Genomic DNA, 72,089 nt, shown 5'->3' with positions numbered 1-72,089 from the left:
CCAGTCTAGGAAATAAGCCATAATATTCCTCTTTTTATCCCCACCTATGATGCAATAGTATTCCAAGAAGCCAGGATACAATAAACAATGATCATTTTCTTTTTTGCCTGAATGCCAGGATCATTTTTCATCTATGGGCATGGAGATTCTTTTATATTGATAATCAGTGAATGTCCAACACTTCACAGGCCAATGATAGTCACAACCACATGCAAACATCTCTCTAGTTTGATGTCTTGGTTGAAAAGAATATGAACTGAAATAACAGAGAAACTTAGCAAGAATTATATACCTGGTATGTACAGGGTACTCGGCATCCTTCTTGCATTGAGAATGGTTCATTTTCATGGATGTAAAAATGGTCCCATTAATATCCTGAGCAGAATTTAAACTTCATATCCTCTTGGGAGATACTCCATAGCATTGTTATTCTATAATTCTGTACCAGAGCAATTTCTAATTATTAAAGGCCTCCAAAGTACCTGGTACTACATAAAAATAACTCCTATTCCACTCAACATTGCTGAAGAGAAATGTTACTTTAATAGATATGGAAACTGGTAATTTTCTCATTTTAATGGAGGAGGAAAATATTATTTTGGAAATTTTAATAGATGAGGAAATTTACCTGGCAGAATGGAGATTCAAACCAAGCATGTGATTCTTCAACCCCAATAACAAGCTATTCCTAGCACGGCAAGCTACTTCATAAACACACTACTTAAAATAATCAAATAATCAAAAAACTTACGTTTTGGTGGGTTTGACCCAGATTTAGCCCTTTGAGAAAAAATATGTTTCTATTACAATCAAAGTTCAGCGTATTTATGAATGCTGCCCTTAGTTGGTTTAAAGGATTTAAGTAAAAAAGAGTATGTTCACTTCAACTAAGGATGCTGTAATGTATCGATTTATTTTTAAGCAAGGTACACAAAGTGCCATAATACTGAAGCTAAGAACAACTCACAGTATAGTGAATTGGATGCATTTTTCCGATTTTTTTAATTTAAAATAATGATTTTTGTTGCTCTTAAACTATGCAAGAATGACCACAATGTGTTTATACCCTCTCCCTTACCTTCACAAGAACACACTGAGATGAAAAGATTAACCAATTTATTTTACTCTCCTAGATCACCTTGTCTCATATTATCCTCTCTCCACAAACCTCTGACACCTCCTTCCTTTTCTTCACTCCGTCAAAAACCTTGCTTCCTACAAATTGAGAAAATCGGATTGCTACAAATTAGTATTGTATTCAAGCTTTTATTTAACTCTAGGGGATATGAATGGAGGGCTATTTAAGAGATCAGTCTTGAGCTACTGTAAGAAGTCATTGGATGATGATCAAAATTGGCAAATCATTATTAGCTTAGCACTGATCAATATGGAAGTCAATTTCAAAAGAAATAGCCAAATGCCTTTAAATAGTTGCTTCTGAAGAGGTTAACTAGTAGGTGGGGAGCCATGGAAATACCATTTTCTAACTCCATGCCTTTAAATATTTATTTAAAAGTCTATATATATAAATAAAAAATAAAATTGATAAAACTATAAAATTAAAGACCAGAATAAAATGCACACAAATTATACTTGCCTTACTATTATGCTGTTAGTCTGGGCGATAAGTTTACCACGTTCTTTCTCAATATTTTTAAATGTTACCTAATTCTTAAAATTTGCCATAAATTCTTATACAGAATAAATTCTTTTATATCTTACTCTACTTTAGAAAACATTTCAAGTATTCATGAAAGAACTAACTCAGTAGTGAAAGAGGGGAGAGTACATACATTTCTGTGTGTATATATTAACTCATACTACGGTAGCTAGGAGAAGAGATTACCCTCTGCTGGGCCCATTGTTGGACTGAACACAGAAGAGGCAACAGAAATGTTTCCTTCTGACTAAGGAGCCTCTGGCTTTATCAGCAAATGTTATATGCCAAAGAAATTACGTATCAAAGAGGGTTTTCAGCACTGAAAAGTGGGGGCTCTAAGAAAATGGAAAGAACAGTTTCTTATCTGCAAAGCCAGAGATCCAATCTTAGACCAGGAAAATTCACCAAGGTAGTAAGAATCTCCCAGGGTTTCTTGGTAGAGTGTAAGCTGATGTCAGAAGACAGTTCATTCACACCTGGAAGTGATAGAGAAAACATCAGAATCAGCAAGGCACAAGGAGTTGGCTAGATTTCTGAATCTTTGATTTTAGGTCAATATCACGTCCCCTTTAACACATTTGGTTAAAACTGAAGACAAAATTTCTCTTTCAAAGACTTTGCCATCGAATCTATTCTTTTCCTAGCCCGTTCTAAGATAGTCCTTAAATGTACAGTAGTCATCTGGGCTGTAAATGAAATGATCTCAGTTGACTTTGGTTTTCTCACAGATGCAATGCTGTGATAAAGAAATTTTTCCTAGTCGAGAGTCTGATGCCCATTTTTTTTTCATAAAATGATCACAGTTTCTCTATTAAAATGTTTCTCATTAAATCATAAACTTATATGCTGCACAGTACAAAAGTTTTAACACTATAGAGAAGTTAATAAACTTGAATAATGCAGTAACTAGACACACTAACATACTTAGTTTACTGAAAGTATAACTGGCAGAAATACTTTCTGGATAAAAGTGAGCAACTAAGTTACCTCCTGGGGAGGAACAGTATTATATAATAAAGAAGAAGCTTTGAAGTCAGGGAACTTGGATGAGTCCCCGCTCTGCCACACACCACTCTTTGGCTTTGTCCAAGTCACACATCATTTCTAAGTTTTAACCTGCTTATCTGTGCAAACAGAAATTTATAATGTCCTTGTCATGAATTTCTTAAAGGATTAAAAACACTCATCCATGCAAAGTGATTGCTATAGTGACTGTCGTGTCATAGTGCTTAGTAAATATTTGGTTGTTGGTATCTGTTGGTAAAAAATGAAAGAATATTTACACAAAAGTAAATAGTAAAGCTTTACATCATGCACCCTACATGATTATTATTGATTATTGATAGGGAATGCTTGAGACCAAGAGCCCAAGAGAACACAGGCAAATGGAGCTGTGTAGGCTGCCAGGAGGCCATCTGAAGTCTCACGTACGGGCTCATGTCAGTGTCAATGATGGGCCATGAGTGGCCTTCCACCGGGGCCATGCATAGTTGCCAGAGCACTGCACATGTGATTCATTAGAAGTCAAATCAGTGTAAGTGAGGAACCACCTGTTTAAAACAAGCACCTCATGGAATTTGTTAGAGCATGAGAAAACTCCTGGAAAGAGTGAAATCTCTGACACAAAATGCATAGTGCCCCTCACCTCCAACTCTGCTTGCAGTACTTTCTAAGAATTCCCTTGGCCCCACACCTGTTCTGGTCAAAGCATCTCTTCTAAGCTTTCTCTTTGGAAGAGACTGGGATCTGGAAGGGGGGGCTTCCTATGGCCAACCCTATACCTAGGTTCTGCCTTCTTTACCACACTGTGGATTATACTACACACTAAAATAGGAGGCATTTCCCTTCAGCTTCATGTATGAACCATACTAGAAAACCCTATCCTACGTATGTAGCCTGAATGCTGTCCCACGTGAAGGCTTTCAAACTTTAATTCAGTTTCCTAAACCAAACACCATCACCATCCACAAAATCTGTTTATTTTCTCTTTCCCTTCAGCTTAGCCAAAATAATCTACCCCCCCACCGCCCCCATTCCAGTTTGATTGATAACTGACTTACATCACTCTGTAAGTATAAAGTAGACAGTGTGACAGTCTGATTTACAAATATTGTGAAATGATAATAGGTTTAGTTACCACCCTTCATCTCGTAAAGATACAATAAAAAGAAAAGAAAAACATTTCTCCTTGTGAGGAGGATTATTCTCCTAACACCATCCCTGTATATCGGGCAACAGTGTTAGCTGTAGTCATCATGTCATGCATTACGGCCCTAAAGCTTGTTTATCTTACGGATCTTTTGACCCCCCTCTTCCAGTTCCCTCCAGTTTAAAAAGTTTCTCTTTTTACCATTAAAGTTAAGTCCTGCTTGGGTATTGCCACACATTCCCTGACAGTTTTCTCTTTCTTCTCTCTTCACTATGAAAGCTGTAGAAACTTGCTATTTTGTCCCCATTTGGGCCTGAATCAACCTTCATTTTCTCTCATATTTTTTTTAATACGTACATTTCTGTTTCACTCAAAAGCCTTTTGCACTCCTTATAAACTGCCCTTTCTTTCAGCAACTGAGTAGAGGATGCTTAGGGTACCGGAACCCTGAGCTTGGACTTCCAGCTTCCAGAACTGCGAGAAATAAGTGTTTGTTGTTTACAAGCCACCTGGTCTGCAGTATTTTTTGGTTGTCCATTCCAGCTGCCCAGATGGAGTAAGCTGCCTGGATGAATTAAAATCTTCAGTACCTTTCTCCAAGTCCCTGTTTTCAACTATACGCAGGGTATCTGGATATATTGTATATATTTTTATTTTCTGTATATTATGATGTCCTGGCATCTTAAAAAAAAAAAAAAAGAACAGTCTTCTGACTAGGGAGGCACTGCTCATCCCTGGACTAGGTTTTGACATGCAAGCTGACAGTCCAGAGCCACACCTCCTCTTTCTGGCTCAGGCGCTACAGTGAACAGTATTTCTCTGCCTTAATCATCCCATGGCCCTGTATCAGGTGACAAGGGCCCTGACCTATAGTCCGAAACCTGATGAAATGATCCCCCCTAGCTCCCCCTAAACTCTTTACCCTGCCCCTGTCTTGCCTTGCTGTGGAAACACCAGGAAAGGTCAAAGTGCCTGCCATCGCCTGTTTCTGCTTTATGATCGAAACCTGCTACTCCCCCGGGCTCCCCAGCAAGCCAAGCTGGACCTGTCATTTCTGCAGGAACCGTGTTGTTGAACTGGTTTTCAACGTCATGGGTCTCTCAGTGTCATCAGTCAGAGCCAGGCACAGAACAATGGTTTTATACTTTAAAAACCTTTTATTTTTAATATTTCTATTTTGTTCTTTTCTACACTTACCTCTTCTTTTTCTATTATACCTTAATGTTACTTTATAATACTCTATTCTCCTACATAGAAATTGTTTCCTTATCTATCTCTTCAAATAACCTCCAAAACGTTAAAGTTTTTAATCGACTGCTTCCATGAAATCCATTACCTCTGAAATTATATTCCAATTTTGACTGCTGCTTTGGTTGGTGGAACATTTTAACATTTGATTTCTGGATATACATCACCCACGTGCTTAGATAAGGAGGTTTTGTAGGCTGGTTCTTCCCTTGACTTCCTCTGTTCAGCCATCCCTGCCTAGCGATCGTTAGTTCTAACACCCTGATTGTTCATACTTCAGTGTTCTTGCGAGAGGAGAGAGTGGGACATCACAGATACATTCACTAATTCACTAGGTTCCTTGATTCCAGTTCTGATGTCTGAGCTTAGTTTTATAACTAACATTAACCGTTGCTGCAAATACCAGGTAGTCGCCATCTTCTTAAACCCAACATCATGATCTAGACATGCTAGATCACAGATTTAAGTTGAGACTTCAGCTAACGAGGCTGACGCCAGGCCTCCATTCAATACAGGGCACTTTGGTGTTGCCCCTGCTACCCAGTAGCCAGAGTCCTAGATGCCCCTCCCTACAGGTCCCAGAGTCCAGAGAGCCCATGACTTTATGACTCTGAATTTCTTTCTGATCCAAAGAAACATCCTTTAGAAAATGCCTATTTCTGCTTTTCTATTTTATCTTATCCATCTTTGTTACATTTTGAACAGAGGGATTAAAAATGTGTAAGTATAAACTTAGTATAAGTATATATACTCATAAGTGTAACTCACATAAGCTTTGTGTGTTTTTTGGATCCTGTCTGAACACTTCATTAAAGTTCCTAACTCAAAAGTTCCTAACAGGCCCTAAATCAATGAAAATACATACAATGTATTTTTCTAAAGAAAAAACATAATTGGTCAAATATTAAGTTCTGGACTATTCACTCCATCTTCAATAGCAGCAGCATATCTATATACTGGCCACACATACTGAACTAAGATTTGTACAGAAATGTAGTGCCTGAGTGGCTCAGTTGGTTAAGCATCCGACTTCAGCCCAGGTCATGATCTCACAGTCTTTGAGTTCGAGCTCACATTAGGCTCTAGGCTGACAGCTCAGAGCCTTGGAGCCTGCTTCAGACTCTGTCTTCCTCTCTCTCTGCCCCTCCCCAACTTGCACTCTGTCTCTTTCTCTCTCTCAAAAATAAATAAACATTAAAAAATAGTTTTTAAAAAGATTTGTACAGAAGACTCAGCATTTGTTGAGTTTGAAGACATGAGAAAGTAATAAATGATCACAACCCTTCTTTTCAGAATGAGCTGAGAAATATGCCATTGGGTGTGATAAGGATCAACATATAATTGGCACAGCTTACCTGTCACATGGTGAACTTGATTCTGTATTCTTCGAACTTCCTGGGTTAGTCTTTTTGACCTACGTTTAAGAAGGGTTACACAGAAGATATTTACCAATCATGCTCCAATTTGGAGCACAAAGAACTCTGATCCCTAAAAAAAAAAAGTCAGACATGTTTAATGATCTTTACCAGATTAATTTTTCGCAACTGGGAAATCTGACCAATACAGATTGGTCAAACCAGGTTTCTTTTTCATTTCCCAGTTAGCTGATCCTCTCTTTTTCCCTGGGGAGAAGTCAGTAAGAGACGTAAACAGAGCAACAATTTCCTTCCATTTATACCCAAGCACAGCACATTACTCAATTTGATGAGTATGAGAAGTATATGGAGAGTTGCTGAAAATGCAGATCCAACAGGTCTATGGCAAGGCCTGAGACACTGCATTTCCAGAAGCTCCCACCGCATGAAGAGTATCAAGTTCCTAGGGTTTTTCAAACCCTCTCAGGAAATTTCCAAAATCAAAATTATTTTTCTAATAATATAAAGCCATTACAGTGGAATTTTCTAGGCGGTATGTGACATGGGATGTTACAGTGATTGAATACACAAGCAGATAGGAGGATCCAACCAACTTCTATAGAAAGATTTGCAACAATATAAAACAATACCACTCACTTTACTAAAGGGTTTTCATTTTGGAAAATATAGCTATTTTTCATAAACAATATATTACCTAAATAAGGGTGAAATAGAATTATTGTTGCTATTAGTAAATAAATCAACAAATATTTATTTTTTAAGGTCTCATTTCTATTATCATAACTATTAGTAGATCTAACCACATATTAAGAACTGCTCATAAACCAGATTTTTTGGAGGTTCTTGTAGGTTTCAAGGGAAGCAGCCTCCAAAATATCTGAGATTGACTACTTCATAGAGGGTGGGGATTGATTTTTCCTGTTTCTGTAGAAATATTAAGAAAGAGGAAGCATCCTAATATATAGGTAGGTCAAGAAAACATTGAGAACGCACACATTTTAAAATACTACCTTAGCACAAAGTACTTAAGGACATTTTAGAAGGAAAAAAAATAAAAGAATTTGGCTATGCCTTATACTCTTTTTAATGGAATGTCAATAAACATTCAAGGAGTTCTTATTCAAGTCCCTTAAGGTTGGGAAATGACAGAACAGGAAAACAAGTGAGTCTTAATCCCAAAATATGCTACATCGCCACAAAAGTAGATGAGTCAGTTTATCCTTGGCCTCCTTAAGTTCTCATGTTTTCTTACCCATCTCGTGGAGGAATATTTGGGAAAGTATTTTCCTTACTGAGCACATTAGTTCTTCTGAAAGCTTCTCTTCAAAACACTCGTGGGGCAGTGAGTCAAGTAACACATTTGTTGACTTCACATGTGGCGAAAACTACAATGCTTCAGGAGATTTCAAACCAACACATTTGCTCCGGGAGAGCTTGATCCAATTGCCTGTGTCTTGCCTTCACCACCTGTAGCTCCGTAGAAAAGCTTGCACCCTTGCCTTTCTCTTCAACCTCACTTTGTTGGCGATTCCCTGCCAGGTTCCGCCATCTTGCAACGTTTTCCGAATGTTGACCTCACTAGTGGGGAAACTCTGCATTGCAGGAACCCGGCTGGAGGTGCCTTCCGGTCCACTTCCTTTTCTTAGACCTCTAGGGAACGTAAGTGAAACTGTTCACCTGGCAGATCTGAGCCATCACCGGATTCTCCTTTCAAGTGTATCCATTTTGTTTTCCGTCTTAAAGTACATATATATGTTCTTGTCACTCCCACCGCCAACAGTAATGGTCAACCTCCTTTGAACCAAAAGTTGTGGTTGTACGTTCGTTTTGTTTGTTTTAGTTTGTTTGAGCCCAGGTGTTGGCTCAAGGCAACAGAAATTTATTCTTTCACATTCTGGAAGCTAGAAGTCCAAAATCAAGGTGTCAGCAAGGCCACACTCCCACTGGAGGCACTAAGGGAGAATCCTTCTTTGCCTCTTCCTACCTTCTAGGAGTTCCCAGCACCCCTTGCGCATTCCTTGGTTTGTAGCTGCTGGGTCCCTCCAGTCTCTGATTCATCTCCACATGGCTGTCTTCCCTGTGTGTGTGTGTGTCTGTATCTGTGTTTTATTAGGGACATCAGTCACTGGATTTAGGGCCTAGCCTCATCCGTCTGACCTCATCTTAACTACTTCTATCTGCAACAACCTCATTTCCAGATAAGGTCACACTGTGAGGTTTCAGATGAGTTCTTTTGAAAAAACAAAGAGTTGTGGTTTTAGTTTTTGCTCAATATCTTTACGTTAGTTGCTTCTTGCGTGATAATGAGTATTCAAAACAAAATAAACAAAACCAAGAACCAGAATGCCAGACAACTGCATAGGCTGACCGCATTTCAAAGGATGAATTGCTGTGTACTATAAACATACATACGTTTTTCAGGGAACCACGTGGTGATTGGAAATGTGAATACCATGTGCACTAATTTTAAGGGTCTGATACATTACAACACATGGTGGGAAAGACAAGAGTCATGGAGTCTTCCCTCAAGTACCAGCAACCAATACCATACTGCTACCACCTGAACTCTCTTCTGGATTTGGTGGTGGAGAATGCAAAGCTTCTATTGAACTGAGTTAGAGTCATGATTATTTTCATAAACTGTAATTCTTTCTCTTTTCCTTCAACTGAGGCCAAGATTGTAAAGAAAAAACAAGAATCAATTTTGTTTTTGCTTTGTCTCTCTTCACTTAAATCCTGTGTGATCGAATGAGATTGATTTCACTGAAATCAATTAAGCACAGGTCTGTTGTTGGCTAGGTGCTGGAGGCGTGTGCAGATGGAGGTAACAGTCCTCACACTCTGTGATGGCAGTATAGTACCTGTCAGTAGGGACAAAGAGACAAGCATGTAAGCAACTTTAATGCTGTCAAGGAAAGCAACTTTAATACTGTCAAGGAATATAAGCACGAGAGGACATGAATAAGAAAATTACATTGGTTGTTTTATTGTATTATTTTTAAGTTTTTATTTATTTATTTTGAGAGAGAGGACGTGCATGTGTGCATGAGCAGGGGAAGGGCTGAGACAGAAAGAGAGAGGGAGGGAGAGAGAGAGAGAGAGAGAGAGAGAGAGAGAGAGAGAATCCCAAGCAGGCTCCATGTTCAGTACAGAGATGCATGTGGGGCTCCATCTCATGAACCAAAATATCACAACCTGAGCCATTATCAAGAGTCAGTCATTTAACCAACTGAGCCACCAGGTGTCCCACATTGATTGTTTCAGATTCATCTTTATAGTTCACACAGACACCAGAATTAACCAGAAAATGCATCTCTCTAAATCGCTTTGGAGTTTCTACTTCTCTGCATCAGGCTTTTCTTCAACTTAAAAATAATTTTTTTTTAATGTTTATTTATTTTTGAGAGAAAGAGAGAGAGAGTCAGAGCATGAGTGAGAGAGAGACAGCGAGAAAGGGAGACACAGAATCCGAAACAGGCTCCAGGCTCTGAGCCATCAGCACAGAGCCCGATGCAGGGCTCAAACCCATGAACCGCGAGATCGTGACCTGAGCCCAAGTTGGACGCTTAACTAACTGAGCCACCCAAGCGCCCTGCTTTTCTTCAACTTTAGCACCTGGAATGAATGTGTTGGATAACTTTATTCTTTATAGCTTTCCCGATTCTCTTCCAACATTTCCCATCAGGATGAAGTCAGAGATACACTCTTTGAGCCAAAATTTACATGAACACAAAAGGGTAAAAACTAAACCCACAACTAATAATAATAACAACAGTCATTGTAATAATAATATTTATTTGCTATATACCAGGCACTTCACACATATTTAAACTCTTAACCTTCATAAAAACTTAGTGAGGTGTGTGTTACAATATTTCTTCTTTCACAATGAGGACATAGGTGTACAAAAGTCTAAATTACTTCCTCAGGATCACATATCATGCCCAGGCTGGGATATGAGCTTGGGTGTTTGGCTCGTTTTTGTTTTTTTCTTAGTTCTTTTTTTTTTTTTTTTTTTTTTTGAGGGTGTGCTCAGTCATACAGAAGGTTAGCACAAAGTACATTTTCAGCAACTCCTCTGCCTCACAGTTTGGCAGAAGAATTTCATCACAATGTGGAGCTCTGACGGTTTGCTCTAACTTTACGAGCCACATGATTGGTGTTTGTCCACATTGCAGGGTCAGGCTCCGAGGAGGGGCAGGTGAGTCAAACATCTCATCAGAGCACACAGCAGAGGGGTGTACGTATCCTTATGTTGCAAGATTTGACAAACCTTTGCAGTACTAACTAGGATGAAACAGACCTAGAATAACAGAAATACAACTGAAGTCAGTTTCAACTAACCCTAAATGTGACACTTCTGCAACTAGTATATCAACTGAGATAAAGGCTGTTGGCAATTTTGATCCAGACCAGGGTGAAACATGCACAGGTGAGTAACACAGAACAGAATAATAGGGAAAACACCCCCCCACCAAAAAAATCCAAAAATTAAAAAATACTAATATAATCAGTGTTGCACATTTTTGAGTTACTTGAGGCTACAGTTCTCAAGGACAATGGGATAAGCCTGATAGCTAACATCAGACCAAAATAATAATACTGACTATTTATTCTTACTATTTTCAATTCAAAAAATGTTTAGACTATCTACTGTATGTAAAGCATTGGGCAGAGGACTGGACAGAATGTGACAAAACAGAGGCACGTGAATCCAGATTCTGCTTCAGGTGACAGGATTCCTAATTAAAATAAACAAAGATAAAGATTTTAATGACTGCTGGATTCAAGGGTTCTGATGGCATTATTTTCTCTCTTCTCTCTTCTCTCTCTCTCTCTCTCTCTCTCTCTCTCATTCTCCTTTGTACTGCTTGGCTTTCTTATTAGCCTTTTACCATTTGATGGCATTTCTGGCTAGATGTTTTTCTCCTCCTTTCTTCTTGGGCTCATATCTGTCTCTATTCCCCAGCTCCTGCCTTCACCTGACATCTGGATGGGACCTCATGGCCACTTCTGCGAATGGCCTGTGGGCAGAAATGAAAGACGCCATTTATAGGTAGATAAGAAGACGATAACAGGGACTGCCCTCTTATTCTCTCTTCCTTCCTTTTCTAAGTCAGCCTTGGAGACAACAGGTGGAAACTGGGTAGGATTGGAGCATGGAATGCACTGGAATTTCTGGATGATTGCTTGGAGGAGAAGAACTCCACCTGCCATCAACCCACGATGAAATATAATATGACTAAAGACTAAAATGTGATTGTGGAAAAACACAGAGAACGTGAAGGTGTTGATTACAGCAGTTAGAATAAACTTCAATTGTGTGAAGCCGTTGAGAATTTATGGGTGTTTATTATAACAGTTAGATTTTTCTTTTTAAAGCATGGTCCTTACATCTTCTGATCGTGGAGAAAAAGTACATTTGGCTAACGAGTAGGGCATTGTACCCACTGGGACTCCAGCGGGCAGAGCCCTTTCTGGAACCAACCACGATGGCCATGTGTGTGGGTGCTCTGAGCCGCCAGGTCAGGGTATCAAGTGTCCAGGCCTGTGGGAAGGGGGAAAGAAGAAGATTGCCATTATTCAAACATGTGCACTGGCTTCTCCAAAAAGACAGGGCTTTATTATTAGAGAAAGGATGGTCAAGATGGGTGTCAGACAAATTTCAACAAACACATGCACGCAGACCTTAAAAAATAATTGACATGCATCTTTTGTATAGCTAACGTGTCTATTCATGCCTCCAGGTGCCTGTTCCTGGCTAGAAACTGGAGTTACAACAGTGACATACATAAGCAAGGTTTGTGTTTTCATGGAGGCCCCATTCCAGTGGAGAAGCCAGACAGAAAGAAAGAGAGGGTGGGGGCACCTGGGTGGCTCAGTGGTTTAAGCGTCTGACTCTTGATTTCAGCTCAGGTCATGATCTCATGGTTTGTGGGTTAGAGCCCCCGCATCAGGCTTTGCACTGACACCAAGGAGCCGGCTTGGGATTCTCTCTCCCTCTCTGCCCCTCCGCCAATCTCTCTCTCTCAAAATAAATAAACATAAAAGAAGAAAGGAAGGAAGGAAGGAAGGAAGGAAGGAAGGAAGGAAGGAAGGAAGGAAGAAGAAGAAGAAGAAGAAGAAGAAGAAGAAGAAGAAGAAGAAAGAAGAAAGAAAGAAAAAGAAAGAAAGAAAGAAAGAAAGAAAGAAAGAAAGAAAGAAAGAAAGAAAGAAAGAAAGAAAGAAAAAGAGAAAGAGAGAAAGAAAGAAAGAAAGAGAGAGCAGGGAAAAGGGAAAGAGTATGGAAGGAAGGGGGGAGGCCAAGAATAATTCTGAGACACTGAGCTATGTTCAGCATGCCAAAATTGACTTGTGTAGGATGGACCCGGCCATGAGACTTCTCAGTGATCAAAGGCAAAACAAGGTTTATGATCGGATGGGGAGAAAGAAAAATAAAACTGCAAGTCATCTCGTAGTCTCATAGTCTCAAGACATTGTTGTGCATTTCTTGGAGGGTAATCTGTGTGGCTGGAAGCTAACAGAAAGGCCACGGGATGGTCTGCTGTTCAATCCTCTGCTAGCAATTTTTTAAAGCCATTTTTAAATTTTCTGCAGGTTCCGTAGAGTTTATCTGTGGAGTACACCTGAGAGGCTTTCTCTCTGCCATACCTCACTTTCCCTCTGTGAGTGCCTCCAGTCTTTTTAGTTTTAATCTGCACCATTCTCCTCATCCAACTTTCCTAAAAGAAAGCCACCTCATACACTACCAGGTGTAATGAAATATGACAACTTGATCAATGGCTGCGGCAGAAATAAGTGAAGATCTGAGATGCAGGGGCACCTGGGTGGCTCAGTCAGTTGAGCGTCCGACTTCAGCTCAGGTCATGGTTCAAGCCCTGCATCGGGCTCTATGCTGACAGCTCAGAGCCTGGAGCCTGCTTTGGATTCTGTGTCTCCCTCTCTCTCTGCCCCTCCCCTGCTCACACTCTGTCTCTCTCTCTCTTTCAAAAAGAAATAAACATTAAAAAAAAAAAAAGATCTGAGATGCAGAAAACCAGGCTAGAGGTTATATAATCACATGCAAATGTGTGTTTAGCAATTCACTTCCAACAACTGGTAAATAGTTCTAAAGTAAGGAGTCAAAAGAACCCTTTCAGGTATCATTCCACAGAGTCCCCTAAATCATTTGGGCTTAAAGGGACACGGGCTGTCAAGGATCTGATAACCTTTGTGGGCAGATCTTGTGAAGACTTCCTTGACAGAAAGATTCTGAACACAGGGTTGAATCTTACTGAGTGACAACTTTATCCTTTCCTACCCAGATCCTCTAAAATGCTCTCAGCCCCCATGCCTGAAGGGCAAGGGAAATCGTGGTTTTATCACATACCTAGACTGGGAAGGGTGTAGATGGCTTGGAAGAGGATGCTGTAAGAAGAAAAAGAAAGAAAAGCAAGAGTCTGGCTTGGGGGGGCGGTGGTGGCGCTTGGGTGGCTCAGTCGGTTAATCATCCGACTTCGGCTCAGCACACAATCTCACGGTTTGTGGGTTCGAGCCCCACGTCAGGCTCTATGCTGACAGCCAGCTCAGAGCCTGGAGCCTGTTTCAGATTCTGTGTCTCCCTCTCTCTCTGACCCTCCCCTGCTCATGCTGTCTCTCTCTCTCTCTCTCAGAAATAAATAAAAAAATATTAAAAAAAAAAAAAAAAGAGTCTGGCTTTGGGGAAGAATGCAGGAAAGTGTGGTCAAGGAATAGTTCCCTGAACTATGTAAATCAGTCTCTACTTCCCTGTCTCTTCCTGCTGACTGAGGCTCATCTGCTCCCATTGTCAGAGGTCAGAGGTAGTAATCTTTTTTTTTTTTTAATGTTTATTTATTTATTTAGAGAGACAGAGAGAACATGAGCAGGGGAGGGGCAGAGTGGGGGGAGAGAATCCCAAGCAGGCTCCACTTGGAGCCTCATGTTGGCTCGAACTCACAACCAAGAGATCATGACCCCAGCAACAGAGTTACCCAGGTGCCCCCAGATGTAGCAAACTTGTTGGGACCCTGGTGTGTTTCAGCAACGGTGCAAGGTAGTTTCCCACAGGCTCAAGTCTGGCTGGCTGGAAAGAGAAAACGCAGAGAGTTGATAGTGATTGACTGGAAGGGTCCTTCCGGGGATGTAGAATAAAATCTTCATTCAGACAGTCTCATTTCATGTTTCCAAAATGATTCTGGGGACAGAAAGGGGGGTATAGGATGGGCATCACCTTCTAAGTAAAAGAAAGTAACTAAAAACTTCAGTACTTTCCTCTGAACCCTTATCCTCATGTAACCCCTTAGAGAGATATGTGTTAGTCCACGGACAGTCATGAAAAAAATGACACTGCGTGTCTTTCTTAAACCATCTAAGCAACTTGCAGTGACCTCAGCATGGTGGGTGGGGGGAAAGCTTATTGACTCCACAGTTACTGTGTCTATTTTCTTCCTGCCAAGGGGGAGTGAACCCATTGTTGCCTATCAACGTTGTTTAGACTAACTTCCTCTTCTTACTTTACTGACCAGAATAAGGTACATACATTTAACATGGAGAGATCAAATCCTTTCAAAGAAGACTGTAATGCTCTGGAGCTTGAGCAAGGTATTGTTACCATGTAATCTGAACTTAAAACAAACAAACGATTGTTGCTGCAAAACAACTCCTACCTATTACAATTACTACTCATTAAGGAGTTTGAAATCTTTGCTTAAATTTGCCGCCATGAAGGAAAAAATTAAAACCTCAAATGTTTCAAATTACTGCAGGCTGGAAATTCCCTGATTTTCCATGTGTTTCCAGTAAGGTTTGATTTCAAGACGATTTCCGGAAAATAAAGGGGAATAAAAGAAAAGAACTGGAGTAACTCATAAAAGCAAGTAATATGCGCATAATTGTGTAAGAAAAGCTAAAACAACATTTCACAGCTGGTCAACATAAAAACTGACTTGTTTTACTTTACAGATAGCACCTGTATGTCTTAAATAATACACGTGTCCATTATTCATTCTAAGACTTTTTATAGTATAAAATTTCTGTGAATAAGAAAAATAAAAATCTATTTTTCCAAAAATTTATTTTTTATAATATTAAGCAAACTGATTCTGAAGTGTATGTTATCCATCACAACAGATAGAATGTTCTGGAATATGCCCTAGGCACATAACAGAGACAACGGTTTTATCAGGAATGCAGTAAACTTCGCTGGAAAAAATCTCTACTATGCCTGTCTGCCTGTCCCAAGAAAGATTTCTTTGCGAGGGGCAAAGAGAAACTGGTGTAATTAACCAGATCAGAACTTTCTCTGCACAGGTCAGTGCAGCATCAAGGAGAAACTGAGTTAGGGGTGAGCGCGTGTGCATGCACGTGCATGCTGATGTGCATTGTATGTCCAATGTATGTGAGATTGTGCATGTGTTGGCCTGTCCAGATGCATGTTGGACCATCCTGAGCTATAAAAGGATTTGGAGGGGGAGGGAAAGGGCTAGAAAAAGAGAGAACTGTTCGGGTATAGCTTCATCCTCTAAACATTTAGGATTTGTATCAAAGCTAGTATAGTAAATATACTCCTTCCCATATTCTTAAAGTGTCATCTTTGGTTCTGTTTTGCTTTGTGGTAAGAACATTAACACGGAATATGCCCTCAGTACATGTTTAAGTGCACCATTCAGTATTGTTAACTGCAGGCACGACGTGGTACAGCAGAACTCCAGGATTTACTCATCTAGCAGAACTGAATCTGTACTCTTTCCATAGCAACTCCCCATTTCCCCCACTCCTTAGCCCCTGGCAACCGTCACTCTACTCTCGGATTCTATGAGTTTGACTATTTTATAGGTGACAATATGGATGAACTTGGAGAACATTATTCTGAGAGAAGCAGGCCCATCACGAAAGGACAAATACTCCATAACTGCCCAACACCAGGTGACTAAAAACAGCCTGTGGTTTTGAAGCACATCTTCTGAGAACTAGAACTTGAAAGGCTGAGAGGCACCCAAGGAAAGGGCTGGCCCAGAGTCTTTAAGGCATTCATAAAGGGCCTTAAGTGGCCCTGGAGAGGTTGTGTTCCCCGCATCCACCATCAGGCCCCAAAGGGAGCTGATCCTAAGGAAGCTGGAAATACAGTACGGCCTGGGGTAGGGGTCCTGATGTGGGAAAGGAAAATTATTGCACAGAGGTGAGAGGCTGTGATTCGCCTACAGGGGAGGTAAGGAGCAGGTGTTTGGCTAGAGGGGATATTTTATTGTCAGTTATTTCCTCACCCAATCCATTAAAATCGCAGATGGGGGATGGGGAGGAAATGACACTTTAGCAAATGGAAATCTGAGAAAATACTACTTACAAGGATACACAAATCCTATGGAGGGAAGCAGTCTTGGAAATACATAGCTCAGAGCACCTGCAGGAGTTACTCTCTTGCCTTTTTCCCTCCATAGCTGCATTTTCGAGCTTGTAGTCCAAGTGTCTCCTGGTACAATTGGCCCCTCTCTGAACTGTGAGCTTCTCCGAACATTAATCACGGCTTATTCACATTTATGTGCCTCCGGAGAACTTCACACAGCGCTTGGCAGTCAGCTCTCAACAGAAATTTGTTAAACTGGATAGATTTTAAGAGGTGTTTTCGACTGAGCACCATCCGAGGGAGTTAAGTTTTGAGGATTCAGGAGCGCTGGCCACTGGTGGGCTTTTAATCCACAAGCGATCACTTTGGTGTCTACTCCCAGTCTCTCATTGGTATCTGGAGGAAGTGACCTTAGATGATCTCCAAGATAACTTCCAACTGTCTGGCAAAGAAATCCCGCTTCGTTTTGGGAAATGTAAAGTTATGTATCAGGTGTGAGCCCATCCTCCATAAATGCAGTGAAAAGTTCTCATGAAACATGTACAAATACACCTGTATCTTTGGAATAATGAAAGAATGAAGTAGCAATGAGTCCACCCAAAAATGATTGCTAATATATTTTAGCTTTCCACTGTAAAAAGAAAATAAAAACTTGGACTACTTTCATCCAGTACAAATTACTTCCTTGGACTGACAAGACATTCATTGCTCTGGAACATAGCACTTCATCCTAATCCACTAGGGTAATATTTGAAATGCATTACCAAATGAACTTCCTAAAGTATCCAAGTTACTTTCACAGAAAAATCCAAATTATACCCAAGTAGAAATTGTCTGAATATGTAAGAACCTACTCACTCTATTTATAAGCGGTATAGTGCCTTTCTTTGTGAATGTGTGGTTCTAATAAATATTTAGTACTTGATACTCACGTTTGGAGCTTTACCTGCTCTGTTCTGTTCTCCGACATATTTCTAAACATTTGCATAATCTGAGAACAAATGTCATTATGTAATTAAATTTAAAGGCATAAAATTCAGAGGCATGATTCGCGCGAGAAATACAGTGATTTTGAAAGAGGAGCAAAACTTTCAGTGAGAAGAAAATTCAGCTGGAATTCCTATAAGTGCTAAATAAGACATCTCCTATCGCTGAAGGCAAATCATTATTATTAATAAGTTTAAGCCACTGTCATCTAAAATGCTTATCTCTCAAAAGGATCCTTTGGGAGTAGCAATGATGAAATGGTAAACACTACTCAAAGTTGTTTTCGAGAAGGTATTTAGTGCAAAGTATTGGACTCCTTTCCCATAAAATTCGTAATAAATAAATAAATAAAGTTTGCACTCTATAGGACAGAAGATCGCAAGGCGTTAAGGAGGGACAGAGACGACAGCTGCCCTGTATCCTGATCCTGAACACCTCTGGTCCCTCAAACTATTCAACTGGTAGAATTGGCTTTGGGCAACTGACCACTGAAAGATCGAGGGGGTGTGGAATAAAAAGGGGATGATGGCCTTTAGCAACAGCCAAGGCATCTCCTGCCAAGTCTGGAAGTATTTCAGAATCCACTAGGGCCTGTTGGGTGGTCCAGGGTCCCCAAATGATCATCTCATTTTTACACATAAGCTAACGCTCGGGGTATGCTTCACTCCGCCTGGCAGATGCGGACTCCACAGGGTCCCCCAGGCACAGGGCACTGGGCAGCACTGCTGAGCAATTCTGAGATCCCCACTGGGGGTTCACCACCACTCTGAGGACTCCCTGAAAAAGTAATCAGATCTCTTGGCAAGGATCTGGGGAAACCACTCTACCTCTGGGTCCACTGAGGAAGTCCTGCCCTCCCCCTCGGTATCTCTGTAAATGAAAGGTAAGAAAGACAGAAATGTGCTAATTAGTCCCAATTCATTGTTACCCACGTATTCATTAATTAGCCCGAAGAATGAAGGGAAGTGGAAGGTGATCTTCTTCCTCTAGCAGATCTTCTCACCCTTACCAGGTACTGCTTAGAAAGTCCTGGGACATTCTTTCCTCTTAGGGTTGATAATTACAGGAAACAAAGACGCTAGGAGAAACCTAGTCACAGCGGCAATGCCACTCCCCGGCTAATAAGCACCGACCTGCACCGCTCTCCCCCTCTTTTCCAATCTTTTTTTTTTCTCTCCTAACATGAATTTCTGAGAAGGATAGTAGGTCAGGGCCTGGAGCGATGAGCGGTTGTTTTAGGACAGATAAATACAAATAGGGTATTTAATTTTCATTTAAGCAGGAGGAAGAATAGAAAGTATGGCACATTTTTACAAAATCTTACGGGGGGGGGGGTGGGGAAGAGCTCAATTCTCTACCACGGTTAACTCTTTCTCGCCCTGCCTTCTCAGAGCACAGCGAAGGAAGTTGCCATCACCAGGGATGAAGTGACAGCCTGCGGGCGCCGCGGAACCGCGCGCGGGGAAAGGGGGGGTGGGGTGGGGTCTCGGCTCGCACACAAAGGCGCGGAGCTCCCCGGCGGCGGGCGACCCCGCTGCGGACACCGCAGGACTCGCGGCGCGGCGACGCGCCAGGAAGCGCCTGCGGCCCCTCCGCCGGCGGCTGGGACAAGTTAGTCACCCGGAGCCCGAGCCCGACGAGCGTCCCGGAGCGCGGAGGCCGGGCAAATGGGCAGGGGGGCCACCCGGTAGCGGGGCGGCCGGGAGGAGGCGAGCAGAGCGCGGGGCGAGGGGGCGCACGGGCAGCCGAACGCCCGTGGCCGGTGCATGGAGTTGCAAGGTCTTCGAGGCGGGAGCGCACGGGCGTGCAAAGAGGAAAAACTCGCGGCAGGAACTTCCAACGGAGGGAGACGGAGAGGAGAGAAGCAGGCAGGGAGAGGCTTGAAATGTCCCAGTAACTTTAAAAACACACCAAAACACCCCTTTCAGGAGATGAGGTAAGCCGGGGTTAGCCAACCCCGATTGGTTGTGAAATATCAGACAAACCCGGAGCCACTGTGGCTTTAAACGAGGCCAAGGAAATCTGTTTTTCTTACCCCAATACTTTTCCCCCCCTTCCCTCTCGCCCTTGCTCCCTCCCTCGTCCCTCCTTCCACCTCGCCGGGTCCTTCTCGGTCTTCTTTTCCTCGATCACCGCCCCCCCCCACCCCCACCCGTCGCCCGCCCTCCCCCATCTGATTAGGCGCGGACCGGGGAGGGTGGAAGGGGTGGGGGAAGCTCTCCCTTTAAGAGGCAGCTTGCAGTGACGAATTGTTGAAATTGCCATTGCAGGATGGCACGCCGCTATAAATTCATTGTTCCACCTCCTCGCATCTTCACAGCGCTCGCGCTGCTCTCCGCGCTCGCAGCGGCCGACTGGGGATGACGGCGAGCAGGAAGACGCCGCCTGCGGAGGGACACGGACGCGCGCGCCGCTGGCTGCCCGCAGGCCGCGACTCGCATTTTTCGTTTTAATTTTCATGGCTTTTTTCCTCTCTTTCTTCCTTTCCTCCTGGTTCTGGTAGAGGAAACGCACAAAATAAGAAAGGAAGCGGGCTCCGGCGCGGAGAACCCCGGCTGCCGGCGGGTCCAGAGCAGCGAGCGCGCGCGAGGCTGCGCGCACCAGTTGCCAGCCTGGTGCGCGGCACCATCCGTACTTTTTGTCGTGCAGCGATTGTGGCTGCATCTGGGATTAGATTGGGGTTATTTCCCCCCGTTTCCCCGTGTTTGCGGAACCTCCACAACCCGACTTTTCTCTTATTTTTGTTTTTCCTCCCTTTTTTTCCGGCGCACGAATCCAAACATTTTCCAAACCAACAAAGAAAAGTTCGCACGCTGGCACGGAGGCCGGGACCCGCTTGGCGCTGCCGCCAGGTCCTCCTCCCTCCGACACTTGACTCAACCTTGCAAGCAAGTGTGTGTGTGTGTGCCCCCCACCTCCCGCCCCGGCAACTTCCATACCGAATAACAAATACCCATAAAGTCCCCGTCGCGCGGCCCCTCCCCGCGGGCAGCGCACTATGCTGCTCGGGTGGGCGTCCCTGCTGCTGTGCGCGCTCCGCCTGCCCCCGGTCGCCGCGGGCCCCGCCGCGGCACCTGCCCAGGATAAAGCCGGGCAGCCTTGGGCTGCTGCAGCGGCCGCCCAGCCCCGCCGGCAGCAGGGGGAGGAGGCGCAGGAGCGGGCCGAGCCTCCGGGCCACCCGCACCCCCTGGCGCCGCAGCGCAGGAGCAGCGGGCTGGTGCAGAACATCGACCAGATCTACTCCGGCGGCGGCAAGGTGGGCTACCTCGTCTACGCGGGCGGACGGAGGTTCCTCCTGGACCTGGAGCGAGATGGCTCGGTGGGCGCCGCTGGCTTTGCGCCTGCAGGGAGCGGCCCGAGCGCGACTCGGCGCCACAGCGACCACTGCTTCTACCGAGGCACGGTGGACGGCAGCCCCCGCTCCCTGGCTGTCTTCGACCTCTGCGGAGGTCTCGACGGCTTCTTCGCGGTGAAGCACGCGCGCTACACCCTGAAGCCGCTGCTGCGCGGGCCCTGGGCCGAGGCAGAGGCCGGGCGAGTGTACGGAGATGGGTCCTCGCGGATCCTGCACGTCTATACCCGCGAGGGCTTCAGCTTTGAGGCCTTGCCACCGCGCGCTAGCTGCGAGACCCCCGCGTCCCCGCCGGGGCCTCGCGAGCGCCCCCCGGCGCGCGGCAGCCCAGACCCACGCTGGGAGCTGGCCCCGCAGCTCCTGGACCAGACGGCTCCCTCCTCCGAGGGGACCCAGGGACCCCAGACGTGGTGGCGGCGGCGGCGCCGCTCCATCTCCCGCGCCCGCCAGGTGGAGCTTCTCCTGGTGGCTGACGCGTCCATGGCGCGGATGTATGGCCGGGGCCTGCAGCATTACCTGCTGACCCTGGCCTCCATCGCCAACAGGCTGTACAGCCACGCCAGCATCGAGAACCACATCCGCCTGGTCGTGGTGAAGGTGGTGGTGCTGGGTGACAAGGATAAGAGCCTGGAGGTGAGCAAGAACGCGGCCACCACGCTCAAGAACTTTTGCAAGTGGCAGCATCAGCACAACCAGCTGGAGGATGACCACGAGGAGCACTACGACGCGGCCATCCTGTTCACGCGGGAGGTAAGTCCAACCTGCGTGGGTGGTCCAGGCGCGCGTGGAAGGAGGTAGGTCAAGAAGTCGGTCCTGCTGACTGCCTGGCTTCTCCCGCACACCACCCGCCGCTGGGGATTTGCCCGAGGACTCGTTGCAGGTACCCAGCCAGCCTTCGACTCTGCTGGGTCTGGGTCAGGGTTTCCCCAGCAGCAGTCCCTGCCTTGAATGCCTAGACCTGCATAGACAATCCGGCAAGAAGACAGGATGCTTCTAGTCTGAGATATGGTGTCCTAGAGGCATAAATAGGAGAAGAAGGGACTGGAATAGTTGTGAAAATGTACAGAGCTAAATGGGAGAAGGAGAAAAGCAAATTTGTCTTTTTTTTTTTTTTTAATGTTTATGTTTGAGAGAAGGAGAGACAGAGTGTGAGCAGGGGAGGGGCAGAGAGAGAGGGAGACACAGAATCTGAAGCAGGCTCCAGGCTCTGAGCTGTCAGCACAGAGCCCGATGCAGGACTTGAACTCATGGACCGTGAGATCATGACCTGAGCTGAACTGGGGCGTTTAGCTGACTGAGCCCCTTCCTTCCTTCCTTCCTTCCTTCCTTGTTTTCGTTTCTTCCTCTCCTCCTTTTCTTTCTCTTCTCCTCCTCCTACCCCCCCTTCTCTTCTGTTTTTGTGGGGGCAGGGGAAGGGGGATCCTCTACTTCTACTTCTCCCTCAGCGCAAGTATACAACTGTGTCCAACCTCATGGAAAGGGCCTGTTGGCTCATCCGTTGTAGCCACTTTCTTCCAGGACCTTTCTTTGTCAATGTCAACACTTTCTTACTTGAGCCACTTCTGTGACATAAAACTGAGGAAGGACTTTCCAAAGCAGAGACTCTTTTTCTAATTTGGCTTTTTGAATGAAGTTCTTACATGTCCACCTTGGTGGAATTTTTGTTTCTGGTAAGGAAGGAATTCAGGAGGGCAAGGAGGATCTAGAAACCCAATGTTGTCAGGATCTTTAGCACCTCCTTTGCCGCGTCCTCTGGTCAGGCCCCGCCTGTCCCTCCGGAAGTGCCAGAGAAGGGTCACATCCAGCTTGCATGTTTGGGTTTTGGATGAGTATGTTTCTGAAGCCTCAGTGTAGAAAGACCTGGGCAAAGAGTCAAGACACAAGAAAGGAATGTTTGCCCAGCATTTCCCTCTTTTAAGGAAAATGGTTACAGGAAAGGAAAGAAACTGATCAGTATAGGCCCAGAGGTTCTGGGAAGAACACAGTATCTATTTGCTCAGTCGTTCACTCACCACGTAAGTGTGACATTCAGACACAGTCTGGGCTGGTTTTGAGCCTGGCTCGCTCAGAGCCCTGAGCCTACCTCATGACTGTGCTCTGATTGGCAGTTTTAAGTCAGGCCTCTCAGATGCCTGGTAAAGCTCATTCTTTAAGTGTTTGGGATCCATCCAGGGTAGCTGAAGGATTCGAAATTTTGAACTGTCATGCAGAAGCATATGGTATGACATGGAGTGACCAGAGCTAGGAGAGAAGATGTGATGATGGCTTGCAAATGGCCGAATCACAGCTCCACTACCTAATTCTCGGTTTTTCTGAGAGGAATAAGTATGAAGGAAAAGTGTCGATAAATTTGGAAGGGAGAAACACTTGTGGCCCGTGGGGTGGGTATAAATGCAAACCACATGTAAACAAAGATGCCAGAGGGCAGCAGTTTAGGAAGAAACTGGCAGAACATCATGCTAGGCACGGTGGAAAAATCTTCCTTCTCATTAAGTGATCGAAAAACCATCCCGTAATTTCTTTGGGCTACATTAATCTTCGAAATGGAAGAACATTCATTTTGTAGCCTTCTGTTATGAAGTGAGCTTCTCCTGTAAAACTAGCCCTCCTTTATTTTGTTTCCAAGACTTTTTTTTTTCTTGTAAGCAATTTTCCATGTCTGGATTTCTTGCTTTGCTGCATCACGAGAAGCCACCAAGAACAAGGGCTTCAAAGAATTTATGGAAGGAAGTTCTCTAGAGACAGTGGAAAAAATACTTTCGTAGGCGCACTGCTCCAAGGAGTAGGTCATTTTAATAGGTTGCTTTCATTTTGGAAGACAAATGCACATTTCCAATATTTTTTAAAACAAAAATTAATAGAAGACCCCATTGTTCCCTACCTCCTGCCCCATATTTTCCTAATTGCTTCCCAGAAATAAAATTTAAAAAAAGGAGAACCAGTCAGTGGTTCTAAATGATCTGCCTATTGCTTTTCTGGATTTGTGTTCTATTTTATTATTTGTGTGTTTATTGAGTTAACCATTCCTATTTTCTGAGCTCTGAAACATATCAGTACATTTTAAGTAGATAAAAGCAAGGGAGAAAGAAATGAATGGTTTCTTAATCTTAATGTTAATAAGTATTAGAATAACATACATTTTCCCAAGTAGTCTGCACATGGAAAATATTTTACACAGGCCCTCCCTGGCCTCCCTGCCAAGCAGAAGCATACTTTTGGTAAAGCAAATCTCATTTAGGCTCTGGTTGGCCCTCTGGTATATACATCTTGAGGAGAACCAAATATTTGAAAAGCATGTGCATTGTTTTGTTTCAAAGAATGCTGTTAATTAGGGGCCTGAGAAAGATCTTATAAGTCCCTTATGCCACCTTCATTAAGAGGGCCTCAAAATGTAAAGTCAAGTTCCACCTAATGCTTCAGAATGTGGAAAAGAAGAGACCGAGAGCAGAGATGATCTGAGCCCTTCCACCATAGAAATCAGGTGCCCTAAGACCTGAGAGAAAAGTTCAGGGCTAATTTTTTTTTTTTTTTCAATGAGAAATACCCAGAGTTGGCACCTGGAATCTACTTTTACAACTCTGTTTTGAATGTAAGAAGTACGTTGCTTAGCAGCCAGACGCCAAGCCATCAAATCCATGTTTTGATGGGCTCTGAGAACCGCTCAAATTTTGGGTCCAGATGTCTTCTCTTAAATTGCTTGTTTTTCAGGCATGAAGCGAATGTGTGAGGATATGTTTTCCACCCCTGTTTACTGGGCCGGGCCACCTTGAACGTTGTGTCTGGGAGTCCACAGAATAGTGCTAGTAATTAACTTATCAAACCAACACACTTTACTGTAGGGACTATACCTGGCACTCTAATTAGAGAAACTTCGCACCAGTCAATTTTCTGGCATAGAAACCATTTTCATCCTGGAGGAGCGCCCCTGCTGGAATTCACACCACTTCTGCCATCAAACAGTAGAAATCTGATCTCCCCAGGATTTAATTTTGCTTTTCCAGAATCCTTTCCTTGTCCCTGGTTTCCTCTTTTACATTAAAATAGGTTCTTTAAAGACAGTCTCTTAAACCTGTCAAGAAAAACATGTGTGATGATTTACCAGTTCCATGGTGAAGGCAGTTTACAAATTGGGATGTTTAGATACCGGTTTATTTATTTACTTATTAAACATTTTATTTATTTCCAAGAGAGAGAAACCTAATGAGCAGGGGAGAGTCAGAGACAGAGGGAGACACAGAATCTGAAACAGGCTCCAGGCTCTGAGCTGGCTGTCAGCACAGAGCCTGATGCGGGACTTGAACTCACGAACCGTGAGATCATGACCTGAGCCAAAGTCGGTGCCCAGCCGACAGAGCCACCCAGGCACCCCTAGATACTGGTTTAAATTTTGGCTTCACAAGTCACAAGTTTGCAACTTTGGACACTTATTGCCCCGAGCTTTAATTTCTCCACCTATAAATTGGAGTGTTTTCATTTAATGCCAACACAGGTATAGCTGGAAAGGCTTAGGGATCACCTGGTCCGAATTCCTTATGTTAATGATGAGGGAACTTTGTCTCAAAGCATATAAACAACTTACATAATGACTTTTACTAATTAGAATTTAAAAGTGATCTACTTTAGGGGTGCCAGGGTGACTCAGTCGGTTAAGCATCTGACTCTTGATTTGGGCTCAGGTCAGTCCCGTGTCGTGGGGGACTGTGCAATGACAGCTCAGAGCCTACTTGGGATTCTCTCTCTCCCTCTCTCTGCTCCTCCCCTGCTTTCGAGCCCTCTCTCTCTCTGTCTCTCTCTGTCTCTCTCAAAATAAATAAATAAAACCTAAAGAAAATAGCGATCTACTTTGCATTGACTGTGTCCAGTCAGCTTCCGTTCCTGTTCCTCAAAAGGACTCTTCCAAGCATTTCCACCCCATAACCCCCAGTTTGCTGCTTCCCTCTTTCCCTTCTTCCTACTTCACCTTTATCAGGCAGTAAGTCCAATCTTGAATCTCAGGCACACACTGTCTTTCCAGCTTCTCCTGATTACCTTTCACCCAACAAATCCTACATTCTCCAGTCACGACAAACTTCCTTTCATTCCTCCAAACAGAGCCCACCCTTTACCATTCCCTGATTTATTGACCAGTTTTTCCTGGTTGGGATACCCTTCCTCGAAGAGTTTCAGACTTCTATACATCCCTCAATATCTAGTCAACTCCTTTGAGACACTTTTATTGATTCAGATTCACCCAAGGGTGAATCTGCACTCTACACTCCCTCAAAAATCTCTTCATTTTAGCATGTCACAAGTTGACTCCGTGGCATATCTGTTTTGCTCACTTGATCACAATGCTTCTTAAGATCAAGATCAGATCTTATTTATTTATCATAGTGTCAGCACGGAGCATAGCATCAGCAGATTGTAGGCACACAGTAATTTTTAGGAATAAATGCACCTGGATCTGTGGTCTCTGTGTATGGCATCACCTAGTTGAATCCAAAAGTGTGGACAGATTGTATAACATGGGTCGTTATAATGGCCAGACTAACAGACCTGATACAGTTTTCTCTTGAGATCTAAATCAAGACCTCTATTATTGGGGATCGCTGTATAGGTAAGCAGAAAGGCAGATGACACCTCCAGAATTGGATGCACAAGTAAATATGAACTATGGTGTGTCTGTGTATATAATACTTATGACTAAAATATGTTCCGCGCAAGATTAATTCTTCTATCACTAATCCCTTTGCATAGGAATTAAGGGGTCACACAGACATCTGAGGCTAGTTAAGCCCTCTTCTGTGCCCTTCTCTTGAGCTCCATGCTTGCTCTTATGAGATGGTAATATTTATAGACACAGAAGTTGCTGTTATTTAACTCAGGATTCCCTTGTACAAGGAATTCTCCCTTAATATGGGCTGCCATTGCTGCAGGTGTGATGATGGCTCTTCCTACCTGTGCTGCTTTTGGCTCCTTCCCTCAGCACATTTATGCTGCATGAGAGACTAGTCTTCCAGAAATCCTACAACTCCTGTTACTCATTCCTCTTTGCATTCTCATGTCTTCTTTGTTCATTTCCCCCACCCAGTACTGACCACTAGGATTTGCTAAGTTGTACTATCTTCTGGGCATCTGCTTCTCAAGGTAGCATACTTTGCTGGCTCCCTACCCCCCACTCCATCCACAAGAATAGGTCTGGGGTGCTACTAGTCCTTCTAAATTCCATATAAGTCACAGATATTGACACATAATCCCCGAATGGCCACATCTGGTGAGTGGTCACCACGTCAGTGACTTCTTGTCAAGTTGACCATCTAAGCTCTATTTTTGAGTTAGATACAATGTCCCAGTCATATCCCCTGGCATACAGCCCAAGCCCACCTGTTAAGTTTTTGCATACTTCTCCAACTTTTACAATTTACTAATCTTCCTTTGCAGTACTATCTATACCATAGTGATAAGATTTTGATCCTACATGAAAAGAACCGTCTTTAACATAACAAAGATATAACTTCAGATCTACAGTGACCAATCAGAAAAACTCTATTAGCAATGTTCATTTAATTGCGTTTTATGTGGATACTATATACGATTCACCATTTTTTCAATATTCTCTTCCTCCAGATCCATAAGATAGATAGATAGAGGGATGAATGGATATGATAGATAGATAGATAGATAGATAGATAGATAGATAGATAGATAGACAGATAGATGCTATCGCCCCCTTGTATCTTTACTCCTGATCTGAAAACTTTTAAAAACTCCTACTAACTTCAAATAAAGTGTACACCTATAAATGTTGTTAAAAATCTCTACCACAAATAGATATATGTGGTTTGCTATATTCTTAATAATTTGATGCACAAGTTGAGTTGTAATACATTGGAATAAACATTGGATCACAAAGAAATACAGACTTTCATTGTAAATCTTGGGGATGAAACCATAACTGGGCTGCCAAGGTTTGAAATGCATGAATGGAATTGAGAGGTTGCCAGTTTACATAATTATAGTTACAAAATTATATAGAGTATGGCCATGCCGTCAAGGGGTTTAATCAGTGTGCTTAAAAAAAAACAGCCACTGCTTCTGTTCATAATTTTGTCACATGCACACATTTCTATGGCAAAGGGCCAAATGCATTTCATGCAATTCATGGATAACAAGGAGAGTTGATAGCCTCTAATGAGCAATTGATACCAGCAAACAGAGATATTAAGAAGCCAGTTTAAACTTTGTTCAAACCAGAAGGGCATCTCCATTTCCTGTGGCTCTTAATCTGAGTTTATTAATGACATACGGATTAAGAAGGGGCAACAATTCTTGCATTTCATTATTTGAAGATAACGACTCCCAAACTGTGAAGATAAACACAAATCTTGGTTTAAAAAACGTGTGCAGAAATGACCTATGGCATCTAGCAATGACAACTGAGCCTTGGGTCTTAATGTTACTGAAATGATTGGAGAAAAACCGGATTAAAAATGTATTGTACTATATTATTATCTCAAAGACTGATTATTATGCAGAAGTGTGTTCCAATTTCAATTTTAAAAACTACTAATTTGTTCTCAACAGCTGTAATTTGAGATCCCACGGGATGACATATGAGGAGACACAGGAAACTTGGGGAGGCTATTGCTGGTTTGGTGACTTGATTCACCAAGGCTACTTGGCTGAGATTTCCACCGTCTGAAGCTATAATAACATGGTGGCATCAATGTAATGCATCACAGCTGGAATCTCATAATATATGGAACACAGTAAGGACCTGAAAATGTACTAGAGAGAAGATCATAGGGTATATCTTTTAAGTATTCTTTACCTTGGTTAGATTTTTATGCAGCAAAATAAGGGAAGAGTTAGAAGCCTGTGTTGACATTGAGTAGGTGACATTGGTTATGTAGTAAGACCGTCTTGCACTGACTTCCTGGAACCTGTAGACAGCCTCCTAGCATACAGTATGTTGAAGGTGTGCAAGGTCTCTGTTGCATCTGACCGTATGTCACAGTTCACCTCAATTAAGCAAATAAGCCAGACATTGTCATAATCGAGGATAGAAAGATAATAACTATAATAGAAACAACTTATTATTTCAACTGGTAAATAGCCATCTTTTATAATGATATTAAAAATAATGTTTTCTTCTTCAATTATACATTTATGGCTTACTACGATACTATCCTGCATTTGGGGATGTAAATGTACACAGTGTTAATTAATTTTCATTGAAAACGGTAGTCAAACCCAAGAAGTTCTAGTATCTCTTAATACTCAAATAGCATTTAAGGAAAAGCTTATTATAAGTCGATCATGTACAAAATTCTCACTTACATTTTCTCTTTACGCTTCCTAACTTAAAATTGTCTTGTGATGTCACTTTCATCTAAATTGACCACATTTCATGATCATTTTAATGGAATGTGATCGTGTTTTTCTTTGAGCTTTTATTTTTTTAGTTTTTTAAATATTTTTTAATGTTTTTTATTTGTTTCTGAGAGACAGAGAGAGAGCCTGAACAGCATGAACAGGGAAGGGTCAGAGAGAGAGGGAGATACAGAATCTGAAGCAGGCTCCAGGCTCTGAGCTAGCTGTCAGCACAGAGCCTGATGCGGGGCTCGAACCCACAAACCGTGAAATCATGACCTGAGCCGAATTCGGATGCTTAACAGACTGAGCCACCCAGGTGCCCATCTTTAAGCTTTTAAAAGCTATACAACTTCCCACCAGAAAAACGTACACGCTCACTTATATAAACACAATATATTACATATATTTTCTACAGATTGACCAGATTGAGAAGCGCTACATTGAATGCTATGAGTAAGCGTGCATACATTTTTGAAGACGTAACCAATGAAATTACAACTCCACTTGGAAATGAAGAGACTATCTTTCAAGAGATCATGCTTTTGGATTACAATTTAGTTTCCTATTTGAGTTACTGATGCACTTGTATTTTGCCACAAATATGTGGTTGCAGTTTGCCCCTGGGATGGAAAAGAAATTATTAGGCCAGGCTTCTGATAAGTTTAGCATGACTTTTGGTCAGAATATTAGGGCTTTGGTAAGCATGACTATATGTGAAAGTGATCCCAGGCATTACGAGTCTGGATATACGCAGTACCGTTTTGTTAAAGCTGAGGTTGTTATCTTAATGGACAAGCCACAATCCCAGGACATCTTTTGAAATGCAATGGAGCCCCATCCCCTAGGGGGCTCAGAGATGTTTAGAAGAGTCTATGCCATTAATTTGTCTTTGGAACATTTCCAGAGCTGAACAGGTGACACCATAAACATATCCCACTCTTGCTGTCGGGAGTGAGCAAGTGGCTCTACAAGGTGGCTCCTTCTGGATGTAAATTGATTTTAATGATTTCTTTCTTTCTCCGGGGCAGGATTTATGTGGGCATCATTCATGTGACACCCTGGGAATGGCAGACGTTGGGACCATATGTTCCCCGGAGCGCAGCTGTGCTGTGATTGAAGATGATGGCCTCCATGCGGCTTTCACCGTGGCTCATGAAATTGGTATGCAGCGCCTTTTCTCTTCCCTCGCCAAATCAAACACTTGTAACAGCTGCAACGGGAACCAAAATACTTGGCCATTAATTCCAGATTTCTCCAGGTTCAGATGTACTGTTGGGGATTAAGTGTGTTTATATTTGCACTTTTAGGGTTAACTAGTTAGGGAGAAGGAAGGCAAAGTCAGGCACACAGTAGATGTTCCCTTTTGACAGTGTCATTTAAAAGTGTAAGAGAAATTTGCTACAGCTACTGTCTTTCTAGGCATTCCTCAATGACTCTGAGACGGAATTTGTCACAGTTGACTATGAAATGCAGAGACGTCCCTCTTGAAAGTTACCCAAGATTCTCCTGACTCCTCCAGGGCTAATCAGTTTGCACAGGAACTTGTCTTGTTTATTCCACTGTGAGTGATAATAGCTCCTGTCAAAGGTAAAGAATAGCTTATAACAAACAGCCCTATCTCATTGTTAATAACAAAGGCAAACCAAGACCAACAGTCAACAGGGTCTGTCTTCAAATGTCACCCAATTTGTGTGTTATAAGAGACACATCTAAATCTTAAAAGTAGAAATACAGGACTGAGTTGATTGTTGAAAAATAGCCCAGCAATCATGAAATGTGTTTCCCGGGCAGTGACCTCGGTTCCTAGGTATACGAGTGCTTTTGTACTTAGAATTAGACATTAGAATCAGACACATCTGGGCTCAATTCTTGCTAAAGTACTTTCTACTGTGTCACATTGGTCTTATTATTTAAATTCTCCAAGCTTGTTTTCATATCTGAAATATAGGAATAATGGTGCCGATTTCATGGAGTTATTTTAGGGCCCAAATTGGGTAGGTTATAGATACCAGCTGTTATTTATAACCACATACGCTTCTGTTTTGCTCTTTAGGTAACAAATTCATTTAATTTTAAATGTATGCATCACCTTTTAGCATCATCTTTTTGGGAGCAAAGTATGATTTGATACTTTTTTGTTCTATTTTTATTAAACGGATTTAGGTTTTTAACCAAAAACTGTAATTTAAACAGAAATTAAAGCCTTTTTCACATTGCTAGTAGGCAGAGAACATTTCACAAGGGCCAGATTTCTAGCTGCTATGCTTTCTGTAGAGACTTAAATAACTCCAAATCAAAGATGTAATTGTGTAAGTCAGTGTAACACAGCAGTGAAATAGAAATCAGGAGTTAAATGTCTATTCTTAAGTATTAATCATGACTTTAATTTTAACCGATGCTCTTCTTACCATCTAAGTTAAATGACAGCACACAAACATAAAAGCCTTCACGTGAATAACCATCTTACAGCACCACGGATAATAATTTCATTTACATTAATTTATCGCTGATAATCATTTAATTACATTATCATCTGGGCATCTGTAGCTTCAAGATGAAGTCTCATCTCTGCCTCCATGGTCTCTGATTTGTGTCCCACAAGAGATTCAGACATTGAGTCTCCATTTCTTGTCTATAACGTGGGCTAAGAATGAGGTGTGGCTCTCTGCTGTGTGACTTTAAAAGACCTGGTGTGCCTGAAAAGGTTTTTAAAACACATATGCTATTTGAGCTTCTGGGCTAGGAATATGTCTTTACCTATCCCTCATTTATTATACCTACTAAGCTGATAAGAATACAGCCTCGTATAGATCCTTAGTCAGTATTTATTACATATCTATGTCTGTGCATGAGTGAGGCAGTGGGAGAGACCCAAGATCTGCCCAAGGCAACATTCTGAACGTGTGGCAGAAGCTAAGAAGAATTAGCCCAAATACTCAAAAAGATTATAATGAAGCAGAGATGATTTTAATAGTACACCAGTATTTAATCACCATTATTCAGAGTGATGGAAGTTCTGAAAGAAAGGTTTTTATCTGTGGGTATCTGTGGGTATCGAGGCTGGTTTGTCTTCCACTCGGTATGTAAGCGATGCTGTTGGCTTGTGGCGTCAGCCATCCGTAAGATTACGAGCCCTACATTCTGATCTTCTAAAGAAGGCATTACAAAGTTCTTGAAGGAAGCTCTATTTCTCCCTTTAATCCTGCAGTGGCCTGTTATCATACATTGCTAGCTTTTGGGAGGTTTCTCTGCAAGAGTATCGCTGTGGCAGCAAATGAACCTTTTGGGGGCTGCGTTAGACTCTCAAGGCAACTGCACTGGAAAGAAGAACCTTCCAGCATCAGCTTTCCCAGCCTTCCTGAATTCCTAAATCAAGGGTAGACATAGGCAGACCCAGCAGCCTGAGAAGTAGGAAGACAGGTGCTTATGAGAACAAATGTTTTATTAAAACTGTATATGTAAGGGGTGCCTGGGTGGCTCAGTCGGTTGAGCGTCGGCTTCAGTTCAGGTCATGATCTCACAGTTTGTGAGTCTGAGCCCCGCATCAGGCTCTATGCTGACAGCTAGCTCAGAGCCTGGAGCCTGTTTCAGATTCTGTGTCTCCCTCTCTCTCTGACCCTCCCCTGCTCGCGCTGTCTCTCTCTCTCTCAGAAATAAGTAAAAAAAAAAAAAAAACAAAAAAAAAACTTAAAAAATAAAAATAAAACTGTATATGTGCAATGAGAACTTTTCTTAATAGTACAGTATTGGGCACAGTTTTGCAAGCAAACAGTGATGGAGAAGTGTAGGCTTCTATGGGAAAACTCAAACCCGAATCTTTGATTATATGACCATGACCTTTGTTCCCTTTAATTTACTGATTGGGTCATCTCTATCTCCTTTAGAATTCTCTACAATCCATTCTTTAGTTAAACACTGCCTACTTAATTTATCTTTCTGCATGACATATAGCTTAGTCTGAGAAATTTAAGATCTAGGGATAAAGGGATGTGGACTTAACTTCCCTTTCACAAAGGGATCTGGCTTGTATTCTCTTTATTTTCTAATTGTTTTATTATTCCTTAATTTCACTTCTTGCCTGGATATTGTGAACATGTGTTATAAAGTATGAGCCTTAAAGAAATTAGAGACAATAACCCCACAAAATATTTCCTAATCATCCGTCTATTATTATAGTCTTGCCTCTGTAGCCAGTTGTGATCTTTGGTGATGCCACTCACTGAGCTGTTTCCAGTGCTTTATTTTTAGATTGTTGCATAAAATCATGGGTCTGAGCTAACCATGCTCTAAATTCTAATTCCACTTCATTCTTCTCATGTAATTTCCTCTCTTCCTTTTATTAGACATTTGCCACTTTCCAGATTGGGAGGTTATATATATAGGCTATGGACAGTGGTAAAATGACCTGTTTTGTCAGAGTGCTTTGAATCTGCTTGAGACCATTTCAAACTGTGCAGTTTGCCTCATGCACACAGATTGTGTAAATATGTTACTCTGCTCAAAGCATAAGCCATGAATAAATTTTTCTAGGCTCGTCCCATAATTTTTCTACTTTATTTCTTCTGTAAGGAGTAAAAGGATATATAGTAAAACCATAGTTTGCGAGCATAATTCGTTCTGGGAACATGTTTGTAATTCACAGCACTCGTATATCAAAGCGAACTTCAAGAACCTTTGGCTCAGTTGTGATCAGTGACGTTTGGCATCACATACTACTCGTACTGCAAGACATTGCCCGTTCATCAAGTTAAAATTTGTTAGACATGTTTCATCTTGTGGAACACTCACAGACCAGGTTACTTGCACTCCAAGGTTTCACTGTATTTGATTAAGGAGAATGTTTTCAGGGGCTCCTGTGGCTTGTTCGGTTAAGAATCTGACTCTTGATTTTGACTTAGGCTATGATTTCTCCTTTTGTGAGTTCGAGCCCCAAGTCAGCCTGACAGTGCAGAGCCTATCTGGCATTCTCTCTCTCCTCTCTCTCTGCCCTGCCCCCACTCACCCTCTGTCTCTCTTGAAACAAATAAACTTAAAAAATGTTTTTTAAAAATTAAAAAAAAGAAAAGAATAACGCTTTCATTAATGGACTTAAAATTTCTCATTCAATGCCCCAACGCTGCTTCTTTCTGTACATAGTGGTTTAAAATACAAAGTCATATTTGAATAAAAACTTCCTTTCGTCTTTCATCCACTCTAAAATATTTCCTGCCTTGAAAATTAACATGAGGGACTTGAACAAGCCTGAAGTACCCATCTTACAGCTTCTCTATCCATCAGGTTAAAATCAGAATGGTTTCAATGAACAGTTCTGAAAAGTGACTCTTTTCCTGGACCAGATGTTCATGGGAACACTTCCCTTTTCCTGCTAATTGTTTCTATATAAAGAGTCGGATTTTGGAGGTATATCGTCCACTCACGCCAGTGCAGCCTTCTGGAAAATAGATTGTGATAAGTATAGACTCTCCACAGGCAATAATAATCTGTCTTCCTCCTTGCTATGCTATGTATATGTAAACATTGACTAAATTGTTAGGACGTTTTAAAAAGTTGCTTTAAACTCTCGAGAACACAGTCTTCATCCGTGTGCCATGAGTGGATGCAAGAATGTGGTTATGGCCATTTTACAACCCAAGTGTGAACTGTAGAAAGTTTGCAAGTGAATGTAAGTTTACATTTTGAGTTTATACTTTTGACTTGTCGAACTTTTATTATTGGCTTATAATAATAAAGATTTCACCTGCAACACACATGGCTCTTCAAAATCATAATGTTATTGATGTTGGGCCGGCTTCTCATAATTCGAGGGAGAACAGTCTGATTTTATTTAGACTAATGAAATCCATCATTTGCAAACTCGCTGAAGCTTTGCTTTATTGTAGTTAATTATAAAATGTGCTAAGTGAGGCTCTCCACCGTGAAAGACTCCAGCATGCTTCCTAAGCTAAAGTCGGGAAACTTAAAAAGTCAAAGCCAAGCAAGTATTCAGCTGGAGGCTTAGGAATTGGCTGAGATGCAACAGCATGGCTGCCAGTGTTTTGCTGTGGTTAGAGGGAGTCCTCTGGCTGTGCTGATCTGTGTGTGACTGTGGTCCCGAAGACGATTAGGTTTAACAAGGCCTTGCTTTGAAAGGCAGCAGAGGCCCTCGAAACACCGTAGACCGAAGCCAACTCACAGAATCAGATGTCAGAACCAACTGTGAGACGTGAAGTGAAAAGAAGCTAGGATTAAACTTGGTACATACCCCCCAAATCAACATGAGCTAAACTTTTTTTTCCTTTTTTCTATCTTGTCCGAAGCAATGCCACACTGTCTTTCTTGGCCCCCGGATGAAAGGTGGGAATGGGTCTTGACGATACGTCCAGCAGCATTGAGAGACTTAGGGGGTTTTGGTGCCGATTCTGTATTTTTTTATATCGTGTCCCAATTCCCATTTCTCTTGTGGAGGCCTTTAGGTTGTCTGCCACATGTGTAGAAACCCAAGCTGAAGGTCGCATAAAAAGTAAATACATCACAAACTTAATGCATGATTTTTGTTTCTCTAATGATTAGCAAATTTCTCCTCCTCTCCCAAACTAAGAATTTCTGTTAATATCAAAATTTATCAACACTACTTAAGATTAGAGTAGTCAAGGGGCACCTGGGTGGCTCAGTCGGTTAAGCGTCTGACTTCGGCTCAGGTCATGATCTCACAGTTTGTGAGTTCAAGGCCTGCATTGGGCTCTGTGCTGACAGCTAGCTCAGAGCCTAGAGCCTGCTTCAGATTCTGTATCTCTCTCTCTCTGACCCTCCCCTGCTCACGCTGCGTCTCTTTCCCTCACACAAATAAATAAAAACGTTTAAAAAATTTTTTTAAAAGATTAGAGTACTCAAAAGTATAACAAAGCAGTGAGATATCAGTGAGAACATTAAAGTTAGCTCGCAATCCCTGGCCCTTTGATAGTTGTCAAGCATATTTTCTAAGCACCTCGCATCTTTTATATTATGTAATTCTCACAAAATTCTGTGGGGTAAGCCCTAGCAATGAGTCACCCAAGAGAGGTGAAAACACAGAGATGTAAGTGTTTTTAAGAAGTTTCTAAACCTGTCTGAGGTCAACAACTATCGTGCCACTAGGGTAAGATTTGAACCCAATTCACTTGGCTCCAAAACCCAAGATTTTGACACGATTCTGTAACGGTTTTTTAGTGTTCATCTCCCAGGAGATAATCCTGAATTTGGTTAAAAAGGATATTGACACAGTTAGCTATAAGGTGCAAAAATTAAGTTTCCTTTCTTCTGAATTATACAACTGATACAACATTTGCCATTTATGTTTAACGTTTTGAAAAGGGAGTTTAAGGATTTTATCACTTCTACCTAAGGCTTTGCATTTGAATAGACATGTAGGATCCAATTACTGGAGCTCCTGGTTCTCTTCTTCAAGGAGTCTGGATTCTGATCCCATGTGAGCTATTGGCTCACTTTTCAACCCCTGGCAAGACCTTCTTACACCTCAATAATCCCAGCTGGAAAATTAGGTAAAATAAAAACATGACCTCATTAAGAAACAGATGCTTCATCTGAGCGGCTCTTTCTTGAGTAAACACATTACAGAGCTTTTTGTGACTTTGTAGGATGTGGTGCTCTGTCCCCTTGTCCATTGGTCAGCTTAGGGTCAAGATACAAGAGTTTGAAATTCTGTTTCATTTTCAGACCAAACTTTAGAAAAACAACCACATTTCCTTCCTGAGGTTAATACTATAAGGTGGCCCTAGCTGTAGAGTAATACCTGAGCTGAATAAGAGGCTGGGTCAGCCTTTCCCTTTGTTGTAATGTGTCTTCCCCCCGGCCCCGGGGGGTACATTATCTCATATTTTCTAACATCTGATTCATTTGTGAATTTAAGGAGGCCAGATGCTCTCTAAGTCTATATCGTGAATATCACGATGAAATTTATTTAATGAAATGCCACTCATTTTGCCTTTAAAAAGACGATTATCGATTATCGTACTAGAGAAATTGCCGGTGGCTAATTGTTTGCTATTTCTGAGATAACAGTGTAATTCAGACTCTTACTCTATAGTCTTTGCTTTGACATAATTCACCATGAAATTTATTTTCTTGTGTAATCCAAATAAGCTCCTTCCAGATCTTACTTTGTGTGATGGGCACTCATTAGCAAGACTGTTGTATTCGCGGCATGATTTAATGTCTATTAAGAATAGATAAGTATTTTCTCCAAAAGCATTTGCAATCTACATTGTGACTTCTAATAATGATTTCAGAAAGCAAGATGCAGTTCTGAAGTCTGCAGCACTTGGGAAAATCCTGGATTACACAGTGATGTTACTCTCTGAGTTTCCTTCTGACTTTTGTAATACTTTTCATGTTCTGATTTCATATATAAATACAAATGTCATTAACAAGTGCCCTCACTACACAAGAGTGTTTGTTCCTTAATTGCCTCAGGATTTGAGGTGAGAGGTTTCCAATTGCATCAATCAAGAATTAAAGATTGACTATGAAACAAGCTGACTTAACATAGTTAAAGCAGATGAACAGCTCTTCAAATCTTTTGCCTGTCTACTAATTACAAATATTAATACTTCCAAACATTAATACTAATAGTAATTCTTGCAAATACAAATACTAATTCCTCCTTAAAGCGAGACTTTGGATCCTCTACTTGAAACCCTGAGAGTGAGTTATTGCCTTCTATCTATGATCTGCACTGTCTCCTCTCTGTAGGGGTTTTACTCTAGGAGCTTGGTTGAACTTCCTCAGATCTCTTCTTTTACCTTCAAAACTGCTTTCACTCCTCACTCTTTTCTTTTCTTTTTTAAATTGTATTTGCTTTGAGAGAGAGAGAAAGGGGAGGGGTAAGAGCAGAGGAGGAAGGAGAGAGAATCCCAAGCAAGCTCCTCACTGTCAAGGTGGAGCACCACATGGGGCTCAATCTGAGGAATCCTGAGGTCATGACCTGAGCCGAAATCAGGAGTCAAATGCTTAACCGACTGAGTCTCCCATGTGCCCTTCACTCTTCTTTCCTACATGGACTTGGGAAAGAAATATCAGCCTTTCCAAGGGTAAGAATTGCCTTTCTCTGTGGGTCTCTTGAATCTATTGCTCTGCCTCCCCCAAGGCCTTCACCCCGCAACTGACTCTGCTCTGTATTGCTCTAAGGACTCATCGTGTAAAATGCATTTTGATGAAAGAACACCTTGGTTTCCGGGGTTGTAAACGTTTCCTCCAACAGTTCTTTATATTCTTCATTTGCTCTCTTATTCTCCGGGACACATTTATGTAAATCCCAGCTGTGCTAATCGTGCTGAAGGCTGCTTATCAGAGAAATGCTTCGTCTCTGATCACATGTACAATTTTAAACCTCCCTGTGGGTGACTGCGGAACAAATTCTCACTGGAAAAGGCAGATGTCTAAGGGTATCACTGACCTCATGATCAAGTCTAATTAAACCTTTCACAGCACCAACTCGAAAGGTATTATTGTCAGGTCCAACATTATGCCTTAAGTTTTCTGGATTCTGGATTTTTCTATGTGAATAAGAATTTAGTATCATAGTGTGTTATCAAAGTGAGTGTCCTTTTAAAATATCTTGAGCTTTTATACGAATCCTGCCATTTCAGGGCTCAAAGCTATTTGCAAACTTCAGGCTGACAGTAGAGGGCTTAGCATAATGATTGGGGGATCACATCTGAAAATACCACATCTTTTGCTGCTCTCAGCCTTTAGTATGGCGGTCACGTGTCTCCTGAAGAGCGTCCAAACATTCCTCACATTGATCTTCCATTGTAATTCCTGTCCAGCTCCTGAAGGGAAGTCACATGGGTCTTGCTCACTGTGCCCTGGATCCAGCTCCTGGATCTGGCTGCTGTTTCCGTGGGTGCTTAAATGTTCTTCGCTTTGACCATGACTCTTACTGTCCTGGAGAGAGCATGCTTCTCTCAACCAGCTGACAGTTTCTTCATGGAGAACAGAATATTCCTCCAAAGATTCTGTCTCTCAGTTGACCCTTAAGCAGTCCATTCCTGACTCACTTTTGCAGATCTTAGAAAACTCACATCTTCATTAGCTCTTACTGAAGCTGAACTAGGGTTTGTTCATGCTCAGAATGACAATCTTTTCTGGTCGCCATATAAAAATTCCTTATACGTATCTTCAGCAGCAACTAAGTTACATTGATAAATTAGGAAATTGAGGGGGCATAAAATTCACACTAGCATGCCAATTTACATGCCAAAAGATTCATAAAACTATACCAAACTATTTTTTAAATAAACTGCTTTGCTTATATAATTGAAATCCTTAAAAATTATATGCCTCGTCGTTCTGTATGAAAGAAAAAATTGAGGTACTCTGCATGGCTTCTCAAATGCACTTTGGTGTTTGCCACATGGTCTGTATTTTATTTTATTTTAAGTTTTTATTTATTTACTTGAGAGAGAAGGAGAGGGAGAGAATCCCATCCAGGCCCAACACTGTCAGCACGGAGCCCAATGCAGGGCTCGAACTCATGAACTGTGAGATCATAACCTGAGTCATAACCTGACCCAAATCTAAAGTTGGGAGCTTACGCCATGAGCCACCTGGGCACCCCAACCTGTATTTTAATTCAGAAGTCTGAAATTTACCCTCCAAAATCACCTGATGCTGTAATACAAATTTATATGTAAACTATTATTTAGATATATTTGGAGCAAAAGACTATTGCTTTGTTAAATAAATATGAGTATCTTACAAAATAGAATGTGAAATCACGTATTTTTCTAAAATATAAAACCTGGATTCAAATCAATGTTATGTGGCAGAAGCCACCCTAGGCCACTTTCCCTCTCTCTCTTATGCTGGGGGTCGGGGGACCCCAAGTGTGAAATTTCCACACAAGTCCCACTGTGTTGGCTGATAAAGATTCTCCGATGGAAATGTTCAAGAAGCACAGAGGGCCTTCTCAAGTGTGAGATGTACTCAGTAACTTAAGCCGTTTTGAACAGCACATGATGAAAGGTTCTGTTTTTTCTGAGCTGTGAGTTGCATGAAAAAAACTCAATCTACCATCCAAAAATGGGACAACCTCCCCCACCCCCGCCCGTCGTCTTTCACGTGTTATTTGGGACCCACTTTACAGACTCTGATGCACATTCGTGCTACTGAGGAAATACAACATGAGAGCAGGAGGGGCTCCCACAGAAAACTTGCTAGGCTGGCAAATGCTATTGAAGTAAATAACTGCATAAATACCATAAAAATGTGGGAAGGTCACTGAGCCCTAGCCACTTAATTTCAGCCACAGCGGCAAGCAGCTGCTCGGAGGACAATTTTGTTATGAGGTGTTGGTGATTTAACAAGTTGGCCAAAAGTAGTTGGAATGTGGAATGAAAGATTTCATCTCTGCTGGGTTTTACTGTTGCACACTAGCTTTTTTTTTTTTTTGGCAGAGTGACCAAATTCCCTGCCTTTGGCATACAGGAACCCAATGCAGTATTCATTTTTCTATAGTATTTTGTACACCCTCTTTTGATGCTTTGTGTATGATTCTATAAACCTTTACCAAAAAAAAAAAAAAAATACTAGGGTCTACTTATCTATATTTTTAGAGTCTCTGCAAACTACTGTCCTGGAATTTTTTTAAAAAAACAACATTTTAGGTTTACTGGAGAATATCATTCTATCGTTAGGCTATGTGAAAACTAATTTATATAATAATAAAAAAAAAAACACAGCCTAGAACATAATATGATTAGGAAACCGAGCTTGATACTGGAAATGGCAGCGTGGATTGCAGAGAGCATGTGACCGAGCTGGGTCACAACTGTCCACCTGGCTGAGTGGTTTTGGACAATCACTTATGTTTCTAGGATTTGTTTTCTCTTTAAGCTCCAACAGGCCACAATGGGCTTATTATGGGCATCTTCGTATTTTAGACATTTCTTTGATGGCTATATTTTCAAAATATGTCATTTATTTGGGGGATTAGCAAACGTGCAGAGCTCTCTAAACAAAGGAAATGAAGGGGTGAAAGCAAGCTTACCTTTGTTTGGAACCGGAAAGTTACTCATTTCACTTCTCTCCCCCCCCCCCCCCCCCGTCATCTACCTATTACTTTGGCCAAAGAAATAGAAGTCACTACATGGAGTTGAATACAGAAGTTTCAATAGTGGATGGAGGAGATGCTCTCTGATCTCATGGGGACTCATGGTTGATCAGAGAAGGCGGAAAATTAGACAAGTAATCAAAATAATATGTGGTAAGGGCTATGACATAATCCTACAGTTGCCTTGCAAAGTCTAGATTCCAGATAAGGCCTGTTTCGACATGTCATTGAGCATGTGTGATCCAGATGGATTATGGGACCATCTATTCCTTCATGTAATTTTTCAGTTTTCCTCTAAATGTTCACCAAAAGTGACTGTTCTGACTACATGCAGCTTTAATTTCCCTGGGGGTCCAGTCTGTGCATGAGAAGGCAATTAAAATGAACTAATGTACATTTGGGGGTGGGGGAGGGGGAAACCAAGCGCTAGCATAATTGTCACGGAAAAGTAGAAATGCAAAATCACTCATTATCTGCACTCCCTCTCTTCTCTCCCTTAGGACATCTACTCGGCCTCTCTCATGATGATTCCAAATTCTGTGAAGAGAACTTTGGTTCCACAGAAGATAAGCGCTTAATGTCTTCCATCCTAACCAGCATCGATGCTTCCAAGCCCTGGTCCAAGTGCACTTCAGCCACCATCACGGAATTCCTGGATGATGGCCACGGTATGTGTCATTCAAGACAGAAACAGCTCAGAAACAGAACTTAGGGAGGATTATTACCAGTGTTACTTTATTACCTCCTCAGGAAGCCCACCATGCCCTCTGAGACAATGGTTTTTAGGTAAGGACAGGAAAGGACAAAAGCGACTGTCTGTTGTTGTATAATGCCAACGTCCTTGGTGGTATTTTTGCTTTGGAACTGAGAAGTTCAAAAGAGAGACAGTGTGGGAGACCACACAGAGTGCCTAGCCAGTGCTCTGAAAGCCTGGCTTCTATTCCGTCTTTCACCACTAGCTTCCTGTGAGAATATTGGCAGACATCTTGTTTCCCTGCTATTAATATGACTCTCAGAATTATTTGCTACATGCCTATTATAGGGGTGTGGTTAAAATGTAGGTGACAATTCTGTCCGATCCTCTTTACGGCATCAGAAAGCCAGGAAAGGAAGCTCTTTAGATTTGCATTCGCTGGAAGAATCTGGTTTCATCCTGACAGCAGATTCTCCTGGCAGTAGAATGAAGACTACAGAAGAGAGCGAGAAAATCAATCTGAATAGTGAAGAAACACTTGAAGAACTTCAAAAGAAAATCTTTGGTTTTATCCATTAGACAGTTCAAGAGCATAGCATACTTTATGAAATTCTGTAAATCTAGAACTAGTCTTATAAATTATATAAAAATACCAAGGAAGTCACAGTTTTTAGAAATAACAAATTCTGACCTTTAAGTAGTTTTTGAAACAAGCTGTTGCTAATTTCCTAGCATCCTTTCTCATTTTCTTTATTTTATTTTTTCATCCTTTATTATTTTTTTTAATGTTTATTTGTTTTTGAGAGAGAGAGACAGAGTAGGAGTGGGAGTGGGGCCGAGAGAGAGAGGGAGACGCAGAATCCAAAGCAGGCTCCAGGCTCTGAGCTGTCAGCACAGAGCTCAATGCGGGGCTTGAACTCACAGTCCTCGAGATCATGACCTGAGCCAAAGTCAGACACTTAACCGACTGAGCCACCCAGGCACCTCCATCCTTTATTATTTTAAAGTACTAGAAGCAGGAGAGGATAGATTCATTAGAGTTGAAGGAGTTGACCTACAGAGACCACATGGTTCATGTGTCTCAGGTTATAGAAATGGACATAGTCTCATTCTTGTCTTTCCTCTTAAAATGTGTCTCTTTCCAAAACTGGTGGTTGAACTGAATATGACAGAAAGTTTTGATCAGAACAATTGTCCAGAAAATTATCTCACAATGTATGGTGTAGAGTTAGAGTACCTGTGATAGTTGTTTTTCTGGATTCCACTAAGCTTATGGCCTAATATTTCATAATATCCTCGTGAGTTGGCCATCATGAATGTTGGCGAAGTAACGTCAAAACAACTGATGAATTCTTAGGACACAAAGAAATTCTGCTACAAAGTTCTTTGGTATCTTGGAGGCAAAATCTGTTCATTAACTCCGTTTTGCTATGTTAGTGGTGACCCGGTAATGTTTCAGCTACTTTAAACTTTTTAAAATATCCTGTTCCTGAAAACAATCCAAGCTTCGCCTGGTTTAAAATTTCCCTCAATCAAGCACCCGGCTAGCTCAGTCAGTAGAGCATGGGACTCTTAAAATTTCCCTAAATAGAAACCACTCTTTGCTCATTGGATGGACATCCCAAGATCTCAAAGATTTAGGGGAAAATACTAAGAATCCATGTGTTAGGCTTTTCCTTGAGGCTAATAATAAGGGGTGGTTTTCTGTGTAACTCAGTTTACGCTGCTGCTAAGTCCTGCCATTGAATGCTTACCTAATCATCTGCCTGTCCACATTGAGCATCTCAGTGCCTACTAAAGCTCTTCTTGAGTGGAACGTTAGTCTCTACTTTTAATATTGCTTGCTGCTTTTTTCCCTGGGTTTTCTGAAAATGAGATAGCAATAATATTTTATTTCAGAATCTACACATTCCAAAAGTTTGAGCTCAACTCTGAATCCCTAAATGAATGGATTTAGTTGCTAAGGCAGCAAATACTTATGGCTAAAATGGGCCCATTTTTATTTTCCTGTGCAAGTATTAGGTCAGCTAATTACAATGCTGTGCAGAATTGTGTTCCTATTGCCATAATTTTGGAATGAGTCGTTGATTTCATGTTTGTGGAATTCATGATCTTATTTTCTGTGCAGTAAATATGCTTTCAGTGTTGTCTTCATTTTTAAGCATCACTTCTGTATTTAAAAGAGTCCATGCTCAGATTTTTTTTAAACTTTTGCAACAGATTTACATAATTTACACATGTCTCTATGTCCATTCCAGAGATCTTGATGATAGATAGCAACGAAGAGCATACTCTTAGTGGATGTGGATCTTATCACTTGCATTGATAAAATCTTATCTGAATTTCCCACTCACACATTAAATACACTGAGTAAATTACCAAAATTCTTGGAACAGCAAATTCTCATAGTCTGCATCTTCATTCATTCATTTCATGAAGCTTACAATCTCTCACTTTTGCATATATGGGTTGGGCAGTCTTCTGTTATGACCAACACACACACACACACAAACACACATACACATGCTTATTTTATCAGGAGCCAGTAATGAATAAAGTCATTTGAGAATATGGACAGCCAAAGAAAGTAGGGTACAATTGCAAAGCTCGATCATGCTCATTTCAAAACAACACACACAGATCCTGAAACAGCGGTACCCTCTATGTACTGCATTCATTTAAAGGGAAATTCATATAATTTAATAATTTACACTGTCACCAAAAAACCAAGTTAAGTCAGTTTTAGTGAAAGTGCGGTGATAGGATCTAGTAAGTCTGGTTCTGAGACGGTCGAGGCTCTGACATTTCAACTTCAGAGCTTAGGAGAAAACCAGGGAGAGCGTCAGAGTCCTAGAGGAAAGAAAAACAAACAAACAAACACATCTTTCTTAGAAGGCTAGACTGATACCAAGAAACCATATCATAAAATCCTTTCACTTTGCTTATAGGAAATGACTCAGCCTCCATGCAAAGCCCGTTCATTCATAGTTAATAGAAATGGTTCTATTACTTTTCTGTACTACTTTTCTGGCCAGTAAGAGTTTTAAGCAATGAAATAGTCATGGCAGTGGCCGGCGGGGGTGGGGTGGGGACTTCAGATAGGTAAACTGAGAGCAAGAAAGGATATCAGTTGACAATAAGGGAGAAACCAGAAATGCTGTAAAATGTAGCCCTAAAACATTAAAAGCTCAGAGGTCTGGCACCTTTTACCAGGTCAAAAATGGTATCACACCACCATAATCCCAAATAGTACCTCTGTATTTCCGCATGATACCATAATCCATGCTCAGAAAAGAGTGATTTGCTATGTAGGAAGATAAAATTGATTAATTTGTGACACTACTATAAAGGCAGCAAATCCAAAGAGATACACTCACGAAATTTATACAATTTTTAGATGGTACCTAAAGTGTTCCTTATCTGGAAAATCTATTCATGGATAATAGCTTATCTGTCTCCCTCCCCCCAGTGCTAGAGAAATGAGGTCTTAAAGCACAATTAAATGCACATCATTTGACTTGTTTTGAAAATTATTAGCCTTAAGTAGCTGGACATTTGTAGCACTCTCCCACTGCCAAATTTAAATTCATTAATACTGAGTGTTTCCTGATTGACTTCCAACAAGGAGTATGTAGCAATTAGGTTAGGGTTGAAAAGTCAACACGCACACGCTAAAATAACCGTGCCTGCAGATTTGTGATTCAGAAATGGAGAAGCCACATCTCAGGGGAACTCCCCCATCAGCCTCGCCAAGATACTTGTAGACATTCTGCAGTGTTTATACAATTTAGCTCTATGCAAGCTGGCGAGGACTGTGGTCCTCAAAAATAAAGGTAAGCATTGGCAGGAGAATTGTGCAGCGAAAGCAGGTTATTGAATTTCCTTTCTCAGATGCTAATAACCTTGAAGCCAAGAAAGATAGCTGTGTCCACTATATCCCAAAGTCCACGGTGCCAGGTGATGAGAAAGGCCACCTCCAAAAAGATATAGCTGAAGAGCACCCTTGACACAGGCTGCTAAGGAGAATCTAGAGACAACTTTGAAATATCGACATGCAACATACTTAAAGAGCTAAGTTTACAGTCATCTACTAAACACAGAACTTTGGAGACAAAATGGTATTCGAAAACCAGTTCTCTGAATCCAATGTAGACTGCAAAGCCAGTAATAAGATCTTAATATTCAGTTTTAAAGGCAGTGCTCATAAAACTCCAGGCCCATCATGACAGCATCTTGATTTTCACAATAAATGTGTTCTTTAAAAAGAGACTGCAATTAGAAACATATTTAAAGGACATGGTGACTGATATTTTTTATAAAGCTATGCTTCATCCTATAACATGGAGACTTTTTTCATCTAATTTCTTTGGTGTTACATTTGCTAAACAGTGCACTTCAAGATTATGACAGTTTCACAAAGAGATCTCTCAAATTGTTTTTGGTCAGCAACAACGGTCTGTGCATTGTCAATGTCCTCGAGGTGACTCTGTTGCCTGGCTTGTAATGTATCAGTTTCTCTTCTGCTGATAGCCATTCAAATAAAGTCTTAAAAGAACTTTGTGTTGCCAGGGAGATACACTTGCAAGTAAAAGGGGACAGTTTTCAGTAGACAGGTTTCATTGGGAATATTAATTGATTTCTGATATGTCATGGATGTTCAGGCTGATGTTTAATTTCACGCCTGTGTTACTGGCGTTTCTCTTATACACAGAAAATGTGAAAACGAAGGGGAAAAAAGGAAGCAGGGAGGAAGGGAAAAAACAACTTGGCGATTTGTGGAAGAGAACAAGCAGGCAGAATGTTGGCAGCAGAGAGCCCAGATAGGATTTCAGATGAGGATAAATTGAAAAATACGGGAAATAGATGGGAAGCAGTGGTTGAGAATAAAAGTCAGACAGGTTAAGAAAAGTCAACAGTAGATTGGCTGCTTCTAGAGGTCAATGCAAATGATACTAAAAGATAGACAGATTTCCTCTTTTGGTCTTTCCCCCAAACTATATACATTTTTAGAAAAATGGACAATGTATATCCAATCCACTACCACTTAGGTTTTAAATATTTTATACCATGCGATTCAGAATCTGGCTCTAGAGTGACTTCTTTTTTATTGTTGCTCTCTAGAACAACAATGGAAAGCATTCCATTTGGTAGAGGTGTCTGTACCTATTTTATATTGCAAAAGGACGTAATTAAGCTTAGAGATGAAATTGATAGACTGTAAGTTTCAGGGTAAATAGAAACTAGTGCAGCAACAAATCCTGTTGAGAACATTGGAATAATTAATGGCAATTCTGAAATAAATCATTTTACTTTAAGAAAGAAGTCATCCTCAGGTGACCTTTAGGGGAAAACCATAGAAATGAGATACCATAGTTTTTAAATTTATTTTTATTGTTTATTTATTTTTGAAACAGAGAGACAGAGCGTGGGTGGGGGAGGGGAGAGACAGAGGGAGACACAGAACTTCGAAACAGGCTCCAGGCTCTAAGTTGTCAGCACAGAGCCCTACACAAGGCTCGAACTCAGTAAACATGAGAACATGACCTGAGCCAAAGTTGAATCCCAGGCGCCCCTGAGATACCATATTTTCAATAACAAAGCAAATGTGTTATTCATTTTTAAAACTTATGCTTCGGATGTGAAACTAATGTAACATCATGTGTCAACAATACTCAAAACAAAACAAAACAAAACTTAACAATTTGGTATTAAGCTTTCAAAGAGATGCCACATCCCAAAGTCTCCTTGTTGTACGTTGATTTCAAATTGAATTATGTTTATTTTTGCTCATCATCTCCTAGCGAGGTGGAAAGATGTCAGTTGACTGTAAGCCCACAAAGAGGCCGTTAATTATTTTGGCTCAAGACACACAAGGTGAGGGGCACCTGGGTGGCCCAGCCAGTTAAGCGTCCATCTTGGGCTCAGGTCATGGTCTCACGGTTTGTGGGTTCGAGCCCTGCGTCGGACTCTGTGTTGACAGCCAGCCAGCACAGAGCCTGGAGCCTGCTTCAGATTCTGTGTCCCCCTCTCTCTCTGACCCCCTCCTGCTCATGCTGTCTCTATCTCTCTCTCAAAAATAAATTTAAAAAAACATTTAAATAGATTTAAAAAAAAAAACACAAAACAAGACACAAAAGGTAGACCCACACCACGTGTACCCACACACGTTCAAGGCTTCACAGCCTGATCCTTAGTTAAACAGTTTTATGATTCTGTGCTTTTTAGTAAAATAACAAAGTTTCTTAAAACAGCACTTTTGAAAAATTGGAAAGCATTCTTGCTGTCTCAGACATTTGTTGACAGTCTTGTAACATCAGCGATCTGTCAAGTATTCCCTGGTTTATACAATATTCTCTTTTCATGTAGCAATGAAGATAACGCTTTTCATAGAATTCTCAGTGCCTACCGTCTTCCAAACAAAGCTTAGTGAGGTTTTACTATCATTCTTTCCTATTGACTTGATGTTGATGTTTTTCTTTTAACTCGATGTTTTTCTCCCAAAGTTCTCTTTGGCTGGATACTTATTTATAATGCTTTTTCTGGCTTGCCTTCAGAAACTTTACCTCTTCAAACATTCTGGCTCAGAAATTAAATAGGAACTCTGCTCTTTATTCATTTTCATATAATGCTTCCATCAGATTGACAAATTCTAAGGTATTCACTTTGAAGAAACTTGAACGTAGTTGTGAAAACATTTGCAGCATACTTAAAATGTGCTGACTGTTCCATTTCTCAGTGGAAAGTAAGATTGAAATGTGATTTTCTTTTGTTAAGTGAAAAAGAATGACTTGAATGTATCTAAAATGGTTAGATACCGCGAGCATAGTGTCAACTGTCACTGTTTTGTAATGTTCTGGTCACCCTTTATATTTCTGTTAGTTAATTTTACCCTGAGAGTGTCACAGTTAAAAGAGAAACATTTCACAGAGCTTGAAAATTAGGGAAAACTTAATTACTCAGAAGTTAAGACAAGAACACTCAGCCGCTTAGTGTTTTGCCAGAATTAGACTTGAGACCGGGTGTTTCTACCATTAGGCACAGTATTCACCATTTAAAAGATTCCTCCACATGCCTGCCTGGTTAGCAATAAAAGCAGTAATTCTGTCCATGTGCTAAGCAGAGGCGAGAAGGAATATGATGAGGAAGGCAGGCTCTGAGCATAAACCCCCAATAGAAGTGGAGGTGTAGAATTCGGTCAGTGATCTATTTTTTCATGTCTCAGTTTCCTTGTCTGTAAAATAAAGAAAATATTAGAATTCACCTCAAAGAGTTCTTGTGAGGATTAAGCAAGTACATGTAAAGAATTGAGGGGGCACCTGGGTGGCTTAGTCGGTTAAGCGTCCGACTTTAGCTCAGGTCATGATCTCGCGGTTCGTGGGTTCAAGCCCCGCTTCAGGCTCTGTGCTGACAGCTCAGAGCCTGGAGCCTGCTTCGGATTCTGTGTCTCCCTCTCTCTCTGCCCCTCCTCTGCTCATGGTCTGCCTCTGTTTCTGTCTGTCTGTCTCTATATATTTATTTTATAATGTTTTTATTTATTTCTGAGAGAGAAACAGAGACAGCATGAGCAGGGGAGGGTCTGAGAGAGGGAGATACAGAATCTAGAGCAGGCTCCAGGCTCTGAGCTAGCTGTCAGCACAGAGCCCGACACGGGGCTCAAACCCACGAACCGCGAGATCATGACCTGAGCCAAAGTCGGACGCTTAACCAAGTGAGCCACCCAGGTGCCCCCCTCTCTCTCTCAAAAATAAATAAGCCTTAAAAAAAGTTTTTTTTAAGTGAGAATAGTGTAAATGTTTGTTATGTTTAGTGCTATTAATAATCAATGAGCAAATCTTAAATCAATTAAACAAAAAGATTCAGAAACTGATGGGTAATATGCAAGCTTCTGTATGCCCAGAGAAAATTCATGGTGTTAACTCACTGAGCAAGAATACTTAAGGGAAGCTTTTGAGGGGAGGAGAGGCGTGTATTGAGGAGCCTGAAATTAAGTCCTCCATTAAAAGCAACCTCGGGCTGCACGTAGCCCCCGTTCTAGGAAAGGCTTCAGCTAAAGCCACTCTCGGACCACCCTCGGATCAGCCAATCAAAAGAATGTGTAACATTCCTGTGGTCTGAGTCAGGGCTGGGAACTGCAGGTAGTTACTCTGTACAAACTAGCCAATCACTCACTGCTTGCCTAAACCCCATGTAGGCCCTTTGAGCTCACCTCCTAACTGGTCATTTTCAAAGGATTCTCAAAGGTCATTATTGGGTCCCGCCAAAAGTAACGTATGCCTCACAGACACTGAATGGTCAAAACTGTTACCATGGGTGTTGTACAATTGTGATTGGTGCTTATGTGATGATGCCATACGTACAACGTTGCCAGCATGTGCACCCACTTCTATTGCTCCCCCAATGTCACTCCTTTATACTCCTCATATTACTATGTAGGGAGAGTGCCAGCTTACTTGTGTGACACACTCCAAGCACCCAACAACTACTAGCTTCATTGAAGAATAGACCCAAATGGGAGACAAAAAAGAGTTAAAAGATGGGCTCTGTCCCACATTTTCAAAGATTATGTCTTTCCTTTGCCCACTGCTCCTTTTTCCTGTGACTCATGAATGCTCTGTCATTAAAATTCATATAAGTCTTGAGGCAGTATTTCATTTCTTTTCTTTTCCTCACTTTTTTGGGAGACCTGGAGGTGTAGATCTGGGTCATTTTTGTGTTTTCCCAATATCTAGTATGTTTGCTAGAACATTATAGGTGCTGGCCAAATGCTTGTTGATAGAAGAATGAATGAGCTCTCCCCTTGTAATTATTTATGGAATTAATAGACAGGGACTTGGGTGGGCACATGAGGAAGAGATGAGCTGAAAGCCGAGAAGGGTATAAATAGGGTGCATGGACAAATTCTGCTTCTAGAGTTGTCAATGCTTATTTATTAATATTATTATTGTTCTGTTGTTGTTGTTGTTGTTATGTGCATTATCTTATTTCCTCCAGGTCCATCCTGATTTCCTGTAGCCCCTCAGCACAGTGGCTATTTTTACAACGAATTATTACAAAATAATTTTATTTGTTCAAACCACAACCATCATTATAGATGCCCCAGAGCACATAGCCCATGAAACTCTGGGAGGGGGTTGGTGAATGCAGAGAGGTGCCCACGTCCATCTTCTATGGAGCCCCTTCTCCCAGGCATCAGCCTGCAGATTTGGGGGTGGGTTATGCTCCCACACCAGCTGGAACATTGCATTTTCAGATCCATGAATTTAGTAGTTAGAAGCTAAACACAGAGCAGTAGTCAATCTCAGTTATTCTTTTAGGTAACTGTTTGCTAGATCTACCACGCAAGCAGATACTGGGCCCTGAAGAGCTCCCCGGACAAACGTATGATGCCACCCAGCAGTGCAACCTGACATTTGGGCCCGAGTACTCGGTGTGTCCTGGCATGGATGTCTGCGCTCGCCTATGGTGCGCCGTGGTACGCCAGGGCCAGATGGTGTGTCTGACCAAGAAGCTGCCAGCCGTGGAAGGGACACCATGTGGGAAAGGGAGGATCTGCCTGCAGGGCAAGTGTGTGGACAAGACCAAGAAAAAATATTATTCAGTAAGTGATTTTGTCACGCAATGCCTGGAGACGCAGGATCTGAAGTACATTCCTGTGACATGTGTGGGTACTATCACCAGAAGGCTTTATTTCCTAGTTTAAATATTTTTCCTTGAAAGGCTCAAGCAAAGCGTTTGCTCACTCTTCTGCGATTTTCAAAGGAGAGCACTGACATACATACACACAGTGCTTGTCTTTCAAGACTATCACACAACCACGCATTCTCAGATCCCCTGACAGCAGCCAGAGTTCTTCACCCACTCCTTCAGCAAAGGAGTTTATAACGTTCTTCCCTGTGGACTCTCTCCTCTTCCTGATACAGTTGCTAAAGTAGTAGACCAAGGGTGTCAGGATAGAGCTAACCATTCCCTGTGGTGTAGTTACATGTAGCGTGAGTGCACGTGGTGTGGGTGAGTGCACGTGGTGTGGGTGCATGGGATGGGGGGGCACTTCAATATCCATCATATTTCCTCTCGACAGAGAAAGACTCTAGTCTCATCAGAAACCAAGCTGAACTCACATCCAGTACATTTATGCTTGCGACAGGGGGTCTGCTGCAGATGGGATGCAGAACTTAGGTGCTAAAGAGGGAGAAACACGTAAATACAATCAGCTGTGCCAGGCATCACGCAAAACCCTCAGTATCATATATTTTGTTAAAGATGCAGAATCAGAGTTACAAAAACTTAGCTGTGAGTCAGTGGTTACTAAAAGAACTGTACAGTTTCAGAAGACCCAGAGAAACCAGGAGTAATCCTTGCAACATGCTCAATACTGACAGTGAAACATTCAGATCCCAGTGCCACGGGACCACAGGGAGCAGAAAAGATGAATTGCTTAGAATTCCAGAACGTCCAATATCTGTGACCATGTTCAACTCCGTGAAAATGTATACCTGGGATGGGGTTTCCCCTATGTCATTGAATGCAAACAATTTTCCAAATGTACATTTTGAGGGTTTTTCTGCTTTCTGAGTTAAAAATATCTTCTATTTTCTATTTCAGACATCAAGCCACGGCAACTGGGGGTCCTGGGGGCCCTGGGGCCAGTGTTCTCGCTCGTGCGGGGGAGGAGTGCAGTTTGCTTATCGCCATTGCAATAACCCCGCACCCAGAAACAGCGGTCGGTACTGCACAGGGAAGAGGGCCATCTACCGCTCCTGCAGCGTCATGCCCTGTCCACCCAACGGTACGCTGTTCCCTAGTGTCCGCAGCCACCACGTGCCACTTGTAATCTGTATTCTGGAAGTAATAAAGGAGGCTAGAGAAGTAGACTATTAATCTTGTACGTCACAGTTCCACCAGTGTGCAAATCCATAACGGATGCAAGAGTGATTTTTAAACTGTTATTAAAAACAATTCGGGACGCCTGGGTGGCTCAGTCAGTTCAGCAGCTGACTTCAGCTCAGGTCATGAGCACGTGGTTCGTGAGTTTGAGCCCCGCGTCGGGCTCTGGGGTGACAGCGCAGAGCCTGGAGCCTGCTTTGGATTCTGTGTCTCCCTCTCCCTCTGCCTTCCCCTGCTCACGCTCTGTCCAGTTCTCAAAATAAATGTTAAAAAAAATAATTAATTAATTAATTAAAAAATAAAAATTCGATATTCAGAGAGTAGGAAGAAGATAAGGATTGTTTTCCACTCCATGTACGGACAGAAGTCTTCAACACTGATGTGTAGAGGGGCTCTGCAAGAAAAAAAGTTTGCGCCTTCTTCTTAAAACTATGTCAGAGCACAAGAGTATGTCTAAGGGTCTGAATGCATAAAGTAATAACATGACCTGTTTGTTTTTTTAGGAAAATCTTTTCGCCATGAACAGTGTGAGGCCAAAAATGGATATCAGTCTGACGCAAAAGGAGTCAAGACATTTGTGGAATGGGTTCCCAAATACGCAGGTGTCCTGCTGGGGGATGTGTGCAAACTGACCTGCAGAGCTAAGGGGACTGGCTACTACGTGGTGTTTTCTCCAAAGGTAACTGCCTGCCCCCCATCCAGAAACAGGAGAGCTTCCCTGGAGATGACTTGGTAGAATAAAGCCTAGAGCTACCAAATACAGTCATTATTCTTGGGGTGGCTAGATTTTGGAGGGTTTTTCTTTCATCCTTATAAGGTCTATATTTTCAGACCTTCTACAAAGAACACAAATTAGTGTGTAAAAACAAAACAAGGGCATGTTTTAAAAGCTATTTTTACAAAATGCAGCTCTCTGTCAGGGAAGGTCAGGTGTGACCTTAACTTCAAAATAACCTTGGACAAAACTAGAATTTCCTAGGCATGCTTCTATGGGGAACTGAAAGCAAGAAAGCTTTCTGTTTTTTCCATTATTTATTTAAGAATTCCTTTGGTGATTCATGAAGATAGGTTTCAAGATCATCGTCTTTGGGTCAGACTTTAAAAAAATTTTTAACGTCTATTTTTGAGAGAGAGAGAGACACATGGAGCATGTGGGGGAGGGGCAGAGAGAGAGGGAGACAGAATCTGAACCAGGCTCCAGGCTCTGAGCTGTCAACACAGAGCCTGATGCGGGGCTCGAACTCAAACCATGAGATCATGACCTGAGCCAGAGTCAGACACTTAAACAACTGAGCCACTCAGGCACCCCATGACCCACACTTTTTTATGTCTTAGACCCATAATATGAATTCATGTCCCTATAGTTATAAATGTTATAATATATGTGCATGGAACTATTCCTTATTTTTCCCAGGAAAGCATTTTCTAAGTTACTAACAGTTTTATTTTTCACAATCAGGGGTATGCAGCAATTCAAAATACTGGTTTTCTAATTTGTAAACATTTAAAACTACCTCTGAAATTGGCCTTGAGGTATGTGTGACATATTACTGAAAGATAAGTTAATGTCCAACATAAGTCATTTTTTAAATACCTTCTCTTTTTATTGTAAAATAACACATTTTCATTTAAAAAATATGACAAAAGAAATAAAAGCAAAAACATCACCTGGAAATGCCACCATTCGGAGAGCTGTGAGTGTGCTGAAGTATACCCCACTTCAATTTGCACACATATGAACACTCACATACTCACACACATATGTGAAAAGAATAGTAGATACCCAAATACAAAATACAAGCGTATTTATATATGTGACTACATATGTTATTTATATATACTCACATACACAAAACACAGACTGCATATACATACTATTTTATAACTAGTTTTTTAAGTATATACTGATTCACTGATTCCTTTTCTCAAAATATATATTCAGTGTCTTCCAGTAAGTACTTTGCTTTGACTTCCCCACACTCCGTTTCTACACTAGTATGTTTGTCTCAATTTCAGCGTCTGACAGTTGAACACACGATAGGGCACGCTTTCCAACCACAACAAGGTTTTGAATGTCAAGTGTAGATTTTCAAATATAGTAACAATTATGCCACCAACAAGGATCTCTGCCACCTCAAGCTAGCTCATTTTTTGCGCCCCGCACTAAGGACACATCCCACATGCGAAGTGAGACGATGGCTTCTAGCAGTGTAAAAAGGCAAGACAATACCGTGGGAATGTGCGAGGTATGCAGAAAGGGGGATGAGGACTTTGGGTCTCTTGGCATCTTTGGAATTAAGCTCAAGAGAGAAAGTGCATAACCGAGATTTATCTCAGATCTTCTTTCTGCCAAGATGTCAAGGAGTTTTCCGTTAGATACTCTTGGGAACTATGCTTTTTCAGTTGTTTGTTTATTTTTTGACGTACTATCCCCATCAGACTCAGAACCCAGTGAATTAGAACTTGCTTTTTTACGGTGGAAACCAAGTACTTGTGCACAAGTTTTTCGCGCTGCTAATGTAAGCCTCGCTATTCAGGTGACGGATGGGACCGAATGCAGGCCGTACAGTAACTCCGTGTGCGTCCGGGGGAAGTGTGTCCGGACTGGCTGTGACGGCATCATCGGCTCCAAGCTGCAGTATGACAAGTGTGCAGTGTGCGGGGGAGACAACTCCAGTTGCACCAAGGTGGTCGGGACCTTCAATAAAAAAAGGTGAGGGGTAGATCGCTTGCCCTTACGTGACTAGAGCAAAGCTTTAGACCTGAGAAACTGAAAAGGTAACTCGTGTTAACATCATGAGCCATCTGTGGAGGGGTCCAGCACGGCTCTAGTAACATATCGTGCATATGAGAACCTGCCAGGGGAGAGGAGAAAGCTCTGGTCAGAGCGGAAGGTCCTGGAACGTCTGGAAGCAAATAAACCAGCTGGTTCTGAGGTCAAGGTCTTGCAGAGTATGAAAACCGCAAAGGAGGAGTCTGTGGCATCCCCGCGAGCCATCTCGCTAATAACAGATCACTAGCTGGATCTATTATTTCTGAAACATATTTAGGGAAGGATGCCGAGTCTTCATCATAATTATTTCACCTTACAAATGATTTTTCATGACGCTGTATTTTTCTTGAGAAGACCTGTAAGTCAGTTGCAGGGATGCAGACAACAGTCCCATTTTGTAGTGACCTTTCCTGGTTTAAATCTTCTCTATAGAGAAATATATACAGTAACTTCTGCTTCCTGTCGTGGTCTTGACTAGGCTTTTGTTTTAAATGTGTAAATTTATAAAGTATCCAATTTTCGGGACGCCTGAGTGGCTCAATCTGTTAAATACCCAACTCTTGGTTTTTCCTCAGGTCATGATCTCATGGTTCGTGGGTTCAAGCCACATATTGGGCTCCATGCTGATGGTGCAGAGCCTGCTTGGGATTATCTCTCCCTCTCTCTCTCTCTGTTCCTCCCCTGCTCATTCTATCTCTATCAAAATACATAAGTGAACTTAAAAATAATAAAAATAAAGTACCCAATTTTTGGCATGAAATATTATGGTATCAGCTAGGAGAAGGGAGCCAGCTAAAGAGCCTGAGGAAATACAGGATTGTCTTTCCCCTTCGGCAAACCACCCTTACTCTGAGTAATGTTGGTCCGGTACAACCTTATTTGTGATATGTGTCCTCTATTGTCTTTACTGGAGGTAATATGCAAACCAGAGTAACAATAAGGATTTACTAAAATAATCACATGCCATCTTATTGTGAACCACTGGAAATTTTCTTTGATATAATAAAAAAATTGTATAGCTGGGGCGCCTGGGTGGCTTAGTCGGTTAAGCGTCCGACTTTCGCTTAGGTCATGATCTCGCGGTTCGTGGGTTCAAGCCCTGCGTTGGGCTCTGTGCTGACTGCCAGCTCAGATCCTGGAGCCTGTTTCAGTCTGTGACTCCCTCTCTCTGTGACCCTCCCCTGCTCATGCTGTCTCTCTCTCTCTCCTAGAAATAAAAAAAAAAAAAAAAAAAAAAACCATAAAAAAAAAATTGTATAGCTGAAGAATCTATTCTGAATTAAAATATGCATTACTAATCTTATTTGCTAGTGAGTCATTGGACTATATTGAGCCATCTCTATAAAAGACCGTGCACGTCAATTACATACCACATTTTTAAAACTGTTTTATTTAATTCTGACAGAGAGAGAGAGAGAGAGAGCGAAGGGCAGCATGAGCTGGGGAGGGTCAGAGAGGGAGGGAGATACAGAATCTGAAACAGGCTCCAGGCTCTGAGCTGGCTGTCAGCACAGAGCCCGACGTGGGGCTCGAACTCACGAACCACAAGATCATGACCTGAGCCGAGGTCGGACGCTTAACCAACTGAGCCACCCAGGCGCCCTCATACCACATTTTTATACATTGCACAAGTGCAAGACACCTTAGAAATGATGGTCTACCTTTTTGTTTTACGAATGCAGCGCCTGGGACTCTGAAAGTTTAGGGCTTATCTAATTTTGCACGGTTGTTCAATGCTAAAGCAAAGGCTATATATACCTTAAGTCATATGATGAAAAGGTTATTTTGTTTTAAAAAAAAGGAAAGAAGGAAAGGGAAGACATTCAGGAATCAAATAAGAAATAAAATACCTTATGTACTATATGCTACGTATTCTTCCTACATAGACTTATAAGCCACTTTTTTAAGTATTAAATTTAGCATTTTGTTTCTTTTCTTTTTCTTTTTTCTTTTTACAAACAGTTTATTGTCAAGTTGGTTTCCATATAACACCCAGTGCTCATCCCCACAAGTGCCCTCCTCCATGCCCATCTCATCTTTTCTTTTTTTTTTTTTTAAGTTTATTTATTTTTGAGACAGAGAGAGACAGAGCACGAGCTGGGGAGGGGCAGAGAAGAGAAAGAGGGAGACACAGAATCTGAAACAGGCTCTAGGCTCTAAGCTGTCAGCACAGAGCCTGATGCAGAGCTCCAACCCATAGACCACAAGATCATGACCTGAGCTGAAGCCAGACGCTTAACAGACTCAGCTTCTCAGGCGCCCCAAGAATTTTGTTTCTGTATTGACACCCAATATCTGCATATTTGTTGTCATATGAAAAGATGAAGAAATTCATGGTAGTGACAAGTGGTGGGGAACATAGTGGCTTGCCAGTTGATTTAACCAAGATTATATTGCATGACACAAATGAGCTGTTTAACTATTCCAAGTCAATTACCTTGGCCAAGTGTGATGTATGAGAAAGGACATTGCTCTTGGAGCTGAAATCTTGGTAGCCAAACTCTGGCTTAGTAGATGACAAAGGTGGTGTGATCTTTCAAGAGTCACTTCTTTTTTTTTCCCTCTCAGAATTGTTCTTTAATGTTCACTTATTTTTGAGAGAGAGAGAGAGAGAGAGAGCCCAAGCAGGAAAGGGGAAAAGAGAGAGGGGAACAAAGAGAATCTGAAGTAGGCTCCAGGCTCTGAGCTGTCAGCACAGAGCCCGACGCAGGGTTCGAACTCACGATACTTGAGATCATAACCCGAGCTAAAGTCGGACGCTTAACCCCCTGAGCCACCCAGGTGCCCCTACAATCAGAATTCTTGAGAGTAGAATGAAATTAATCGTAATTATCTTGCAACTTAATATTGCTGTGACCACCGGATGAGATCATGCATGTTAAAATATTTCAGCAAGCTCAGACTTCTTCACAAATATGACCCTAATCTTAATTCACTCCTCCCTCAATATTCTTCATCTCAGTAAATGGCAGCTTGTACCAGGAGATTAAGAGAATCGTATTTTATCGAGGCACTAAGAATTCAAGGTACTAGGCCTCCTCCTTCCCGCTGCTTTGGGAAGCTCAGTCTGAAGACCTCCGGCAATGCTAATAATCCCAACTGATTCTCATGAATATGAGAAACACTCTAAGGAATAAGGATAAAAATTTTTAAAAAAAAAAGCTCTCCTGCCTGATTCCTATACCCTTCATTCTTTACTTTCTTTACATCCTGTTAGGTATCATTTGAACTCTGAATATAACCAAAACATATTTTCCTGTAACTGTGATAAAATATGACTGGCAGAGGTAAGGGTTTCACACATGAGAATATTGTGAAAGGAGCATAAGCTAGGAGTAAGGACCATGGCTTTGGAGCCCAGTACTGGCACTAGCTCGGGAGCCCTTGTTCAAACACTTTCACACACCTCCACTTCATATGCTGTCTGTGTAAGATGAGATATCCTCTCCAACACCCCTTTCGGTTTTGTAGCCACTATAGGTTTGCATAGGATATCCTGACGCTAGATATTAAAAAAAAAAAAAAAAAAAAGAAAGAAAGAAAGAAAAGAAAAGTAAGTCCTGTAACAAATTCTAAGCCAAAATGTGTTACAAAAAAAAATAATGAGTCAAGCTGAATGGGTAAGCAATATGGTCAGCATTGCGTCTTCTCTCTTTCAGCACAATAGGAAGTGGCAGTCGCTGTCCATCAGATTCCCAACACACAAAGTATTGGGAATGTGGAGTATTCCCAACTCCACAAAGTGGGGAGGAGCCCCTCTAGATTCAGAGAGAATGCCTGGGCAGGGCAGATACACTCGGGATTTTCAGGGTACGAGGTAGTTGGCCCATAACCTCTAAACCTGAGTAAGAATTTTGCAGTAGCTGATTAAATTTCACACACACAAACTACACAGGCAATTTATTTATTTCTATTCAAATAACTAAGAGAGTGAAACATATGGAGGGCCTTATTATAAAATTACTTATAGAGGCAGAGATTTTCACAATAGATGACTCCTTGTTCATATAGCCTCTTGGCGCTCAGTTAGCATTTCTGTTCTGGCATTTTCAAAAGCCGTGGATATTAGACATATTGATGCCTTCGCCCATTTTCCTGAGCAGATGATGCGTCGATCGAGACCTACCTTATTCCTTACCCATCACATAGCCTCGCTTCACCATAATGTTCATGGACACAGAGCCTTTGAGGAAATTTACTATGGCCTTAAAGATTCACTTTTTTTCTTTTGATGATACAAGTCAGCTCTGGTTACCCACTTACAGAATTTTACATTTCATTGGTGTTCTGCTCAAATAATCCAGAGTTCTAATAGAAATAGAAACAGAACGGGGCGCCTGGGTGGCTTAGTCGGTTAAGCATCCGACTTTCGCTTAGGTCATGATCTCGCGGTTCGTGGGTTCAAGCTCCGCGTCGGTCTCTGTGCTGACTGCCAGCTCAGAGCCTGGAGCCTGTTTCAGTCTGTGACTCCCTCTCTCTCTGACCCTCCCCTGCTCACGCTGTCTCTCTCTCTCTCTCTCTCTCCTAGAAATAAATAAAACATTAAAAAAAAAAAAAAGAAATAGAAACAGAACTTCTACTCCGTGTCTAGTTCGACAGTTAAATCCGGGGTTCCCCAACGATTCTGCACATTTGGAATGACATGGACATTTGTAACGACTCCCAGATTCCTACTGTCTCTCCCCGATCCTGACAGATGAGATTTCATTGGTCTGAGGTCTGGGGATTTAAACTGTTAAAAGACCGCTGCATGATTTTAATACACAAACAAGTTTGAGACCCATTAATTTAAAGATTTCTATGAAGCTGAAGGCAGATTTTTGTTAGTAATTACACATAGCCCATTTTGTGCCAGAAAGAACATAAAGTAGCTTTGTAACGATGATAGGATTTGGCAAGGGTGTGTAATGTTTTTGAAAATCTAAATAAAGTTGGTGTACATTTTTAAAACAAAGGCAGGTTGTTAACATCAGCCTAATTTTGAACATCATAATAAAAATGTATATACTTTCATAGTCTAATCACAACTTTATTTTATTGTAAGAAAACTAATTTTTGAAGCCAATTTTAAACTAATCTTTTCAGTACATTAAAACATTGTATGAAGATAAGGTAAGACTTCTAGAGAACTTTCATTTGTTTATCCATGTATTAAGTGTGTACTTATTTTCCCTTCTTTCTCTGTCTCTTCTCTCTCTCTCTTTCCCTCCCCGTCTCTCATCTGTGGACATTCTTGCTTCCAGTAAGGGTTACACTGACGTGGTGAGGATCCCCGAAGGGGCAACCCACATAAAAGTCCGACAGTTCAAAGCCAAAGACCAGACTCGATTCACTGCCTACTTAGCCCTGAAGAAGAAAAACGGTGAGTACCTTATCAATGGGAAGTACATGATCTCCACCTCGGAAACCATCATCACCATCAACGGGACAGTCCTGAACTACAGTGGTTGGAGCCATAGGGATGACTTCCTGCATGGGATGGGCTACTCAGCCACGAAAGAAATTCTAATAGTGCAAATTCTTGCAACAGATCCAACGAAACCATTAGATGTCCGTTACAGTTTTTTTGTTCCCAAGAAGTCCACCCAAAAGGCAAACTCTGTCCCCAGCCACGGCAGCAATAAAGTAAGCCCGCACACTCCACAGTTGCAGTGGGTGACAGGCCCCTGGCTCGCCTGTTCCAGGACCTGTGACACGGGCTGGCACACCAGGACGGTCCAGTGCCAGGATGCAAACCGGAAGTTAGCGAAGGGATGCCTTCTCTCCCAAAGGCCTTCTGCATTTAAGCAATGCTTGCTAAAGAAATGTTAGCCTGTGGTCATGCGCTTATGCAGAGATACCTGGATGGATCATCACCGATCAGTCGTGGCGAGTGGTGGTGATCAATCATGGTAAACAAGAGGTCTACCTAAAGCACAGAAAGTCACGCTTCAATGTCGTCATCAACAGGAGTCTAATTATGGGCAGAATCTGCTCTCTGTGACCAAATGAAGATGTGCACTGCTTTGTGTGACAGTGGTGACCTTGGAATACAGAAAAACTTGGGAGTTATCGAACAATCCCCTGGGCTACAAGAATGAAAGAACACTGGTGAATGTAGAATCAGGGGACATGTGAAGATGGCAAAACAATCTCCCCTTGTCACCTACCTCTTATAGAATGTCTTCAAAGGCATCATAATCATTTTCATCCGTAAGACACAGTAGCTAATTTTTACTGTTTGTAAAACATTCTCCCTTGGTATGTCACTTTATATTACTTGGTTCTATTAAAAAAATATGTGTGTATATATATATATATAAATATATATATATCTATAAAAAAATGTTTGACCAAAGTAGGTCTGCAGCTATTTCAACTCTTTCCAGTTTCCAGAAAGAGCTGTGGATGTTTTACTGGAAATTAAGAGCCTGCTGCTGTTTTCATAAGATTTCACATATTTTCCGACTGCAGGAGATCAAATTTTAGTCAAAAACCATTTTGACGGCAAGCATCTTCTGAGAAATTCTAAAAAGAAAAGGGATCTCAGTGTATCTGGTCACTTAAATACATACACAGATCCATTTACTTAAACTTTGACTGCCTGTGTTTTTTTCAGGCAGCCAGCCAAACTAATGCATAATTAGGGTGTAGAGGTAGTGTTTGCGTGTGTGTACGTTATAAGTATTCAAGAGTCTAAAGACTAGTTTCTTCGTGTAAGAATTTAAAAGGATAAAAACCATACTTCACCATATTTTCAGTTTATATCTTCACACCGCTTTCCCATTCAGAGGCTTTCGTCTGACACCCTATGTTGTGTAATATTCGTACAAAACACACGGCAGAGAGTTTTCTAATCATATCCAACACCTTCAACACTGGTATACCTCTTACCAGCAAGCCTTTAAAACGCATTTGTTTTTGCTTGTATGTTTTGTTCAAGCGTTCCTTAAGACCTGCAGTGTTTTGTACTTCTTGTTGATTGAGTTTGGTAGGAGTATTAAAGATCACTTTGGAGTTAACCACATCTATAAGTGGTTATCGTTAATGTGGCTCATGCAAAACAGAAAAAAAAATAGTGGTTAATATTAATAAGACTGTTTCCACACCATACAGGCAGCAATTCTTTGCATTGTCTTTTTAAATCCAAGTGTTCTGAAACTGTCCTTAAGAGTTTTCCCAGTTGGAAAGCACTTGGTTGTACCAGTAAGTGTTTGATGAAATGGGATGATTTTTGAGAAGTTTGTTGCTTCTGTTTCCACAGCCTGTCTAGGTAGGTTTTAAGTTTGGATGTTGGATATGGAAAATTTTTACAGTTGTCTGCATAAAAATCTCTTTTTAAAAAACAGTAAATTGCACCCCTTTACTCCATAGCTCAGAAAATCCAAGGTGTTCAATTTCATTGGGTTTTCTTTTTCTTTATGAGATATTACAAAGCCAATTGTTTTATATAAAATTTTATAATAATGATGCCAAATGTGCCTCTTGTTAAAGATTTGCATATAGAGATATTAGGGGACCGTTGTTTGAGTTCCCTTAAAGCTCACGAGAGTTTATTTTTATTAGAAAATATTTTTAATATAGAATAATTACGTAATTGATCTTGCTAGATCACATTCATTTCAGTGGGTGAGGAGAATGGATGTCTCACTGTTTTAAGTATTTTCTTAAGAAATTATTTGGTAAAACAAATAATTCTTTTACAAAACTGATAATCATCCTTTGGCTTTTCATAGTCTGACTTTGCTTTAGACATGGTCATTTACTCTTAATAAATTATTCATTAGAGAAAGGAGTCCTCTACAGAGCCTGCAACCTACATTTGGTGGAGGCCACCAGATATCAGGGACAGGAAACAATGCTATTCAAATCAGTCAGAAAAATAGTTTAAATCATACCAACTATTTGACTATTCCATGAGAATTAATAGCCAGGCCAACATTCCTTTTTCCCAGTTTTCAAAATAATGTTAATCGAGTAACTCGACTAGGACAAAATTTATTTTTATCTTTTGTTATATCCATAACAGCATGAAAAAAATCATTGAAGGGCAGACATATCTCCTACTCTGCTTCTATATACTGTATTTGTAGGGCTTTTATTAAGTATGATTTATCATTTATTTTTCCCCTAAACAGTGAAGCTTTATACTTCTTATTGAAACAATCCTAGAGAGCTTAAAAGGAATAAACCACTATTCCGTGCTTTTAAGGAGTTTTCTTTAGTTTTTTCATGTGAGTATCAATAGATTGACTAAGGAATGTATGTCTATCTAAACTCCTGAGAAAAGCGATATAGACTGGAAATGGAATGAGTGTTCAGTAAATAAAAGGAATGATAAAGGGAAAATCCTCCGTAATGAAATCTAGTTCAGTCCAGTCTGATGTAGACTATGCATTTCCCCTTTCCATAGTTGCTTCGTGAATAAGAGTCCAGGAGTCATGACTGAGGCTCCCTCCTCGAAAAAAAATTTGTCTGAAAATGCTCAGGATAGTAAGAATCTAATCCCACAAAACTAAACACTCCAGGTTAAGTATCACTGAATAAAGGGACCCCAGAAGAAAATGGCATTTCTTTCTTCTGGATCAGAAAAGGCCAAATTAAGCCCTGCCTTGTTGTTTAAAGGTTTAAGGGCACTGTTTTAATTTGTTCAGTAAATTCAACTTCCTTTGCCTTCCTGTGGAAACAGTTTTATCCCATTAAACTAAGAATTAAGGGATTAATCACAAACAAAAATAAAGTTGCAGCACTGAAAAAAAAGTAATTTATTGTTTTTGCGACTGGTATGTGAATTTGTGTGATGAAAAGTATTTATTCTTATTTAACAAAACTATGTGCAAATTCTATATTTAAAATGTTTTTGCTGTTGTCCTACTTTTAATTTATGCTTCATGTTTGTGTATAAAGTACACTTTGTGAGGTTACATAATATACAGCACTGGTTGCTTTTGTATTTTTTTACAGAAGGCTTTCTGCGTGAAACAGGCATATATGTATATATTCCTCACGTATCTTTGTTCTGATACTGTAGTCTTCCTTTCTCAGGAAGTTTTACATTTAATCTTTCTTGACTAGTGGTATTTGTGACTCGTAGCTACATTAATAGGTCTGTTGGGTTTCATGAATACTAATTTTTCCAAGTCACAGATAAGAAAAACACTTATTCAAGCAACTAAAGTCTAAGTTCTAAACCTGGTGTATCAATAGCCTGGAAGCTTCCTACAGAAGCTATGACACAGTTCAGAATCACTGATAAACTCGTACAAGGAGCTATTGATATATGAAATTTGTGTACACACAATGTCCGAGAGATATCAATGACAATAAAACCAAATATTGTCCTTTGCTGCTTTAAAAACACTCCTTAAAACCTAGTATCATTTAGTCTCTAGCATTGGTAGGGTTCTAGAGTTAGAGTAAACAAGTTGCATTTAAGTGATTTAAATATTAGTAATCCTGAATGTTTCTACAAATAAGGGGTTTTCATTGATAGAGTGTCACTTTGTACTACTGCTAATGAATCTCATGGAGTGAAAATAAGATTTGGGACAGGCCAGGGACATCTTTAATCACATTAGCTTGCCTCTGACTATGATTTCAGTCTGGTCACAGTAATAAGGCAAAGCCCTGGTCTTTCAAATCAAAACCCTGGTCCATCTCGGGTTATGATGTTTCCCCCACTGACTCATCCCTTAATAACAGGGTCATTGTAATGGTTTAGGTAAGCACAGCAACCAGATTTAATGAAGTCCAGGACTTGGGTATGACTTAGAGGTCACTCTCTATGAAATAAGATTGGATTTAATAATGGCCAAATTTTGCTAGTAATTTATGGCTGAGGATTGGTGAATATTACTTAAGTGATAGAAATACCTTATATTTTTTAACATCTCAGAATTAATAAATGAGTAACCGTGACTACAGAAATGGTCATCCAAAGCTATCATAGAGCCAAGTTCGAGGTCAAGGTGATCTATCATTTAGACACACAGAAAAAGAACTTGTCTGCGTTCCCTATCATTTTTTTCATCTGCCAACAACCTGTAGTTTTTTAGATTGTAAAACAGACCAATTTAGTTTATCAGTATACTGAAAAAAATAAAACAATAGCCTCCCTGTTAGCGTGAACTAGAGAAATGACATCTCAAGTTATATGACCATCAAACACATCAGTCTATAAGGTATAATTATATTCTTATCAATTAACACATGGGGACATTTTGAAATAAGAATCCATTCCATTAGTGAGACAAAAAATGGAAATATGCACGATGTTCAGATCTGAAAAATATTCACCTGCGAAATGTCTTTCTGCTGCAATGATACCATAGTTCTCAATGCAGATTTTGTGGGGAAAAAATGAAGGAATATGTTGCTAGAAGTTGTTGGTTTTAAAAGAGAGGAAGACTGAAATCTACATATTAGTTAACCCAGTTAATTGCACCTTCCAAGTACAGTAGCACTTTAGCAATAAATTCACTACCTGTGGTTCTTATACTGGAGCTCCACCCGCTGGTCCATGTGGACTGCCATAGGTCAAATGAAAAACCAAATGGCCCATCATCTTAGAAGGCACAGCCACATCAAAGTGATCCAAAGTCTAACACTGTGAGGAAAACTGTGATTTGTAAATAAAACAGCATTCGGGGTTGTTGGGTTGTTGTTGTTTTTTTTTATTTTTGTGAGCACATCCAATGAACAATTGTAATTTTTATCAAGGTGCTAATATTGATCAGTGATTGACTATCAAGTGTGTTATTTCTGAGTTACTATTTTGTTCTACATGATTTTTCAATTTGCAAAAAAACAAAACAAAACACCTCATAAGGCTTTGATCAAAGTGGGGCACAACTTGATACTCAATGTTTGGGGGATGCATTAAATGGTCAGCCTGATTCAGTGACATAAGGTATAGGTACATTGAGAACATTTAAGGTGACATCAAAACTTGAAGAATGTCAGGCTAGAGGAACAGACTTTTAGATGAGCCCTGTACCAGCACTTCCTAAACCATCAGTGTTCCTTTCAAACGTGTCTTTCAAACAAACTTTTTTGTTTCCTATACACAAGCTTTTGTGTATATTCCTCCTGACTTCTTTTTTTTTTTTTAACTTTGCAATATCTTATGTCAATGGTAAACACTTGGCAACTATTTCTTGGTCTTTTTGTTAACAATCCACAGCATATTAGAGACACTTCAACCCAGACTGAGAGTGTAATTAGAACAGGGGCTCAGATTGTGTGTGACTTTATAAGACCAGACTTTCGATTCAGAAAAATATAATGTCTCTGGATGGTGTTTTTGTGTTACCCACTCAGCCATGACATAAATGTAGGAGTTGACAAACACTGCTTACATTTTAGGACGATTATTAGAGGAAACCCTACAGATGCTTTGTAAATAGACTGCAGGTAACTAAGCAGATTGCAGAAATATATTTAACTTGATGTAAGCAGTGGCACAAATTTTTGATTTCTATATGAGAGTCTTGTGACTAAAGGCAGGTAATAAACCTAAGTGGAAATAACTGAGATTTTTAAATCTTAAAACATGACTTCAAGGTAGAGTAAAATATTGAAGATTTACATGTCGTACATAAGCAGCAGAATGTGATCTGCTTCTTATCTTCGATTTTTCAGAAGTGATGGTATTTTTCAGTAAATGTAATGCAGTTGAAAAACCAAAAATGTTGGAAAACTAAGACGGGTTTTGTTTAAAATGTCTCTTCAGCTTTGGCAAATTTTGAACATGAATCAGCTATTGAAAGCATTACTGTGTCTTTTAGCCTGCATTCCACAACAGCTCTGTTATTCAGGTAAACCACTTGAACTGAGTCGCTTGGGACCTATACTGTAATATTTTTCATTGAGGAACAATATCCTATTTTGTAAAGCATTTCCCTATGTGTGACTTCAAACTGTAAAATTAAACATTGGCTTTGTGGTTTCAGTGGGCATAATAAATGTTAACTGTAAACTAGGTTAAAGTATGTACTGCATATAATATGTTTGAGAGTTGGAAACTATTGTCCATTTATTTTTAATTTTCTCATGACAACAGTAGGACCAAGCCAGGTCTTAAGGAAGTCCTGGGCTCTCTGTAATTTCTACCATTCTTCCATTTGGCATAGACAGTTAATATTTCCTCTACCTTAACTATAGGACTTTGAAATTCTTGCTTCAAGTTCTTTGTACCTATCACTCCCTAAAGTCTGTCTAGTATTGAAATTCTGATGTTAAATTAGTAAAAGCAAGTGCCATAATCACCTTCATTTTTACTTTTTTAAAGATAAACTTATTCTAAGTAGAAAACGAAAGAGTCAACAATAATGCATACATGGAAATTCAAAAGGAATTGACACTCATTCACTAGCAAAAGCCTCTCCATTTGCTAAAAATTTTATGGCACTAAGGTTTCTAAGGATAGTGATTCCTTCTAAACCTGAAATCATTACTGTTTACTGTACATCGCATTGAATTTCTCCCTCATATCAAATAATATTTCAGAAGTACTGTGCTTTAAATTTGCTTCTTAGCAGGATATATAGATTTTGTGTAAGCAATTGTGAACACCTCAACTTTTAAAAGACAGTATATAAACTTAACCATAATAATATTACCAAGATTGTTTGAACATCTCTTTGGGTCAGGACCTGTGATAAACCTCTCACAAACTTTCCTGCATGTATTTCTTTCCATGACCATTTTAAGGTTGTTCTTAAGATCCAAATATTAAAGGGGTGCTTGGGTGGCTTGGCTGGTTAAGCGCTGGTCTCTTGACTTCAACTCGGGTCATGATCTCATGGTTCGTGAGTTCAATCCCTTCATCGAGCTCCACCCTGACAGTGCGGAGCCTGCTTGAGATTCTCTCTTCTTCCCCTCCCCTGCTTGTGTTCTCTTTCTCTAAATAAATAAATCAACTTTAAAAAAAAAAAGAAAAAAGAAAAAAGGTCCCAGTATTACAGATGACAATCACATTGTAATAACTGATAATGGTCATCTGGCTGTTACCAAGTGTAGGCACTGTTAGAAGCCCTTTAGATATTTATTATCAAGTTTCAACTTCTTTAAGCACTGAGAGCCTTCCACCCCTGTGGAATGGGAGTGTGAGAGAGGGACTGTGCGGTGAACAGAGGACTGTGAGAGATTGGAGAAGTGCAGGGAAGTGTTTAGATGCCGTATGCGTGGTGAGCCCCCTGAGCAAATCCAAAAGCAGTCCTGAAATTCCAATAAAAACAGCAAGGAAACTATGGAGAATCAGACAAGCAGTGAGAATAGTGGCAAGTACTCCGAGTGTACAAAGCACTGTTGTTTAAACAGAGAGGAAAGAGAATTTGACTTAGAAAACTAGTAAATTGCTGGGAAGAATTAAAAGAAAAACTGCAGTATTTAACCTTACAATCTCCTTCAGGGCTAATAATGAGCTGGTTCAGACAAGGTCAAAGTCGTAAAAAAATGGTTCTGAGAGGTGCTTTTGGATTAGGAGTAGAGTGAACAAAGATGGTTAGAAATGGCACTGTAGACACTGGAAAAGTCCAAATCATCTATAATTCTTGGATTCTGTGGGCCTTTTTCTTGATATATTATTGTTTTATCTGTTCAATTAAACTCATATTTTCCCACAGAAATGAATGGCTACATGTCCTATCGCAGGGGTGTAGCTTTATTTTTCTCCATTCTCCTCCATGTCCATCTCCTAGGTGAAGAGAAGCAAATCTCAGAATGATCAACCATGTGGGACGTTCCTAGAAATGGAGTAAGATACAAAGCAGCCCCAGGACCACAGCTAACATGAATTCACAAACTTGGCTATAATATTGATTTCTTTTCACCTCTAGATGTCCACAGCACCTTGTCTCCCTATTCAGCCTTCGTCAGGTTTTGTCTTGAACTGCGGTTATGGACTTTTGTTGTGGTTATTCATTATTGAAAGCATCAAACTGTTGGGGAGCAGAAAAGTATATGTCTTAATCACTTATAGGTAGACTCACTCCAAAAACTCAGCTGTGCTCTGAGCCTAGACATGTATAAAATTGAGGGATTATAGATTGGTGTTGCTTTAAGATGCTAAATGTATACCAACTTTTATACAGAGAATGAAAACACAGGTGAAGACAAAGAAGGATCCCAATCTAGAATGGACTATTAGAAAGGCTCTTAGGTTAGACCTTTAAGCAGAATGAACAAGGTTAAGACCTAGTTATTGGAGCTATAATACAAGGGGGAAACACAAGACAAATACAGAATTTGACATATTAGAACTGGCACAAAGGTGTGGATTAAGAGTCCCATTTAAGCTAACTTTGATATGGAGTCACCTGGGCTGCTAGACAGTAGGTCTATAGGTACACTCAGACTCAAGGACAGGATTAGTTAAAATCTTGGTGTGAAGTCAGAATCAGAGAGATAAGAACAAGCACATGGGGCACCTGGGTGGCTCAGTCGGTTAAGCGTCCAACTTCAGCTCAGGTCATGATCTCACCGCTCGTGGGTTTGAGCCCTGCATTGGGCTCTGTGCTGACAACTCAGAGCCTGGAGCCTGCTTCAGATTCTGTGTCTCCCTCTCTCTCTGCCCCTACTGCACTCACACTCTGTCTCTCTCTCTAAAAAAATGAAGAATGTTAAAAAATAAATAAATAAAATAAAACCCAGCCAGTGACTGTTTCCTAGGGAAGTTGGCTGTAAAGACAATATGTGTTGGAATGTCACATATATATATAAAGAACTAGCACAAACAGGCTAAAAAGGGATAGGAGCTGATTGATGGGAAAATCTATTGCCCACGTTTTCCAAAGTGCGGCTAAGAAATCCTTTGTTGCCTTAAATAAATGTTGAGGTTTTCATCAAGTAAGTTAAAAATTTGTTAAGAATGTTCTGATTATATATTGCTATTAACAAACCATCCCAAAACTTAGTGGCTTAAGACAGTGGATTATTGAACCTCATGGTTCTGTGAGTCAGGGCTCAGTTAAACAATATGTCTACTCCACTGGTCTACTGGGGTCATTTGGTGAGATGCATCAGGCTGGACTGGAGTGGAGGGGCCAAGGTAGGTTCACTCACACACCTAGTGTCTTGGCAAGTACAGTCAGAAGGTCAGGGTCAGTCCTACCCTTCCCTTTTTATGTAATCTTAGGCCTTTTTCTGTGGTATCTTCACCAAGTCGTCAGTTTTCTTACAAGGTGGTTCCGGGTTCAAGAGCAGGTGTTTCCAGAGTACCAAATGGAATCTACTAGGCTTATTATGACTGAGACTTGAAAGTCCCAGAACATCCGATTTTAATACAACTAATTAAAATTTTCAACATGTGGGGCACCTGGGTGGCTCAGGTTGATTAAGCATCCGGCTCTTGACTTTGGCTATGGTCATGACTCACAGTTGGTGGGTTCGAGCTCCACATAGGACTCGGGATTCTCTCTCTCCCTCTCTCTCTGCCCCTCCCCTGCTCACATGCTCTGTCTCTCTCTCAAAATAAATAAACTTAAAAAAAAAACTTCATTATGTGTCAATTGGCAACACTCAAAGATCTTTTCTTGATTCTTCCAAAAGTTAAGAGATTGTACAATACGCCATTTTTTGTAGTTTGGTTAATCAACTTTTAAAGTTAATTTTTTCTTGCTAACATGTCATTTCTACACACATAAAAATAGAAGGTTTTGTTTCAGAAACAACACTGTTTAGAATTACAGAGGCATAATAGTTAACAATTAAGTGGAAATCCTTACCCTTTATATTTATTTCAGTATAAAACAAGCAAGCTACAGACAAGAAGTCACACAGTCTTGTAATTAACTTGGGGTTCCAGCCCTGACTCTGGGGAATCTCCCTGCTTGGGTGGGGAAGATGAATTGATTTTTATTGTTTTTTGTTTTGTTTTCCCAATCTGCATGCCTTTCCCTAAAATAACATTTCAACATGTCTAAAAAGTTGTTGTTCTGTGGACCGCAAGTGCCTGACTTAGGAAGGCCCCAAATTTAATGCTGTAAAGAAAGGTTTTGGTATCAGTGGTACATGTGGACTTAAGTAAATAATAAATCTTTATTTTCCAAAGTATATTATGCCAGCTGTATACAATAGTATAATAAATTGTCCGACCATGTGCAAGTCATTTCATGAGCCAGTAAAACCCCTCTATTTTGGGAGGATAAGGACTCAGAAAAGGTGCTGTTTAGGAATTATAAGTAGCACCTTAATTCAACTCT

General features: G+C 41.0%; 1 protein-coding gene across 1 annotated transcript; it reads left to right on the top strand.

The window, feature by feature from the left end:
• Positions 1–20,662: 20,662 nt before the first annotated feature.
• On the top strand, positions 20,663–67,867 carry ADAMTS5 (ADAM metallopeptidase with thrombospondin type 1 motif 5). Its single transcript, XM_039237289.1, has 8 exons — positions 20,663–21,864; positions 30,498–30,630; positions 42,058–42,225; positions 51,566–51,849; positions 52,854–53,037; positions 53,639–53,814; positions 55,673–55,848; positions 61,152–67,867. Exons 1-8 carry the CDS (start codon positions 20,761–20,763, stop codon positions 61,717–61,719), a joined length of 2,793 nt encoding a protein of 930 aa, XP_039093220.1. The 5' UTR covers positions 20,663–20,760; the 3' UTR covers positions 61,720–67,867.
• Positions 67,868–72,089: the final 4,222 nt, after the last annotated feature.

Source organism: Hyaena hyaena, unplaced genomic scaffold (assembly GCF_003009895.1).
Source record: "Hyaena hyaena isolate Hyena2069 unplaced genomic scaffold, ASM300989v1 scaffold_122, whole genome shotgun sequence".
Classification (NCBI taxonomy): domain Eukaryota; kingdom Metazoa; phylum Chordata; class Mammalia; order Carnivora; family Hyaenidae; genus Hyaena; species Hyaena hyaena.
The sequence above is the reverse complement of the archived record's forward strand: the minus strand, read 5'-3'. Positions and strand labels throughout refer to the sequence as shown.

Coding starts and splice junctions, on each gene's coding strand:
- ADAMTS5 (XM_039237289.1), top strand. CDS start 20,761: ATGCTGCTCGGGTGGGCGTCCCTGCTGCTGTGCGCGCTCCGCCTGCCC. Junction 21,865..30,497: donor CCATCCTGTTCACGCGGGAG/GTAAGTCCAACC, acceptor TCTCCGGGGCAG/GATTTATGTGGGCATCATTC. Junction 53,038..53,638: donor CATGCCCTGTCCACCCAACG/GTACGCTGTTCC, acceptor TTGTTTTTTTAG/GAAAATCTTTTCGCCATGAA.